This window comes from Ahaetulla prasina, chromosome 1 (genome assembly GCF_028640845.1).
Source record: "Ahaetulla prasina isolate Xishuangbanna chromosome 1, ASM2864084v1, whole genome shotgun sequence".
Classification (NCBI taxonomy): domain Eukaryota; kingdom Metazoa; phylum Chordata; class Lepidosauria; order Squamata; family Colubridae; genus Ahaetulla; species Ahaetulla prasina.
The window spans coordinates 271,373,763-271,445,851 of record NC_080539.1 but is presented as its reverse complement, the minus strand read 5'-3'; positions in this window follow the sequence as shown (position 1 = coordinate 271,445,851).

The window sequence follows — 72,089 nt, the reverse complement described above, 5'->3', positions numbered from 1 at the left end:
CTTGGTAACCAGGATACACTTTCAAAGTCTGATCATGTGACTCTGTTTTATTATGGTTTTGCCAAAACATGGCATTTACTTCTAGTTTATCTTTCAGGAAAAACTGCGCCCATAGTGAATCATTGTTTCACTCAGTGAACATTGTACTTGCTTAATGACTGCCACAAATAAGGTCAAAAAATCAGGTTGGTCATGTGACTGACCCATTTTATAGACCACCATGACTTATGACCGTAATAGTTAGCTCCTCAAAGTCAAGACATTGTGACGACATGAAGTTCCACTGATTTCACTAGCTCTACCACTCCAACCATTGCATCAAATGTAAGAGATCTGGTGGTGCAGTGGTTAGAATGCAGTATTGCAGACAACTCTGCCCACAGCCTCAAGTTCGATGCTGATGAGGCTCAGGGTTGACTCAGCCTTCCATCCTTCCAAGGTCAGTAAAATGAGGACTCAGATTGTTGGGGGAAATATGCAGATAATGTTGCTACATTATAAATCATCCAGAGAGTGCTATAAAGCACTATATAAGCATAAAATGCTATTGCTTCTATCACATGGCAGCCCTGGCGATATTCACACATATATGAATGGTGTGAGACTTCCCCCTATGCCTGAAGAGAAATGTTTTTGATCAGTGTGTGCTACCTGTTCTAACGTTATGCCAGAGAAACATGGACACTAACCTCACAATCAATACAAAAGCTACTAGTGGTGCAAAAAACCATGGAAAGATACATGCTCGGCATCATAAGACAAGATAGAAAGACCTGCACATGGATTAGAGAACAAAGAAAAATATATGATGCCATCAACAGAGTAAAAGAATTGAAATGGAAATGTGGGCTGGTCACATAGCAAGAAGAACTGATGGTAGGTGGACCAAAGCAGTCATAGAATGGATTCCATTTGATAAAAAGCATTCACAAAAGAGACCTAAAATAAGGTTGGAGTGACAAGATCAGCAATTACTGCAGGCCCAATTGGCAAAGGAAAGCTCAAGACTGTATTGGCTAGAAACATCAGAAGAGGCCTTCATCCTGCAGTCAATAGACAATGGCTAGAATGATGATATGAATGGTGGTATTTTCCCATATGAATTTAGAATAAACCACATAAAGTACTTAGGATTTGGAGAGAATGGAGAGCTGAGACGGTCTTCTAAAGGTTTATGGATTGCACCTTCCACCTTCCAGTGGCTACTCTTAAGCATTGGCTATATTTGTTAGAGTTGAGCATTGTATGAGAAACCATACAATGGGTCATAAAATCAGAATAATAACTCATATTAAAGAATTGCATAGTCAACTGAGGCTGATGAAATTCTGCCGATTTTTCCCCTCCGTTAATGAAAAGCAGTCAGCTCTGAATGTGTGGCTGTAAAAGACAAGTTCTTCTTTTTTTTTTTTGTGAACCCTGGAAGGCAGAGTTTGTTCCACATATTTCCAGCACTTATTTCGAGCCCCGTATATGACTGATCAGAAATAAAATGGGAAGTGCTATTAACAGTGCAGTGGCTCCCACAGGTAGTAAGCAATGATATCTAACAATGCTCCAAGGAGCTAGTTAAAAAGTGCCTCACACACTTCAAAGAGCCCCTTAATGTAACTGCATTAGAAAGCTGTCAGTAGCAGGTAGGGTAAGAGAAATTCTGTGATATAAGGGTAATTAGAACATTTCTTACTTGGTAATTTGGAAATCATAACAAAACATTGCTTAATTTTGTTATTTCAATCAAATGGTAATGGTTTGGAGGGGTTTTTTTGGGAGAAGGGGAAGGTAGAAACTAGAAATCAGAATCTGGCATAGTGTCTTTTTTTTCCTTCTTATTTGCAGTGGTAGAATCAATATTGCCAACATTTTTATAACCTCCTGCTAGGTTTGGCAGTTTAGAAGCAGGATTCACACTGGACATATTGATTGCTTCGCTATCAGCCCAAGTTACTTGGAATGGCAAAGTAACTGATTTCTCTGATTGAAGTTAATTTTTCTGGCTTTTTAAAATTCTCTAAATAAAAATAGCAATAGCACTTATACTTACACTTATATATCGCTTCAAAGTGCTTTACAGCCCTCTCTAAGCAATTTGCAGACAGCATATTGTCCCCAACAATCTGGCTCCTCATTTTACCAACCTCAGAAGGATGGAAGGCTGAGTCAAGCTTGAGCTGGTCAGGGTCGAACTCCTGGCAGTGGGCAGAGTTGGCCTGCAGTACTGTATTCTATCCACTTAGCCACCACAGCTTTTACATGTGATAGCCAATGCAATGGAGTTACAGAGCTAGTGAAATCAATGGGGCTTCATGTCATCATGATGACTTGACTCCAGAGGTGGGTGGCACATGAATTAACAACACTCTCTCTTGCGGCTTGCATGCATGCACATGGCTTAAAAAATGCGGCTAAATAGGACGGCATAGTGCTGGGGTTGCTGGACAGCACCTGCAGGTCACAAATACCAGTTTGCCCGAACCGGTCCAAACTGGCAGCAGCCCACCGCTGCTTGACTCCATGTGAGTTCTAAGCTAAGATATAACCTGCTACATCTGCTGGGGTCTGGTTTTGTTTGGCTGCTTTCACTGAAAGTTGAAGTTGCCGGCTATGCTGGGGCTTGCTGTCCTGACAGGTCTCAATTAAATGTGGATGACAATGCTGGTCGGTTGTGCTCAGTCTATTCCTTATTTGTCCTTTCACTAAGATCCCACCTGATGCTCTTGTTATGTAGAAGCATGCAGGCCCATCTCACCACATTAAAAACCAGGCAAGCTGTTTTATTGCTTCTAGTTTTGGAGATGGTAAATGCCCATCTAAAGGGAAAAAAAACAATTTTCTTAATTATGATAAATGATGTTGTTTCCCCCCGCCCCCTTATGGGACATATTAGGAATATCATTATTTTACATTTTGTATAGAAATCCGAATTTAATGAAAGATGACTAACACTTAAAAGTAATGTTAACTCAGTTATACATAATGTACTATTATACTAAAATTCATAGGCTCAAGATTTTAAATGCTGTAGATTTACTGGTTTAGTGTGAATCCAAACAGATCTTAACATAGACACAGTGAACAATAGCAACAGTGGAGTTTTTTGATCTACTTATTTTCCTCATTAGATTCAAACTTTATACTGACTAAGCCTACAGTCATTCTAGTCTAGATAAATTTACTTTTACCCAAGCTGGTACCGATCAGATGTGCCCTTCAGATTATAGTGTCATGGAACTGAATTAGCAAGGCTGACCCCTAAATGGTACACGGCTGTGTGAGAATATGAGAAAGTATAAACAAATCAATGACAATAAAGCAATTACCAGTAAACCAGCCATACAGTAAATAATTCCACCTGGATCATTTCCTTGTAGCAACCTAGACTGTTGGCTGTAGTGCATTTTTTAAAAAAAAACTCAAGAAATTGCTTTCTTGACATGATACGAGGATTTAATAGTTCCAGTGATCCTGAAAGTAATGCCAGCTGGAGTGGGAGCTCCTGATGAACAGGTTGGGATGAATCCAGTCACAGAGGATAGTTTGTTATGGCTGGATAAAAAGCTACATATAGGAAGCAATGGAAGGACTCAGTTACAGCTACATTGGAAGGCCTGGAGAATCAAGTTAAGAACACATAGCCATGGAGAAAATCTATATCTGTGGTTTCTAACAGTTGACATCAACTTGATGGCACATAATCAATCAATCAATCAATCAATCAATCAATGATGAGAGCTGTGGAGCACAATAAGGAGATTTTGCAAAAAGAACAGGGAAGCAGATCAAGAAAATAAACTGATCCTACAAACTGTGTTCAGTTTAGGTAATAACTGACTTCACTGGGATCACTTGAATATTGCTCAACTTCTCTAGCCTTGAACAGTGTCTTCAGTGAAACCGATGTGATATTTTCACTGATGTGGAATTGAAACGTAAAATAGATTCTTAAAAGATATTTTCATTTGTTTTGTTCATAGAAACAGTCATAGTTTAATTTTACAATGGCATTTTAACCTTTAGTCTTTGATGAGAGGAATGGGAAATCTGTAACATCCTTATTTTGATCCCCCCCCAAGCCCCTTTTCAGTACAATTCTACCTATGTTCATCCCACTTAGTTTAGCAAAGATTGTTCATGGAGAGATTTCTCTTTTCCACATACACTATTAGGCTCGAAATTCTTGGTTTGGATAACCTGGAACTGTGTTGTTTGCGGTTGGATTTAGGTATTTCATACAAAATAGTATGTACTGTCTTTCTCAAAAAAGAAAGCCAGGTTTTATTTTCTTTTGACCCCTGAAAAAACAGCTAGGCCTTCTTTTTGGAGGGTTCCAATTATTGACTCATCTTGCGGTGGTGGCACAGACAGTCCTGCCTAGCAGGAGCCCGCTGCTGGCCTACTTCTTCTACGGCCACTTGCTACCACTTGCACGCATTGTCCTGGCCTCCGTTTCATCTTCAGTTGCCTGCTGGAAAGCATCTGCAGCTGATAACAGAACTCCGGATCGATCTGGAGCTCTGTTATCAGATGCAGATAATAGATGCCAGTAGGCATCTGAAGGTAAAATGGAGACCAGGGCGATAGGTGCAAGTAGTGGCAAACGGTTGCAGAAGAAGGCAAGGCAGGTGTCGGGGTGTGCGAGGCCTAGTAAGTAGGGCAGCTCCACCCCCTACATTCCCACCCTAGCTTATTTTTTACCTGTGTGCCTGACCCCCACCTCTTGCACCCCTGGGTGGGTGGGGTCTTAATTAGGGCTAATTTTGTAGGTGGGGCTTAATTTGATTGCATGTGCTCAAAAATGTGATAGGGCTTCTTTTCAAGATGGGTTGTCATTTTGGGGAAACACAGTAGTAATGTTTTACCTATAAATGACTTTTTCTGTTTTAATCACAATAATATGCACACAAACCACTCTTTTAAACGCAATGTAAATCGTTCTAAACTTGACTGTAAAAAAATACAATTTGTGTAATAGAGTTGTCAAAGTCTGGAATGTGCTACCTGATTCAGTTGTCTCAAATACAAATTTTCACAGTTTTAGTCACAATTGACTTCTGTGGACCTCACTTCATATTTAAGAGGTCCATAAAGGGGCCGCGCATAAGTGCACTAACATGCCTATGGTCCCTGTCATTTTATTTTTATATTATTCGTGTTTTCATTTTTGATTGACAATTATAAATACATTTTTAAAAAATAACTAAGATCTATATTTACTATAATTTTCATCAGTAACAGTTCTGATTTTTTCAGATACATTGATATACTCATATTTTTATTTATTAATAGTGTATGTTCCACTGAAATAAACAGGAACTATACTCATATCACTTTCTGTAGAACTGTAGTCTTAAAACTTCATTTTTCATTTGCAAACTGTATAGGATTGGAATGCTGGCTCTATAAATGATAGAAGCCTCAGTGTTCTTTCAGCGACGTCCTATTTGAATTAAAGGAGTTTCATTTAATTTCACAAGTATTCATTTTATTCTGCATAATTTCAAACAGAAAGTGCATGTTCTATAAGCCACATGTGATCTGGACATGGAAAGAGTGACCATTATCCATATCAGGCATGAATCTGGCATCAAAGTTGTATCAATATATATGGAGAATGTTAACGGTGGGGATAAATGTTTGACATACAGGAAGCCTTAGTATACATAAGAACCAAAACTTGGTTCTGAAGCAACATGCGAAATTTCTGCTTTAATTACATAAAGCAAATCCTTTTGTAAATGGCAACTAATCCAAAATGTTTTTCTTAGCATTTATTCTTCCTAGTGATGGGCTCTGCTGGTTTTGCATAGTTTTCACAGTAAACTCATCAGTGCAAGTTACACTGAGGGATTTTATTTTTCAGCTGAGTTCTTGGACAATGGTTCGAGCTGAGAAGGTGACTGATCCAAGTTAGCAATAGTAATAGCCCTTAGACTTATATACCACTTTACATTGCTATATAGCGCTCTCTGAGTGGTTTACAGAGTCAGCATATTGCCCCCAACAATTTGGGTCCTCATTTTACCCACCTTGGAAGGATGGAAGGATGAGTCAACCTTGAGCCTGGTAAGGATTGAACTGCCAAATTGCAGCCAACCGGCAGTCAGCAGAAGCAGCCTGCAGTACTGCACTACCCACTGCACCACCATGGCTCATACCCAGGGTGAAATCCAGCAGGTTCTAACAGGTTCTGGAGAACCGGTAGAGGAAATTTTGAGTAGTTCGGAGAACTGGCAAATACCACCTCTGGCTGGCCCCAGAGTGGGGTGGGAATGGAGATTTTGCAATATCCTTCCCTGGCACGCCTACCAAGCCACGCCCACAGAACCGGTAGGGAAAAAAATTGAATTTCACCCTTGCTCATACCTATCATCTCCATGCCAAAGGGAGGATTAGAGCCAGTTCTAGTAATTTCCCCAGTTTTAATCAGCATTTTAACCACTATACTACTTTGGTTCTGGGTTGAGCCAAAGTTATTGGTTCTAAATTAAACTTTTTGTGGGGTGCTTTGGGGATGACCCTGAAGTAAAAATTCAAAAGCTGTTGCTGAAACATCAAGGACCAAGTATTTCTTAACCCTTGGGAAAGGAAATATTGGTAGGTTATGATTAATGCAAGTTAGAATAATGAGGAGATATTTGATTTAGTGCAAATTGTACACTGATACCAGATTGCATTTAATACAGTTAACGCAAGGCTAACACATGTGCAATTGAGTCTAATGCATATGCAGTTGTGGTTGTGGCTTTAGATGCTGCTAATCTTCATGTGTGCAAAGAAGAGAAAAAGAAGGTCTGTCAGAGGAAAACGTTACAACGTTAACAAAGAAGAGGATCGTTATTATATTGTAGCAAAAAATGATGTAATTGAAGAACATGAATAGCAATGCTAAAATAGGATGAGCTGTTGGAATGCCTGAATCTACAGTACATTGTGTTTGGTTTCCATTTTGTTTTCTAGAACTAATGTGTTGCTTTGTTACTCATACATTTAAATTATAACAATATTCTTTTTGTCCTTTACTGTGGTCTGTCATTAATATGCATATAAAAATTGTTATTTTTTTCATTCTCTATTTCAGTTAAGCTGGAACCTCTTATATCTTCCATGGAAATACCATTTTAAATCATATGAATTTAAAGAACGCATCCATTTTGTTGGATTCGTTAACCACACTAATTGAGACCTATCTGTACTATTAGGAAGAGACTTGGGCTCCTTCCTGACTCTATGAGGCATAAGAGGAAAGGAAGAAGACTTATAAAATTCTATTACTATAGCCTATCTCAATAAGTAGACTTTCTGTGGAGTTTTATTTCCAGATCTTGTAGAGCTGACATTTTTTCATATGCAAATACCATTTTGCAAAACTTTCTTCCAGTGTAATACTGTTTTTAGTGAAACTTCTGGTTTGTTTCTTTGACTTCTTAAGGAAATATACAGTTACCTGCAATAGCTTTTGCCTGTTCAAAATAAGAACATTAATAGGACAGGTTTGATCTATAATCATTTGCGCAGTGATTGTTATTTTTTGGGTCCATGTAGTGGGTTTTTATCAGTTGCCACTGTCTTCGATTGAACAGCATGCCCCTAGATATCCAAATAGCCTCATCCCTCCTTATTTTTAGGAAATCCATCAAAATTGACAACAGGTGGTTGGAACTGTAGGGTCTGTTTCCCCTGTAGAGGGGACATGTAACATGGTATCAATGTACAATTTGCACTAAATCAAATATCTTCGCATTAGTGCTGTATGTTTTTGTATGTTTTTATAGCAATAGCACTTGTATACCGCTTCATGATGCTTTACAGCCCTCTCTAGGTGGTTTACAGAGTCAACATATTGCCCTCAACAATCTGGCTCCTCAATTTACTGACCTTGGAAGGATGGAAGGCTGAGTCAACTTTGAGCTGGTCAGTATCGAACTTCAGGCAGTGGGCAGAGTTTCCCTGCAATATTGCATTCTAACCACTGGGCCACCATGGCTATGGATTGCTATTTTTACAAATTGTGACTGTATTACTGCAATGTACTCTATACCTTTCAACCCAGTGTAACAAAGATTGGGATGAATGCCACTCAGAATTACTTTTGTTTTAAGTGTCTTATAAACCCAATTAAAGGGGAAAAAGACATGGTCTGACACAATCCAGTCCAAATTTGGGATCTATTCCAGAGTTCTAAAAATTCAATTCAAGTCACTCTGAAGGTAATTGAGTCTAACCTAATGCTACATCCAGAGCAACGTTTGGGGAAAAAAAGCAGTGTTTTTATTCTTCATACTCTGTATTGAAAAATAGCTCTAGCTGTTTGATTTACAGCAAAATGAGATAGAATTTACAGAAAACTAGGCCCTTCTGAGGAGATAAGAGCAAAAAATTAAATTAAATTTAAAAAATTGAGCTACACTGATACTGAAATAATCACAATAACTTTCTTGTTTGGAGACTAACGATAATACAGTTTTAATAACAGCCTCTGCAGTGGAGAAAACTGTTGCCAGATTTTAGGTTAATATTCTGAGAGTGTTGTATGTAAAAGGAAGCACACATGATGCTCCTTTCTGAACCCTGAGAGATGATTATTGGGCACTGAGATAGCAATAAATAGCTTTCAATAGCTCAAACAAATTAGTAATTGTTGGTAATTAGGAATGGTGAGCTAGCTAATGTATATAATAAAAGATGGTTTCACAGGCTGAGAGGTTAGAGAACAATGTGGTAAAATGCCTTACGAAGATCTCTTTAGATTGTAAGATCTCCTCCCCAAAGATGGCAATGATTGGGGCAACAAATAGATTTTTTTTCACTAATTTCATGGCAGATTTCTCGCTCACTTGACTGGCAGCAGCATATTTTTCCTTTGGGATTTGGCTGTGATTGTTCTGCCCTTGAAATAAATAAAAATAACATTATTGAATTATAGTATATTGTCTGGCCTACTTTTCCTTTTTAAAGAAAGTTAATCTTTTTCAAATTTCTGTTTTCTTGAAAATCTGTCCAGCAACAAAGCTTTGTTTTTAATTGACAAAAAGTTCAGACTCATGACTTTTGAAAAGTAAATGACCACAAAATATATAGGTTGCCTGTCATTCAGCCACTTGGTTTACTAAAAAAATAAAGCAGTCTGTGAGTGTCATTTTACTATGAAGTAGTAATAATACTCCAGCATGACTATGATCTCCCCAGGAAATGACTGCAGTGCAGGATGAATGTGAAATGTGGGTGATGTGCTATGACTACAAATGGACCATTATCTATTGTGACAGATATGTGGCTCAAAAGATGTTGCCAAGCTCCAGGACTTTGATGTGGCTTTATTGCCATAACTGTGACATTGCTTGGATGTCACAGAAACTCTTGTCATTATTTAGCCATTTATTCACATCCACAGGCCAAGTTTCACAGGAAAGGTGGAAAATTAGGATTCTTTAATACTCTAGAAACTTGAAAATTGCTATTCAAATTAGGGAGACATTTGATTTTTTTAAAACGGATATTGTCCCCTTGATGTAGCTTAGTGAGGTTATTTTAAAGGAGAATTTGGATTCTCTTAACAATTAGAAATGTAGAAGCTGTTTTAAAAAAATAGAATAAGATTTATTTGAAAACTATTTCAAGAAGGTATTTAACTTTATTAAACTTCTATGCTGCCTTTTCCCCAGGTTCTAAGGTGGGTGTTATTAAAAGGTGGGGTTCTTATTCTCCTCAATAGCAACCCCATAAGACAAGTAGGATTGGAAGAGAAACAAGACTGACCCCAAAGTCATCAGAGAATTGGATTGTTAGATTGGATTGTCACCAGAGAGTTGGATCCTGCATCACCAGAGAGTTTTCATGGTTGGAGATGACTTCAACCACATCTTCCTGCTCTTTGTCCAACATCTTAACTGCTACATTACGTGTTGGATTTTGAATTGTGTTCTCCCCCAATATAAAACCAAACAGTAAAATAATTCAAGCACTAGGAAATACTGAGGCAACTTAATAGCATCTGGTATACTATGACATAGATATATTGCCTTTAGAGTAAGTAGCACAGGAGTTTATGTAGTTTTGCTAAACCCCGTAAATGTATCTGTGCTTCCTATACTACGGTAAAGTTCTTTGCACTTAGCAAGCGTATTGCAGTAAATGCATTTGAAACTTTTAGTTTCTATATTGTTAAAACTTTAATTTGCTGGAGTAGTTTTACTGTTTTATTAGTCTGTAATTATTTTTATGGATTTTCTTAGATTGTTTTGGATCTTATGGTAACCAAAAAGTCAAAATAAATGGAATGAATGAAAATGGCCACTGCTCAATTACTTTTCTGGCTGAGATAAGTGTTTGTTAGGCAGAGTAAAACACTCTGCAATTCAAGGACATTTTTTTTCCTGAAGTAAAGTCTGAAGCTCCATTTCTATCTTGCATAAACAGAATACATAGCAAAAGAAAGTCAATACAATAGTGATGATATTTCAGCACAGCAACATCTATTTACAGCTTGATCTTATGAGCTATTTATTCTGTCTGTGTATCTCTCTTATCTTTTGAGCAGATGGTCCCTAAGGTGGCTTTAAAACAGGATTGTACAAAATTACAATGATAAAATAAAAGTATGATCACTTTGTTGTTAAAAGGAATTATACTCTTAAAATGACTTCTAAAATAAAACTGGAGTAGAGTTTGCTTTAGATATAGCTTTACCTTGGATCTCTGCTCTCTCTACCATAGCCAAACATAATTAGCTCAAATGGGCAACAACCATATAGATAACATGTTTTGAACATTTTTTCCCAACTACAAAGATTCAGCATTGCCAAATTTACAACAACTGAAATCTGTTTAAATACAGGGAACAAAAGAGGTCCAGTGAAAACGTTTTGACTTTATTTTGAAAGCATACCTGTAGAAGTCCAGTATGAGCATTGCCCATATTTGATCTGTAAAATATTTTGGTTTGCAAACAGTTCACTCATGAAGCTCCGATACCCCACCTTGAGAGTCCAAAATATGAAATATCCCTTATATTCAAGAACCATTGTGTGCAGATGTAGAGAAAATGAAAAAGTGATCTATCTTTGATGTTACACTTTTTATTGGCCTTGGTACTTTTCTGGGCTAGTTTGGGGGTGTGTGTGTTTGGGATTGGGAGGCACAGCATTATGGTGATTCTATTTCTTTCTCTTGGACTGGTTCCAGTAGATATTGAGGTAGAAGAGAGAAATTAAATCTTCCATTTGGATTAACTGTATACATTTTACAAGGCGTTGTCTTTCATCAGTGTTTGGAAGAATGTAATGGTACAGGCAACTTTTAGTGTTTCAGGTTATGCTCAGATAACACTACTGCTCTGCAGGCTACATCTGCTGCCAGTAGCTTCCAGGTTCAATGCAAGATGCTGGTTGTTATCTATAAAGACTTACATAGCATAAGGGAGATTATTTGCAGGAATACCTGTGTTCCATTGTTTCAGCTTGCCTCACCAGAGAGAGGAAGCTTCAGATACCTTTGATCAGGCAATATTATCTTGCTGGACCCAGGAGTTAAGCCTTCTCAGTTACAGTGCCTGGCCTAAGGACCAGCATGTTTTTGAAGATCCAGATGGCTCCAAGCCTGTTAGCCTTTTATTATGGTAGGTATTAAAGACCTGGATGTTCTCTCAGGCATTTTGGCTAGGAAGTTAAGCAAGCTCTGCAGGATGACTAGTTTCATTGCAGTTTTTCTTTGTTGTAAATTTGGAAAAAATATTTTTGGTCTCAGACATTTTTTTTTATTTTTTAATTTGCATTTATATCCCGTCCTTCTGTGAAGACTTAGGGCGGTTTACACTATGTTAAGCAATAGTCTTCATCCATTTGTATATTATATACAAAGTCAATTTATTGCCCCCAACAATCTGGGTCCTCATTTTACCTACCTTATAAAGGATGGAAGGCTGAGTCAACCTTGGGCCTGGTGGGACTTGAACCTGCAGTAATCGCAAGCAGTTATGTTAATAACAGACTGTCTTAGCAGTCTGAGCCACCAGAGGCCCTAGTTATGTGGATGGTTGGTATAATGTTATTCTTCCAATTTTAACTTTTGATGCACCACCCAAAATCACTGCTGTGAGATGGATAGCTCAATCAAATCAAATCAAATCAAATCAAATCAAATCAAATCAAATCAAATCAAATCAAATCAAATCAAATCAAATCAATCAAATATCAAATCAAATCATTCAAAAATATGTGCCAGCCGACCTATTCCATCAGCCACCAGTGACTGGCCAATGGAAATAGCATTAACTCTTTGGGGTTTATCTGGAAACACTTTAGAACAATCCTGCCAGTTGTGTCAGAACTAGGACTATCAAATCTGAGCTGCAAGAATCAAATCAACCACTACATGGCAAGACAACTGGATCTCTAGTATTTCTTTGTTGCCATCAAGCAGTCATTCTAGTTAGTAGTCACTAAGTCTTTATCTGCTTTTATTAATTGTTTGCCCTCATCATTGTGCTGCTTTAACAAAAGTCTAGATTTTCTATGGATGTGCATTGGCCCTGTAACAGACCACACAATGAGTTAAAAAAAAGTATTGAAGGCTAAACCAGGAGAATATGTATCTTTAGGCCCCAAGGAATTTGGTACCATACCTTGACAATATTTAGGCCACAGTATCTCATGATCCCAAATTAAGATATCTTCCTTAATAAAGAAAACACCACTTCCTCCTTCACCCACCAGGCTACACAGCAGATAAATTTAATCTAAGAAACCACATCAATCATACAATCTGCCCCAGGTCTTGTTTGGCAGTTATACAATCCTTGCTTCATGATGTGGCCTCAGTCAGATTTCGACAAATCCTCCAGTGGTGAGTTTATTGTTATCTGTTTGTAAAGTTCTGCTGTAAACTATGATATTGATATTTGATTGCTTTAAAAGACAACCAGAGATCGTAATCCCTATATTCCTGATATACATGTATTTTATATAATTCCCTTATATTCCCTATATTGGCTTGGAAAAGCCAATCTAAACATAACAAAGAAAGTGACAAGCAATCCCTTCTTTGTAGGATCGAAGGCTAAGCAGCAGCATAATTCCTTTCTGTTTAGTCATTCTGGGTTTGAGAAAATGTCTATTTAATAAAATCTAAACAGCCCTCTTGGAGAACAGAATCCATTTCCATGCAAATTCTGTATCTGATTTGTATATTTTACACTTTCTTCCTCACATGAAGCTCTATGGTGGCAAGGAAAAACAACTGCTTTTAATCTGATAACGTTAATATTAAATGCCATGGAGAGATTGATTTTTCCAGAGTGTTAAAATTAATTAAATCAACATAATTACAAAACCTCAATAGTGCTCCACTAATTTCAGATCAGGACAATTCTACTAAGGCAATACGAGAGACATCTAATCCGGTAGATGTTCTGGAGGGCAGGACTTAGCTCCTGAGTTCTTAGTTCTTCTTTTGCCACAACTGTTTTTCTGTTCAGAGTGGTATCTTCTTTATTTCTGGAGAACAGCTAGGGTAAGGAAGATGCTCGTGGGAACAGAGATGCAGGTCATTCTCAGCTCCAGCCACTGGAACTCATTCGTGCCAGAAATGTGTCAGAGCCAAAGAGTGACTTAGCTTTGCAAATGATTGAAACAACACTTCCCATTGTTCCATCATTCTATAAATGGCAGTCCCTGGAATTTCACTTGGCAGTTGCTATATTTCTTTGGCTCTTATAACCTCCATTCAGAAAAGTTCTATAGCTAGGTTCAGTAGCTCAGAAAGAAAACTTGAAGGAAAAGGGGTAATTGTATTCCCTCTTTCTTTGACGAAATTGAATTATGTGAAGTGCCCAGTGGTCCTGTAATAATAAGCAAGATAAATAATACCACATGTTGAAACTGTTTGTAGGTAATTTTTGCAGACAAAGCTACTAATGAAATATGGTTTTAGAAAAGAAAGAATTTGAAACATTTAGTTAGGAATGATTGTTATTAGTATTAAAACAATAGAAGAATCTCTTTGGATTGCCTGCCTTACCTTTTTTCTATTTCCACTTTTCAGTATCTGAAGACACTTCAAATGAATCAGTTTAAAATTAACAACATGTTCTGTTTTATGGATGGTATTTTGAAACTGTTTGAAATTTAATAGGGCTATGAAACCATCCAAATCTGAAGGGGATAAAATTGGCCCATTCTTAACTCCAATGCATCATTTCCTGGGAACACATCCTTGGCATCTCACAAGCCCAGGAAAAGATGCTGTTTCTTTAAGGCATTGCTGATAGGGACAATGTGCACATCTAAACATGCTTCCCATCAGTAGTGGTATTCACTTACCTTCACTACCGGTTTGCCACCTCTGCACATGTGCAGAGTGTCTGTGATGATGTCTGGGCGGGTGGACAGAGCCTCCCGCTGCTGCTATTGGTTTGCCCGAACCGGGTAGAACCGGTAGAATCCCACCACTGCTTCCCATGTAGAGCTGTTGGGTTTTATGGATAATTGCATATTGCTTTTTTTTCCCAAATTACGTCCCACATTTCTGCCCACTGGTCTTTCAACTCTAAAAGCTTAGGATAGGACTCTTAGGACTCTGTGTGTATTTTGGATATGGTGTGGAGACAATAATTTGATCCTTAACACCAATAAGACCAAGGAGCTTATAGTGGACTACAGAAGGAATAGATTAGACATCCAGCCCTTGGTTATCATGGAGCTCAAGTGGAACAAGTGGCCAGTTTTAAGTTTTTGGGTGTTATCATAAAAGAGGACCTGACCTGGGGCGCTTACATTGTAGCGCCCCAGGGATTATACTACCTGAGACTTCTCAGGAAGCAACAACTGAATGAAAAATTTGCTGGTGACCTTCTACCGCTGCACTATAGAGAATATCTTAATTTACTGCACTTGTGTATGGTTTGCTAATTGCACAGTGGCAGATAGGAAATTGCTCCAGAGGGTTAACATCATTGCCAGTAGCGGGATTCAATTTTTTTTACTACCCGTTCTGTGGGCGTGGCTTGGTGGGTGTGGCAGGGGAAGGATACTTTAAAATCTCCATTCCCTCCCGATTAGCTGGGACTGGATCGGCCGAATAGGTTGTAAAAAAATGCTTTTAAAAGGTAAAAAAAGGCTCTGATGATCACAGCTGAGCCATGCAATCGTCAGAGCCTTTTAAAAAAATTTTAAAAGCATTTTTTACAACCTATTCGGCCGAATAGGTTGTAAAAAAATGTTTTTAAAAGTAAAAAAAAAAGATTGTGTGCAACAGCTGATCACCCCCCACACACACACTGTTCTACTTACTCCATGCCTCCTTTTGGTATGCACAGTGTGCGCCCGCATCTTGCATTTGGTGTGTGGTGTGCATGCGCAGCATGCATGCACAGCCAGCAAACCAGTACTAAACCGGTTCAGATTTCACCACTGGATTAATTATGAATGCTGAAAAAGTTTTTTTTCCAGTCTTGGTCTTTCCAATTTGTCTTAACAAACAAACAAATAATCCCAGCAGTAGCTCAGAAAGACCCCCGTTTTTCAGAACCTACATTATCATGAAATCATCGATAAAATGTGCTGTATGCTATATTATTCAATTTATTTTTAAAGTTGCAGAAGTGGGGACCTAAATTATACTGAGGAACATCTGCGTTTCATATTAATCTGTGCCGCTTTCATAAGTCTTCTATTAATGTATCTGTTAAGTCCTCGCGGTTACGACCAATGCCGAGCCTTCCTGTTGCTACCTTTTGCTGATTGGTTAAGACGCGGCCAGCGAAAGGAGTGGGAACCAAGCGATTGCTTCATTGGTTGTTCCAGCCTGACAGCTCGCTATTTAAACAGCTGTCAGGTGGTTATTGTGGAGAGAGTTCTAGCGTGCGCTGAGTTGTTTTCAAGTGTTGTTAAAATAAAGAGTTATTTAACCACGTCTCAGGTTCTCACTGCCCAGTTCTTAAAACAGAACAGTATCTAAAATGCTTTAGGAATCGGTTCAATGTTAGTTTAAACACTATAACACAAACCTAATTCTTCTCTATGTTTGTTGAAGTCAGATGTGTTTATTATTGAGATTTCATTAAATATTGAGTTTTAAGTCCTGCTTTGTTTTGAATACACACTACTCTCTTGTGTTTCTAAGAATGCTTTTTCTCTTGCATATATTCCTATCCTATTTAAATTTAGCATCCTTTGACTTAGTTCAGCTCTCTTATCATCTTTTTAAGGTCAATTTTCTTCCAGTGAATCAGATATTCGTATTGTTTCTTTCTCCATCACGTAGGATCAGACAACAGTTCTGGAATCAGAATACGTTTTTTTATTATCTTGCTGATTTTGATGGATTGTCATCCATTAGTTTGACTTTGCACGGTTGAAAATATAGCATTAAAATGTTTTTTTCTCTCCTATCTTTCTTTCTTCTTCTCTACCGCCCCCCCCACCAACTCTTTCTGTTGTTAACTAAAAAACATGCCGACAAATACGTTAGAAGGAAAGGTTATTTGAATAGTGTTTGATGTAGAAAGTTGTTTTTCATATTGTTTTGCATGGCATATAAATCCCATATCCAGCAATTTATAATAGCAAATTATTTAATCAAGCAATGTATAGGTTTATATGGCAATCAAGTGGATGAGAATTCTGAATGCAGAAATTATTCATACCCCGAATGAAAAATATTATTTACAGATAAATTAGATAGATCTGGCAGGTGTTTTTGTGCATGGATTTGTACTATTTTTAAGCAGAAATGCTTAATATGTGATGACAATAATTTGGAGCTTATTGGACAAAGTAAGAGTAAAATGAATGATTTGAAGCCTTTGCTGTTAACATTTTCACACATTATGCAATTTTCCAGAAGGGTGATTGCCAATAGCATGTTAAAAACATTAGTAGAACTAAACAATACATTCGTACATTAAATACATTCTGCAACAAGAAACAGGCAACAGTCAAACAGTTAAAAAGCAAAAGAAAAAAGCAAAGGACGTATGAGAACGTACTTTGAAGAACTACAAACTTTGTGAGATCCTGCAGGTTCAGTACTTTGTCTGTTTTTGTTAAACATCTACATGAAGTTGCTGGGTGAGATCATCCATCACCATGGGGTGAGATGTCACCAGTATGTTGACAATAGTCGTAGATTTCAGGCAATGGTGAGTTAAGCTGTGCTGTGATCTTATTCTCACAGTGTTTAGACTAGAATAACAGAATTGGAAGGGACCTTGGAAGTATGTATGTATGTATGTATGTATGTATGTATGTATGTATTTATTTATTTTGTCACAACAATATATATAAGCATAAGCATGAAAATAACTATATAATATGTAAGCATATATATATAAGTATAAGCATGAAATAACCATACAAATTGGATACAATCAAAGGGAACATTAGGACAGGAATTGTAGGCACGCTGGTGGTCTTATGCACGCCCCTTACAGACCTCTTAGGAATGGGGTGAGGTCAATAGTAGACAGTTTTTGGTTAAAGCTTTGGGGATTTTGAGAAGAGACCACAGGATCAGGTAGTGTGTTCCAAGCACTAATAACTCTGTTACAGAAGTCATATTTTCTTCTAGTCCAACTTCATATTTTCTTCTAGTCCAACTCTCTGCTTAGGCAGGAAACCCTATACCATTTCAGACAAATGGTTGTCCCATCTCTTTTTAAAAACCTCCAGTGTTGGAGCATTCACAACTTCAGGAGGCAAGTTGTTCTAGTAGTTTGGAGGCTGAAAACGAACCTTGGCAAGATCCTTTTGTGAGATCACAAAAGAACGTTTTGGGGCTCTTTGTTTCATGGAGAATTACCATCTTTTGTCTTAGATGGGGTCTAAGACAGACAGACCTGATACAGAATCTGGGGTTCTCCAGGAGCAGGTGGCCGTTATGGTCAGGAGGGCCTTTGTATGGTTTCAGATTTTCCATCGGTTACACACTTTCCTGGATCAGTAGGCTTTGCTCACAGTCATCGCAACGTCCTTAAGTCACCCACCATTTTGACCACTGTAATGCGCTGTCCTTGAACAGTATTGATAATTCTCCATGTACGACCATAATTGAGCTCAAGATTTCTGTTGTTAAGTGAGAGATTTGTTAAGTGAGTTTTGTCCCATTTTATGACCTTTCATAAAATGGGACAAAACAGTGCGGTTGTTAAGTTAATAAAATGGTTGTTAAATGCAACTGGCTTCCCTACTGACTTTGCTTGTCAGAGGGTTGCAAAAGGGGATCACATGACCCCCAGGACACAACCGTCATAAATATGAGACAGCTGCCAAGCATCTGAATTTTAATCACGTGACCATGGGGATGCTGCAATTGTCACAAGAGTAAAAAGTGGTCCTAAGTGACTTTTTAAAGTGCTGTTGTAACTTTGAACTGTCACTAAATGAAGTCGAAGACTACCTGGAAGTATATGGAAGCTTCAGCTGGTTTAAAATGTAGCATCTTGTATGGCTATGTGCAAGTCTAGGAGTTGCTGATTTGCTTCTGAGTCTAATCCATGGTGCTGCTTCTCACCTTTAAAGCTCTTTCATGGCTTGGGGCCAGGTTATTTGACGGATTGTCTTTCCCAATTACGTCTCTTGGATCCACCGGTTTGGGGAGGCAGGAGATGATAGGGTCCCCTCCATCAAGGAGGTCCACTATTTGGACCAAGAAGAAAGGCATTTTCTGTGATGGCTCCCTTGCTGTGAAATCCTATGGAAATAAGACTGTCCCCTATCTTGACACTATTCTGAAAGCCCCTTGAAGACATAGTTTTTATCAGCAGGTCTGGGGAGCTGAAGCAGATATTAAAACCATCATTTGAATGCTGTTGCCAGGGGGGTAGGAGTGTATTGGTTTTGTATTTGTGGCTTTATTACTGTAAGCCATCCAGAGCGGGTGAAGGAACAGAACAGAACAGAATAGAACAGAATAGAAATGAATGGAGAATAAGGAAGGATTAATGAGAAAGAAACAATATTTCTACAACCCTCTCTCCCATATCCTGGTCTCCTTTCCCAAAATGAGTGTAATTTTCGCAGTAGCAGGAGCATATACACAAATATTGAGAAGTTGGAGCAAAATCAAGAATATATTGAAGATGCCCTCTACTCATATCAATCCTGCTTGCAACAATTTGAAAAAGGGCACTTGCATAGCTGGGGACTGTTGTTCTGCTTTTTGATCATGTTTATGCTTTATACTGCTTCTACTCTTTGAGTATACTATCTTAACAGTTGTAAATTTTAATACTCAAAGGATCAAAGCCAAACACATACATGATGAACCTCATACATCAGCTGGTTCTAGTTGGAGTCTCCCATAATATGTTCATTTATTAGACTTTTATCCCACCTTTAAAAGTAACTTAACAACTGGTTGCTTCCCCTGTTTTCCTCACAACAACAACCCTATGAGGTGGGTTGGGCTGGGAGAGAGTGCCTGAATCTCCTGGAATATCTGAATAAGAGCCATACTACTGAAGAAGAATGAATGATGGCTATATCCAAACATGATAATCTAGACAGGCCTCACCAATGCCACATCTAACTCCCTGAATATTTGGTATGTCTTCATGCCTGAAGAAAAATGCATTCATAGGTCAGGTCCTGAGGCTTTCCTAAGACTAATGTAGATTTTGAACTACGACTGATATTCCAATGAAAAGTGGATGATATCATCTATTCTTTCCATTTTTTTAGCAGCCTTTATGAATTTGAGAAAGATATACCTAAAAGAAAAACCACAATCATTTCTGAAATAGAATAAAACATTCTAACAGTGCTTTCTCAACATCAGCTGAATGTTCTTTCTATTCTTTAAAATGGTCTCCTGCTGGTCATGAAGAATAAGATCTCATTTCCTGCAGAGAAAGTAGCTTTAAAATTTCACCCGTGCTCTGTTATCTGATTTGGACAGATCTAATCCTTGAGAACTCATCAATTTTCAAACAAATAAGCAACAAAAAATCCATTGGCTGTAAAGCAGAATTTTTTCTTTCTTTCTGCATCTAGTTAGCACCTAAGATGTTTCTTAAATAGCACTTGAAAATACAAATCTTTACATCTGTAGCTGAAACTGCAAGATACTAAAGCTTTCTTAAAGCTATGAACAGAATATTTTACATTTTTTCCCCCAGAAAAGAAATGTATTAAAATGAAAAATAAACTCTTTGGGAGCAATTGTTTTCATAAAAGAAACCTCTTCTGGCAAAGACTCTTATGATTTATGTTTCACTTGGCAAACTTGGCCTAACCATTTCCTTGCCCCTGATTGGAGAGGACTGTAAATGAGGGAGAGAGCACTGGAGGCACCTGTTCTTGGAGCAACTGAAATATGTTTATTCATGATCAGTTTATGCAGGAATCATGCTCCAAAGAATTTATTTAAATTTTTGATAAATTTGCCTTGTTAAAAAAAAACTCTTTTCTTAATTGGTCCATATATATATATATATTAAAAAAAATCAAATGATTGCAAGTGCAAAAAATAGCTAATAAGAATTTAAAGAGCTTTTCTTCTTAAGGCTTAGTGGAAAGACCTTATTTTATAAGAATTGCTGTTCTTTGCTCTCTAAACATAGTGCCAGCATTTAGTAATCATATTCTAAGACTTGCTGTATCAATCCTCGATCTGTCTTTCTTTGTGAGCAGGAGAGAGTCTTATTATTATCAGACTGAATAATATTTCTGTTCTCACTTTCTTATGTGAAGTAGGATTTTCTTCATCAACTTAGTGCGTGTCACTCCGGAAATCGGGTTTCAAAATCCTCCCTGCCCTTTTTAATTTCTGCAAGGAAGAGCAAGAAATTGACTCTAACATTTTTTTAAGACAGTCTCATAGTTTTTAAGCTGCTTGGATTTTTCTGAATGGCTTGACCAAAATGCCTATCACCGCAAACTTGTTGGTGTTTGATAGCAGTACTGCTGATCTCTAGAGCTTTCTAATTTAGTTGGGCTGCACAGTGCTTCAGGTTTGATTCAGAAGAGATGCGTTAGAGTTTGTGAGAGTATGATTACTGAATCTCTCTGTGACTCATTAAAGCAGCTTTATCTGTTTCCAGCTGTGAGATCTTGGAAACATTACTGCTTTAATGAGTCACAGGCAGATGCTAAATCTGTACTAATCTGTACTCTGTACTCATACCTAAAGTACCAAATAGTCATTCCTCTTTTGTTTTCTTTTTGCACCTTTGCAAACCCTATGTCTCTACTTCTGTCTCTGTCTCTCTTGTTTTCATCTCTCTCTGTGTTTCTCTCCTCTCTCTCTCTCCCTCTGTCTCTCCATCCATCCATCATCTGTCTGTCTGTCTGTCTGTCTGTCTGTCTGTCTGTCTGTCTATCTATCTATCTATCTATCTATCTATCTATCTATCTATCTATCTATCTATCTATCTATCTATCTATCTATCTATCTATCTATCTATCTATCTATCTATCTATCTAAAAAATTTTCCATCCTTATTTTCATTTGATTTATTTTTTGTAATGTAGCAGAATTTGGTCATTACTTTATTATAACCGAACCTCCATACACACATTTTGGTTTCTTCCCTAACATTGCAGCTAGTTTTATTCTTGAATTACTCTGCATAAAAATTGTATCATAGATGTCTAGACAAGTCCCATTTTTTATTTTAGGGTCCCAGCATAAATGAGAAGTTTCTTAATTCTTGATTAGTGGACACATCCCATAAAAGCCAATCACAGAAAATTATACAGTTTTCTTGTACAATTATTACTACTATTACACTATGATTACTGTTGTTATTAACATTGTGCCCCAATTTCCCACTATTAGTGTGCAAATGATTTTCCATTCTGTTCTCAAAACTATTTGGGAAGGTAGGCAGCCTGAGATTATCTACTGAGAAAATTCTTTATCATGTATTATATCTTGACAGTTCCAATGCTTGTTGAATGTTTTATTGTCTAGAAATAGCCAACTTCTCTTTGATTTACAACTGCTCTCAACAAAATGATCTAAATTGGATAACACTTCTTTCCCCCATTTCTTTAAGCCTTGCTCTGAAATTTAGCCTCTGGCGTATCCTTTGCCCTTCTTATTCTACACCTCTTGCAAGAACAGGGGGAATGAAAGAGTTGTCTCACCGAAGTCCTACTTCTGAAGCATTCCTCCTTAGAAAATCATAGTCAGCAACCACAACATTTTGGCGACAAGAACCCTAGCAAATGTAATTGTCTTAGTAGGCACCCTGGAAACTAGTTGTTTGGGACTCTGCTCAGCATTATATTAGGTGTGAGTGTCATTAGCAAAGCTTCCAGGTTGTCTCACTAAGTACATAGTCATCTTGAGAAAACACAATTTAACATAGTTCCAGTCTCATCGAAAGGAAGAAGAAATGGAGCATCTGAGGGTGAAGGGTTGAATTGACAGAGATCTTTCAGAAAGTACAGGGTGGTAGTACATTTCCACAATACTGTAGTTCTTCAAAGCTTGAGGGGAGAAAGCAAATAAGTTTTATATTTTCTATCATGAAAGAATCTGAATAGCTCAGATGGGGTGGCAACATAATTAATTAACAGTTGAAATTTCTGTTCCCCCAAATGGACAACGTATGCATATTTACTTGCTTCTTTTTCTCCCAGCACTCAATCTTGCAGTGTAATTTATATAGATATGGCTGCAAGATCGGTTTCATTTTTCTCCCTCCTTTTTTTTTCTTGGCTGAAGAAGAGTTCTTAAAACTCAAAAATAATTTTAATTACCTCAGTCTAATAAAGATATTGTTTTCTGTGTATTTCCTACTGTCTCAGCCTTTAGGATATTATCAAAACAGAATTTCTTAAATGGATCTTTGATCGGCAGATGCCATGCCCAGAAGTACGAATGAAGTTGACAGACAAGGAAGTAAAATTTTGAACATGACTTCTGTCTGAGCTTAGAATGTTCTTTCTATTTATTTATTTTTTATTATTTCTTTTGGAGGTGGCCATCTTAAATTCAGGGTTGTGACTGAAGGCAGATCTATTTGTAAGAGTAGACAAACATAATAACTGTTAGAACCATTGGGCTTTTGATCAACAACCACATTGGTGTTTTGAGACCAAGACCATAGGGCGTACATTGCTCCTTCCCTTGGCACATCTGTACATATTTTGCACCCTCTTTGTTCAGAAATGTAATTTCAATGAAACCTATCTACAGGTTGAAATGAAATAAGGCTCCTTATTTGGTTGCTCTTTCTGGGTGTTAAATGTCACCTAAGAAACCTAGCAACTCAGCAACAGTTAATCTGAACAAAGAAAGTGGAAAAGTAGTTTGAAGCTTTGGAAGCAGTTGGAGATTTTGCTACTATTTTTTGGAGAGAGGTTGATGCTACTTCAGGCCTAGAGCTGTCTGCAGGCAGTTTATTTCTTGTAGCAATAGATTATCTCCACCCAATAGAGAAAACTGCAGGGAACACTTCACTTGATTTCTGCAACAAGTTACTGGCCAGGCAGCTCTATGTCAGAAGTAAAAAAAAAAAAGATTAGAGAGTTGCTATCTCACTAACCAAGCTCTCTAAGAAGAAAATTAACTTGGATGTGTATCACTTGAACAGCAACGGGTATGAATATTTAAAAGTGTTTTTGCTTTTAAAAGATCAGGCCAATTGGTTATATAAAACCCAAACTAACCTCATATTTTGTCACCATCTGTTTTCAGGATTGCAGGCAAATATTTTTTACTTGATTACTGTGGTTGTGAGTGATATGGCCAAGACCAGAACAGCTTTATACTGAAAGTGGACTTTTCCTTATCACATACACAACTCCAGAGGTGTTGGGCTGTTAGCTGGAGAAACATGTATTAATATGACCAACTCTGCAGTTGAAATCAGAAACTGATTTTGACTTCAGACTTGAGATTGGATGAGCTACTACTTTAGATTTCCATTTCTGACCGTCATAAATTTCCTTGTCAACACCAGCCTGCCCTCTCGTTTTACCACATTAAGAGTCTATTTTTGATAGTACGAAAAATGGGCCAATGGACAGACAGAATCAGTCGTTGATTAACTGGTTGGATAAAATCATGAAATATTTTTCTTTTCATCATGCAATCTTCCTAGAATCCGGCTATACCAGAAATCCTTTAGTTTTCACTGATAGTTAATTTCATTCTACTGGATTCTATCATTAGAAGTTGACTGACGAGGTCTACAAATGTCCTTTCTGCTCCACATACAGACTGTGGCTGGGTCTAACTAGGTGCTAGGAATCTCACCAACTGTGCACTCCCACCAAACTCTTCCAGAAAGTGCCTGGGCCAACATTTGCATGGTTCTTGATTTCTACCATTGAATCTCTTCAATTGAGTTGGCACTGCTGTGGCCTCTTCAGTGAGTTTATACTACAGAGCCTCTTGGTTGCTCTTCAGTAGCTCACACAATCTCCATCCACTTGTGATGTCCCTTTAGTGGACATGTATTGGCACTGCATTATTGACTGCTTTTAAGTCCTTTTGGATGGGCGTGCCTGCTAGCTCCAATGATCGGCTACTCTGGAGGCTTGCTATTACTATCCTGTCCTAGGCCTTACTGGTCCACTGCCACTGGGCTTCATTCTAGCCTTGGTGCTTCTTTTCTTGCCAATATCATTACTGCATTTTTTTCCTGCTGGAGTAGGGTCTCGGAAGAAGATTTAAATATTTCTATTGTTTCAGCTGCAGAGCTTCCTTTCTCTCAAGTTCTCTCATTGGCTTTTCCATTGCTCAGCTTTCAGCTTTTACTTCTGCCCTTCAGGTCAATTGGAAAATTCCAACTCTCCAAGTATCAGAAGTGAAGAAACAATACAACCTGCTCATTCCAGTTCCAAAATGAAGGGAAAACTCTCTCTCTCTCTTCTGGGATAAAATTACTCCTTAGATCAGTGTTGGTGAACCTTTCGCGTTCTTGCGGGCTGGCCCGCATGCCGGAAGTGGCCCGCAAAACCGTCCTGTGCCGAATGCGTGGCCTCACTGGCTCCTGTCGCGTTGGTGCGCTCAAATGTGCACCGGCCAGCTGGCCATCGTTTGTGTGGTGCCAGTGACCCTGGAAGTGTGACAATCCATTGCGCATGTGCGCGACGCCAACCTGGAAGGCTGGGTGCTGGTTCACGCATGCGCAATGGACCGCCGCATGTCCGGGGTCTGTCGGCTGCGTGTGCGACGGTCAGCTGGCCGGTGTACGTTTGAGCGCAGGAACGTGACAGGAGCTGGCAAGGCCATGCATTCGGCACGGGGCGGTTTTGCATGCCACTTCCAGCATGCGTGCCATAGGTTCGCCAACACTGCCTTAGATCTTCCCAATGCTACCAGTATCAGTAGGCTGACCACTTGGACAGAATGGGGAAAGGAGAGCCTGTGGGCCATTGCTTTCTCTACATAAGGCAGATTCATTCTTTCCATCCCACATATGGTAGGATATATTGCTCTCCTGGTATATATTGCTTTCCTAGCAGTATTCGGTACCTGCCTGAAAGGAAAGATAATCATTAGGAACTGCAACAACTAAGCATCTATCTGATTTTTCTGAAGCACTTATCCTTCCACTGTTTAAAGAGTTCTGGTCTTGTCCTCTTAGCAATACTATAAAAAGTTTTGTCTCTTTTGCATGCAGCTAGCTGTTGCCCATTAATTACATTTCTAGTATCATCTGTATAAATAATATGACCAAATGGTTGATTTTTCATAATAGAACTTATCAGGTAGGACCTTGTCATAAAATTATCAGAACAATTACAAACTGTATCTATTTTCCATCTCTGGATTCCACAAATCACTTGAGATCTATTCATTATTCTGGAGCAGATGTCAATAAGGATGCCTCTATATTTCAGGATCTTTTGACCTTTCTTTAGGGCATTCATAATATGTCTTAGCAATGAACGATGTCCACATATCAGCTCTAATTCAAACTTGAGCTCTGTCTGATTTTGAAATATGCACATTAAAAAATCTGAGCCAAGAGTGCTGAATTTTAATTCTAGAAAGTCACAGTAAAATAAAGTTAACTTTTAAGATTTAGGAATAGATCACAAATCCCCAGGCATCTTAATTAAATGCATGTCCATCTCCATATTCAATATGCCTTTCTGTCAAAGGAGAATTAGCACTGTCTTTCTTACAATATATCAGATAGAACATTTGCTCTATCGGAAAGTGAATTCTGGACGCAGTGTTGGAGTTCCTGAAAGTGGGGGATTTAAATTGAATTCAAACAGCACAATTTTATTTATAACTCTGTAATGATTAACAAATTGGCTTCCTGCAAACAATTTATCATTATGGGCATATTTCTCTGAATGCTCTTCTTGCTGTCAATGTCAAATTATTACTACAATTTTGCTCTGAGCACCTTTTCACAGTTTGGCAGCTGACTTGGGAAAATGGGATCAGGCCTTGCTCATTTAGAGCAATCTCATGACATATCTGTAAATCCCTTACATAGCAAGTCTTCAAGTGAGATCTACCTAGCATTTGGTATTCTGCATGCCACCAGCTTTAGGAGTCATCAGTTAGTGCTAACTAAATAGATGAAGGAGGTTGACACCCTTCTATCATTTCCTCCAGCGCTCTCTATCTAGGTAAACATGAATCCAGTGATACAAATATTCTTCAGTGTCCGAATGTCAAGATGTCCATTATCCCAACTCTTCCTTAGTTCTGAAATCGGTGTCTGATTGTCCATTAAGGATGAACTGTTACTTGGTCAGGAGTGATAAAAATTCTTTGCTGGTCAGTTCTTATTCTTTTTCCCACTTTGAAGGGAGTGGTGAGGAGAGTGGAGGCTTCAAGTCATTGTTGACTCTTCATGATTCTTAGACTATCTCAAAATTGCTTCCCCAAAGGTAACTGGAAACACCTTCAGGGAAAAAACAAAGAAAGTCCAGTTGCCTATTGAAAAAAAAGCACCTTTGAGGCAACCATGACCTGGATGACTGAGAATCTCCATAGACACTTTCCTAGTTACTTAGTTTTCCATTTAAGCGAGAAAGGAACAAGCCAGTATTTCTGTTGAATAGTGTTTGTGATGAGCACCATTCTTACTAGAAATTGGTAAATGCTACATAATTATAGTAATTTTAGGGGCTTTTGCTAAATCTCTCATAATTTTATTGACAGTCACTTTTAAAAGAGTTTAATGCTAGCTCAGAACTCAGCATACTAATAATTACAGTGCATGAGTAGGTCCATGGCCCAGTATGATCCTGCAGAAATAGAAACTTAATATTGCTCGCTAAAAGATGCACATCTGTCCAAATGTATTGCATGTGTCTTTAATAAGGAGAATGGCTTAACACTGATTGCAATCAATGCCTCCTGGAAAGGAAACAAATGTCTTTAAAACATGAAACTCTGAATTATGGACTGAATGTGCATGCCAGGTTTTGTACATTTTATAATTTAAATATGGCACTCTTTAGCAGTCAAATTTATACACAACATTCGGCTTTCCAAAATGCAAATCTATTATCTCTTTGCCTTCTGCACAATTTGGTTTTCATGAGAACGTGACCAGAGTCATAATTATTTGTCCTGAAAATAGTTTGATGTAAAGTATTTTTTAGGGGAAAAAACCCTGTTATTTGTTAAATAGCCAGTTATCATGCCTTCCTGGTTTTAATTTAGGACAAATAAATCATTACAGAGTGGGGGGGGTGTTGTTTGTTTTGCCTTTTGAGAGGTTTAGAATTTTAAGGGTGATCCAGTTTGGGGAAGTTGCAGTAATGTGCACATGATCTCTGTGACCATATTACAAGTAATTGTGTTCTCTTTGCTGACGATGTCAAACTATTTAACACCATCAACAATACAGCTATCCTCCAAAAAGACCTGGACTTCTTATCTGAATTGTCTAAAACTTGGCAACTCTCAATCAGCAAATGCTCAGTCTTACATATTGGAAAAAAGAACCTAAACACTAAGTACAAGCTTGATGAACATTACCTTACTGGTGACCCCCACCCTGTTAAAGATCTTGGAGTTTTCATATCAAATGATCTAAGTGCCAAAGCCCACTGCAACTACATTGCAAAAAAGGCTTTAAAAGTTGTAAACCTAATCTTGCGTAGCTTCTTCTCCAAAAACACTACAATACTAACCAGAGCATATAAAACATTTGTTAGACCAATTCTTTTTTTTTGTGTTCAAAAAGTTTTTATTGGTCAAAAAAGGTTTATACAAATACATATCAGGTATGGTAAATTTTCATTTTTCTTATGCAAGATAAGAATTTTGCTCAAATTTTTAACACATACAACAGCCATATGGCAAGCAGGTGACACGAAGTAGCTAAGTTTACAAATCTTACATACGCAATAAAGAAGGGTCAAGAATAAACAGAATATCATACAAAAGAGAATAAGGAAAACCAACACAATACCAAATATCTTTATCACTTCCTAGTTTTGGATCTCAGAACTCTGGGTTCAGCCTGACCCAACTCCAGGGCCGCAACAGCGGCAGCCGCCTCCGCCCCATGGTCTATAACCTCCCCTTCTTCAATTCCTGGGTCATCTGATTCCAGGAGGGCTTTGTGTTCCTCCACGTAGGCCGTAGCCTCCGCAATTGTACTAATTTTTTTCGTAATGCCCTCCCGGAAAATCATCAATCCCTCTGGCATCAGCCATCTGAAGCCTACTCCTTCTGGTACAATTTGCTTGACAAAAAGTAATATTTCTTTCTCATTTCACGTACCTGTCTGGGAATCTGCCTCAGAATGGCTATCTCCCTGCCCCTATAAGTCAGTGCCCCACTCCTATGTTTTCTAAGAATTTCATCTCTCGTCTCTCTTCTCACAAATTTGACATGAACCTCTCTGGGAACTGCATGCGTGCGTGCATATTGTGAATTAACTCTATAAACTCGATCCACATCCCAATTCATGAAATCAACACCTCTCCCAAGAAATTCTCCCAACAATTTAGTCACAACATCTCTCAAATCTTCTTGGTCCACTTCTTCCAAATTTTGAAACCTAAGGAAATAAGACATTTTATCCATCTGTAGTCCAAGCACAGCATTGCCTGTCGTCTCCTCTCTTTTCTGCACTGCCCGCATCTCACCCTCCAGACCTTCCACTTTCTGCTTGTTTTCTGCTGAGACTTGTTGAGTATCCTTTAAATCCTTTTGGATAGTCACAATTTCTGCTCTTATTTCCGTTTGGCCTCTTTGCAAATCATCCAGTTTCTTGTCCATATTGGATAACTTTTCCAGAATTCTCTCCATCTCTCCAGCAGTTGGTCTCTGACCTTTTGCCATTTAAAAAATTTCAAAATCCTCAGGCAAGCACAGTATCCTTGTAATTTCCTCCGGATCCACCAGGGGGCACTCACAGGAGCAACGAGTCCAGAGTACAGTTAGTCAACCAGGAAGCCGAAGGGAAGTGATGTCATCAAAATTCTCATAGTGAAGGCGGAAGCTGGGCGCCACCACTGTTCCCCAGAGGGGGGGCCCCAAACCCTCCCTCCTAAATTTCTCCATCACCTCTTCTCTCCAGAGCTCCACAAAACCGGTAATCTTCTTATTTTAAGTTCTCCTCTCTCCAGAATGACTCGTGCTCCTTCCAGCCGCAGGGGAGAAAAACCCCCCCGCACTCCGGAGCACTCCACTCGCGTTTACCGATATCCCCTTCCCTTCTCCATTCCTCAATTCTTCTCCGTTCCCTGTTCACCACCAGGCTGCTGCAGTTATAAATCCAAAGCCCCGGTGTCACCGGGCACAGCGGCCCAGGCGACGACCAAAGTAATGGCCGTGGCCCGTGGCCTCCAAACCCCGCCGAGCCTAGGACGCGCCAGCATCGGTCCCCCCAGTCCTGTATGTCGGCTGGGAGACCCCTGGCGAGCCGTCCGTGCGGCAGGTGTCCTTTTTCGGAACACCTGGCCCCTGGGGGCCTCGGCGGCGGCCGGATTCGGGCGCTGGGGGCAAGAGAAGCCTCCAGACGACCGTTGCCCCTGGACACCGGAAGTCGTCTCTCTGTTAGACCAATTCTTGAATACAGCTTGACTGTTTAGAACCCACACCACATTTCTGACATCAATACAATTGAACGTGTCCAGAAATATTTTACAAGAAGGGTTCTCCATTCCTCTGAATACAACAAAATACCTTATGTCACCAGACTTGAAATCCTGGGTTTAGAAAATTTAGAACTACGCCACCTTCGACATGTCCTGAGTTTAACTCATAGAATCATCTATTACAATGTCCTTCCTGTCAAAGATTACTTCAGCTTCAATTGCAACAATACACGAGCACACAATAGATTTAAGCTTAATGTTAACTGCTCCAATCTTGATTGCAGAAAATATAGTTGTTAATGCTTGGAATACAGCACCTCACTCTGTGGTCTCTTCCCAAAATCCCAAAAGCTTCAACCAAAAACTATCTACCATTGACCTCACCCCATTCCTAAGAGGTCTTTAAGGGGCGTGCATAACAGCACAAACGTGCCTACCGTTCCTGTCCTATTGTTTTCCTTCATTATATCCAATTAATATAGTTATTACATACTCATATATATGCTTATGTGTTGTTTAGTTGTTTCATGCGTATGCTTATATATACTGTGTGACAAAAATAAATAAATAAATAAATAAATTGCAGGTTGGCCAAGTACAAACAATGACATCATGATATATTTTAATGGCTCGGAGCTGTAGATCAGAAAGTGCCACTTATGGCCATGACAAAGAAGGACTGCTAGCTTGCAGCTCTGAAAACAAAGTAAGTTACTATGCAATAAATATATTCAGAACCAAAGTGAAACTCTTTTTCTCTGATAGCTTCTTATTTCTGAATTACGGTTTTCTCCACAATGATGTCAAGGATGAAGAGCAATGCAGCTGGGAGTCATTTTTATTGAATCTAGCCGTGTATATACACAATAAACTCAATTAATTGATCAACCTTTAATTAGACCGGTGGTTCACAGATCTCAAGTCCCACCAAGATTAATGCAACTACTACGAGGACATCCAGCTGCTTTGTTTGAAGAACCCAGACATCAGAACTGAAAATGTTATTGGACTCAAGCCAGCAAGACAGAAGGAAAAGAAAAGCTACATTGCCCTCTATTTCTTCCTGGGATTACAATCTATTTCACTTCTTTTGCAAATTATGGAAAGTATTCTTTTTTTTAGATCCCTGGTGTACAATCTCCCTGTTCAATATCTCAAAGATCCACTGCACCACTCCATTTGCATAGGCCATGAATGCAGTGGTGGGATTCAAATAATTTAACAACCAGTTCACCAAACTGCTCAGAAAGTTAACAACTGGTTCTCCCGAAGTGGTGCGAACTGGCTGAATCCCACCACTGCATGAGTGTGTTCCTTCCCACTTTCTTGCCCCCTGAGTTCAGAGAAGAGAAGAGAAGAGAAGAGAAGAGAAGAGAAGAGAAGAGAAGAGAAGAGAAGAGAAGAGAGGAGAAGGCATGTTGATATTTCTGCTATTGGTGAGACAAAGGAAATCTGATCTATCTTCTGAGATTGGTGTTCTCCCTCCAACCTCAAGGCAAAGGGGAGTTGAAAAATGTTATGGTCCCTCAGCTATCATCCGAAGAATGATAAGACTATATCTTAAACATCTTAACAACCTCCTAGTTATTTGTTCTCTCAGGATGCTGTACAGTATTTGGCAAACTGCTACACATGACAGACCTATCATCCCATATAATCACCACATACCTCATTCTTTGCTGATGCCTTAGCATGCAAACTGTTGCATTTGAAATGCATTCTGCTCAACACTGTATGCAAATACTGGCTCTTCTATCTTTTCTCTAAAAAATCTGCTTCTGTCCATTGAAAATGCATTCTGCTCAACACTGTATGCAAATACTGGCTCTTCTATCTTTTCTCTAAAAAATCTGCTTCTGTCCATTGAAAATGCATATATGTATATATGTAAATAAATTAATATTAGACTTGAATGTATAAATGATACATTGAAATAAGGGAGAAAAAAAATGGACAAGTAAGAAATGATTAACTGTTGCGAAGTTGTTGGAAAGAAACTATTGCTTAAAGATTCTTTTTTGTTTTTTGAAAAATGTTTAATAAAAATTATTTTTTAAAAATGCTGTTATTAAATAAATAGTAAACCCTTTCAATTCATTGTAGGGACAGAATAAGAATGCCTCACCCCAAAATTCCCAAAATCAGGCCCAGACTTTGGTGTCATCAAGTAGCCAACCATAAATTAAAGCAGCTCACAAGCGTAATGCTCCTTGGGTCATGTTATTTATGGCAGTCTGCCTGAGATTCAGGAAATAGGAAATAGTCATCTCATATAATAGCCTTTGACAGCTTGATCCTCCTCAAATATGCCGAGTCCCTTTCAAAATCAAACCATAGATACACAGAATATAAAGATTGGAAAAGATCTTAGAAATCATTTCATCCAGTGCAGAAATCTACTAGGATAGACATGTATGGGTGAATATGGCCACTTTGTAACTGATAGATTAAGACTATTCATCAGGGTGCTACCTGCTACTTCTCTGTACATGAATGAAAAATGGGTTTGCTTTGCATAGGGATGAGAAGGGTAGGACTGGCTTTCTAAACAGTAGGAGCCTAACCATTCTTTGGCCACTTTGCACAGGAGGCCAAATGAGGCATTTCCAGTCACTTGTCTGAAATGATATAGGATCTCCTGTTTGGACTAGAAGATCTCCAGGGTCCCTTCCAGCTCTATTCTGATTCTGAATGTAGATTTATTTTATTTATTTTATTTTATTTATTTATTTTGTCAATCATATATAAGATAACAGGTAAAAGTAAAAACATAATTTGGATACAGGAAAAGAGTAAGTAAAAAGGAATATTAGGACTGGGATGGTAGGCACACAGGTGCACTTACGTACCTGTGTGAATAAGTGCACCTTATGAATGTGATTATTTTGAAACTTGCATGAAGATAGCAAAACTAATATGAGGGTGTGGGTAAATAACGCCTTTATCAATTCAGTGACAGGTTTTCTCCACGCTCCAATGCATTTTTTCCCTCTTTTCTTTAATTCAGTGGAATATTAAGAAAATATAGTTTTATCATCAGAAATTGGTAAAATGTGTGTTGGATCAATGGCTGCAATGACGCTTTGTTTAACCACTCCCAAGTCAACAAAAACACCCTGGGCTATTTGAATGGACTCCATTACAGTATTCTGCCTTGAAATGGCATCAATTCTGTTTTGAGACTATCAAAATATCAGAACTTCAAATATTACCTAAAACAGCACACAAAATGTTGCAATTGTCAGAGTAAAGTAGGTTGATTCTTTTACAGAGCTGCCTATTTGTTTTAAGACTTTCTCTACAATACTGAGGTTTATATATTCCTAACGGAAGCCAGTGAAGGCAGAAGTCTGCCATTTTTACAGACTCCATCCTTCAACTGTTTCCCATATGTTTCTTCATGGCTATACAGTACTCTCATTTTTTCAAGGTTATAAAAAAGTTGTATCTTACTGAGAGGCCATGACATGATACGATCGCATCAATGCCAAGATAATTAGATCAATCTTTGTCCACCAATAGGATGAATTCAGGCGGCTTTAAATTGGGTTTTAAAGGATGTGGATAAAGAGATATAATACCCCTCCCCCCCCAAATCTTGCTGATAATATGGTATTCATCAATCGTAGTAACAGGATAGCCTCAAATGTTTTTGTCATCTGGGATAGGTACTTGGCTTGTTCCTATTATATCTTTTAATGTTTGCTTCTGCCCCTCAGGGAGATGGTGGAATTATGAAACGCTTTGATTCACTGTGATAGAACCAATGTAGCATGCATATAGAACCATTGCTAGAAGAGTTTCATCCAGTTTTCATGCTGCATTTATTCTGCCAATATGAGAGAGAGAGAGAAAGAGAGAGAGAGAGTCTTCCTTTCTGCCAGTGATTTCAGGTGGACAAATACATTGTATTTTAGAATTATTGTAAGCAGTCACCTAAAGTCATTTTTATCTTATGTCGCTGCACATTTTGCAATGGAACTAAATTCTCTTCAAGATAAATCTTCAAAGCCTAGAGCTTTCTTCTAAGTGGAAAGGATGTGACTTAAGCCCCCACTGAAAGAAATTATTGTCTATACTTCTGGCTATTTGAATGGCATTAACATTTGGTGTTTGGCAAAATTTAGCATCAGATATAATTAAATATTTGTTTAGATTCAAAATGAGCTGCGACTATTTCCTTTTCATTGTATTGTTTTCATGATTTTACACTCATTGTTCTTGATCAGTGATGAGACTGCAAATATACATACATACATACATACATACATACATACATACATACATACATACATACATACATACATATATATATATATATATATATATATATATATATATATATATATATAATCACTATGATAAAAGTAAAGCTCAGCAGATGATTTAAGTTGCATGAATGAATGGCCCATCACAGATAACAGAAACATCAAAAGGACTTTTGTGGATCTTTATATCCCCCGCCCCCGCAACCACACTATCCTCCTCGGAGTAGTGATTTTACTGCTAGTGAAGAAGTGGGTTTATACTTGCAAATAAGGTTTCGGAAAAATGTCAACCATTCTTTCCTTGTTACACAGCTGGCTAATTTTTCCAGAAGTTTAGGCTAGGAGATCTTCATGGTTGTATGTGAAAGTTGCTTGACATCTGTACGGAGCTCTCTTAAAGAAATTCTGAGGCGTTGGCTGCTTAGCAAAGGCCCATGTATACATGGGTACAGTGGAACAGTTTATCATTTTTTTCAGTTAAATAATAAATAACCTTTGAAGTTGTATATATTTTCAACATTCCATGAAGAATCTTCTCAACAAGAACAAAGCTTTATTATTATTATTATCTGAATCACACTCTTGAAGCAAGAAACAGACACCATTGCTGGAGGCTCTACTGCAGTTCAGTATTCTAGAGCATTCAGTCTAGTCTACAAAATGTGTCAGGCAAACTGTGAAATCCTAAAATGAATACACACAAACATATACACACTGTAGCATTCATTTATGAGGCAATGAGACAGAAAAGTTAGATACGTAAAATGGGCAGCTGTATAAATTCTCTAAATGAAACCAATAAAATTTACCATATTTAAAATAAACACTGTTTATTCAGATCTATTGGATTCAACGCTGATCTTGAAAAAAAGGTTATTAAAAGTCAAGGAACCTTATCAAAACTCCCCATATAACATAGGTATTTTCAACTGTTCATTAATACCACTTTCCTTACCTACTCAGTTTCCTTAAAGGGAAATGCCATTTGATCTTTTAAAATTTATTGGAGGAGGAATAAATGACTCTCTGAAAGCTTGTTCTCATTTTGACAGGCAAAGACGATAGAGGGAGAAAAAAAAGTCTAAGATGATATAAACCCCAACAAACTATTAACCACCAGCCACTCTTTCTTGTTATTAATTCATTAGTAATTTTAAATAGGTTTTTATTCATTCAAATCTGATAAATATTATTGGAATTCTTATTGTTCCATTATATGATCATAAGGTACTTAGTCATTTAAGACATTCTCCAAAAACCTTCCTATCCTCCTCAACTGATGTAAGAAGTAATTTTCATATTTCATCTCACTGAGGGTGTCAAAGTGATGCACATCTAGTTATTCATCCTCACAATAACCCAATGAAGTTGGTGAGACTGAGACTAATTGACTTACTCAAGGCTACCTATTATTTCAAGGCTAAGATTGGATTACTGGCTATGTCTTGATCTTCTACATCAGTTACTATTTCCATTTCACTACTCTGATTTTTAGGCAATCAAGCTGAATCTAGCTCTAACTAACCACATAACATTTACACATACAATATTTTAAACATTTTTTTCACGAGCATTGTAATGTAATGAATGTGGCTTAGTAGGAAATCATCTGTTTCATTAAGTAAAAATAGTATTTCTAATAGTATGGGTCAATATTTTATGTTAGGATTCTTTTCTTTTAAGATCAAACGTTAAAAGAAACACCTACATGCCTTCTAAAACTATATTTACTCAGAAGCAGATTTTTATGAAATTCAGAGTGAGTTCTAAACATTTACTTTCCCAATATTGCAACATCAAACTCTACCCATTAGCAAAATACTTCTTCAACCATTAATATTTGTACATGCACACCCACTAATGCTTCTTGAACTTAATCATTTTAAAGAGCCTAACGATTTCAGGTGAACAGAAAATACACTGCAATGATAGCTATGGCATATCACATCTATTATCTCCGGAATGCTACACACCACATGGGGAAGCGCATGCTTCGAACTCTCAATGACTCATTCCATAAATTGGTCAAATAAAGGTGAGTGGCATTTATCATAATACAGCCTAATTTTCTATCTAGATTATCCCTAATTAATGACCTCTTCAACATTACAGAGGAGACATAGAGAGGTCTATCTGAAGACCGGAATTTCAGTTTATAATGAGGGATCCAAGTCTGGAAACTGCTTATGTCATGCTCTATTTTTTTAAAGAAGGTCCATGAATTTGAGGATTTGAATTACACTTAAAATATACAGTAGGTGAGGAATGATAGAATAAGAAAGATAAGAGCAAATCTTGATGAATCTGGGATTGAAAACTGGTAAGATAAAGGTTCCCCTCGCACATATGTGCTAATCGTTCCCGACTCTAGGGGGTGGTGCTCATCTCCATTTCAAAGCCGAAGAGCCAGCGCTGTCCGAAGATGTCTCTGTGGTCATGTGGCCAGCTTGATTCAATGCCAAAGGCGCATGGAACGCTGTTACCTTCCCACCAAAGGTGGTCCCTATTTTTTCTACTTGCATTTTTTACGTGCTTTTGAACTGCTAGGTTGACAGAAGCTGGGATAAGTAATGGGAGCTCACCCCGTTACACGGCAGCACTAAGGATTAGAACCGCTGATCTTTCGATCAACAAGCTCAGTGTCTTAGCCCCTGAACCACCGCATCCCTATTGAAAACTGGTACCTAATAAAATTTCCTATGGGAAAGGAAAAGGAAAGGAAAACAATATTTAATTGTTTAAATATTACAACAGGACATCCAGTAATGACATATTTGTGAGACTTATATTAAGAATGTTGCTGGGGCCTGAATTCAACTTAAGTGAGAGCCAACTCCTGGTCTAAAGCATAATATGCCTTCTGCAAGAGATATTTCAATAATAATAATAATATAAATCAGCTATGGTGGTCCTAGTGATTACCAGCACATTTGGTGCCATATCAAAAAATCTTTGGCAGCACTTAGGAAAGCTGTGCATTGACAAAATTTCCATCTGCCGATTGCAAAGTACCACACTGCTTTGAGCTACACATATACTACACAAATAAATTACAACATCCTAGGTTCTTGGGTAGAACTTAATGCATAAGAAGTCCAATACCAGCTAAAGAATTGACAGCTGTGATTTCACATTGTTGAGATAATGATGATGATGATGATGATGATAGAAAAAAATAGAAGGAATAGAACTGGGAAATGGAAACATAGTAAAACATAGATGGTTACAAATACCTAGGCATATTGGAAGCAGATAACATCTTGAATGGAAAAGTCAAAGAGTCAACGCAAAAAGAATACATCAGGAGAGTCCACAAAATATTAAAATCAAAGCTGAAAACTGGAAACATAATTAAAGCCATTAATACATGGGCAGTTCCAGTGATATGCTACTCAGCTGGAATTATCAACTGGACTTTGGCTGAACTGGAAAACTTGGACCGGAAAACATGCAAACTTTTGAATGTGTACCATGCTTTACATCCACAAAGTGACATTGATAGGTTGTACCTGCCAAGAAAAATAGGGGGCAGAGGACTATTGCAAATCCATCAAACTGTAGAAGAAGAAAAAAGAAGTTTGAATGATTATGTGAACCAAAGCACAGAAAGATTTCTGCAGGCTGTGAAAACGGAGAACATTATAAAACAACAGAAACAAAGGCAGAATATAAGGAAAAACAACTGGATGACAGATTAAATAGATGGAAAACCAAAGCTTTGCATGGACAGCACTTAAAAAACATTGAAGGAAAATGTGATGACAACTTGACATGGGCATGGCTTAAGATGGGGACCATCAAGAAAGAAACAGAAGGTTTAATATTCGCTGCTCAAGAACAAGCACTACAATCTAATGACATGAAAGCGAAGATACAAAAATCCACCAACAATCCAAACTGCCGACTTTGCAACAACAAAGTCAAAACTGTTTCACATTTAATATGTGAATGCAGCAACATTGCACAAACTGATTACAAAGCTAGACACGAACGAGTTGCTAAATTAATCCACTGGTCATTATGTAAAAAAATACAACTTGCCTGTATCCAAAAAGTCATGGGAACATAAAGTAGAAAAAGTTATAGAAAATGAGAAGGTGAAAATCTTGTGGGACTTTCAAATACAGACGGAACACAACATGCCAGATATCACAGTTGTGGAAAACCGAAATGTACAATTTATTGACATTGTGGTACCAGGAGATGCCATTGCTTTACACAATGTAAGCCGCCCTGGGTCTTCGGAGAAGGGCGGGATATAAATTCAAATAAAAAAAAGAGTTGAAGAAAAAGAACTGGAAAAAATCATGAAATATCGCGACCTGGCCATCAAAACTACACGGCTATAGATGAAACATGTAACAGTGATACCCATTGTCATTGGGGCACTTGGTACCATGTCCAAGAATTTTATAAGATACATCAACAAATTTTAGCTTCCTGCAATAACACCAGCGGAACTGCAAAAAACTGGGCTACTCAGAACATTATATATCTTAAGAAGGTACTTAGTTGATACTGTTGTGTCTTCGCCCCCCCCCCCACCCGAACCTGCCCCCCGCGAACCTGGCCTCCTGGCAGAAAGTGACTCAGAGAGCGAGGGGGGAAAGCCGACAGGGCTTTCCTCTGCGAAGCCTCCTTCTCTGGCTCCGCTCCAAGTCCTAGAGGCAGGCCAGGTGGAGGAGATGACGAGGCTTCTGCATTTCCTCCCTCTCAGGCCACGCCTCAATCAGTCATGGCTGGACCCCCGGTATTGCAGACAGGAGAGATGGCAACATCAAAAGAAAGGGTGGGGCAGGCCTAGAGAGTGCTGAGTCACAGAGCCACACCCCACAGGATATAAAATCAGGAGGGGCTGCCCTATAGTTCTTGTGACGAACAAACAATTGACTGTTGAAAACGTTGGCTGTACTTTGGCTCCTGGACTCTGCTTCGTTTCCTTCTGAACTTTGGGATTGTTCCAGCTCGAACTGCAATCGCTCTGATAGATAAGAGGACTTGGCAAGAATAAATTGCTGGCACATCTAGTCAGTTTGCATTTCTAATTGATTGTGGTTGGGGGGACAGAACAGATACCTAGGACGCTGGCAGCAACCCGTATCAACCATTAGCACCAGTCAATGGTATTTGTGATGCCTTTTTGAATGTTCAGTTGACTGAGTTCATGTGTAATGAATAAAAGTTTAAAAATTAAATTATTATTATTAAAAGTAATAATAATAATAATAATAATAATAATAATAATAATAATAATAATAATAATAATAATAATAATAATAATAATAATAATAATAATAATATGCTGCCTGACTACCCTCAGTTCTGGGTAGTTTGCAGTTGTTAACACATTTGAAACACAAAACAGTGCAAATAATACTTTCTTTTAAAAGGATACAATCAAGTATTAGTTAATGCATTTCAAAGATCCAATTGTAACACTATATCCAAGTTTCTCCAAGACAAGTTTGCCAGTTTACGGAAGTTATTTTGCTGAAATCTTAATGCCATCAGAACTTTCTAGGGCTCTAGTTTGTCTTTTAAAATTAATTATTCAAGGAACAATAAATCCTTGTCAATAAAGAATTTTTGAAGTCATCCTAAAATCTAAGAATGATGGTTTGAGAGGCAGAAGCAAAAAGCATCCCAAAGGGTATATGAATCTGATCTGTTTTTTCTCTGTTGTTCTTAATGGCACCCAAACCCATCCCCTTAGGAGACAACTGTACTTTCCCTTATGGTAATATTACCTTGCTGCTAAACTCTATATATTTTATATTTACAGAAGGTTTACTGCATTTTTTTCACAGTTCCTAATTATTCAACTGGGTTTGCATTGGAGAACTTTTTGGTGGATTGTACCTTATATTAATTAATTGGAAGGAGATGTTGGGTTTTCCATGAGAGAAAAACCAAATAATCAGTTCTTGGAATGCTAACATGCCATGTTATAGATGGATCTTCTACCAGTGAAGTGAACAGAAGTCTTGCTTCCATTGCTGCCACCGCCTCGTTTTGCATGCTGTTCACTGCTATAAATAAGGCAGGGAACTTTATGTGGCAAGACTTTTTTGTGAAGGAAGAATCTTTTGTAAAATTAGGTGAGCCCATGCCGAAGGAGGCAATTTTTTGATTAAATAAGCAGAACATCTGATAAAAGCTTCTGTTTGTTTTTGAAGTGTTAAGCATAGACGTATATCGTTTTTATCTGTCAACGGCCATCATCTTGTCAGAGTTTGGCTGTTGTTGATTTATTACAACCTATGTGAATGTATAATTGGGTAGGCTGGTCTTTAAATCTGCTCAATGCAGGCAGAAATTTGGAAACCACGGTGCCTCAAAGCAATAGAGGAGGAGAAAGGGAAAGATAAACCTAGCAGATGAGATGCGCTCTTCAACTCTTCATTACTCTTATGGGCCCTTTCCCCATAAGATTTGTCAATGTTAGTAATGAAAACATCTAAAATGGAAGGGTTCCCCGCCTGCATATTATTTAAAACATCTTCTCCTCACTCAACAGTTATCATATCCTTCAGAGCAAGTGTTATGCTTAGAATGGGTACAGAGATTTCATCTTGACGAATGCTTGTTTTAGGTTATAGTATAGCTATTCTGGCCTAGGACGTCCTTGGAGAAGAGAAACAGCTAGAATGTTCCTGGGAAAATTAATTCAAATTGCAAACTAAGACATTTATTTAAAGCTGGATTATAATGAGGTTTGTTGACTTTTATTAAAAGCCAGTGAGTTAAAACTATGCACATATTATTCCTGCCTTTATTTGTTTAATTTCCCTCCCTTCCTGGCTTACAAGTAATAATGAAGATAATGAAGATAATATAGATATAGATACAAAAATAGAGATATTAAAAAGGATAATTGTCTGTGGCTTTGCATATTTAAATTTCAAAATCAGATAAAGAGCAATTGGAGAAAAAATGACAGTGGTTGAAAACTGACTCCTATAAATAATGTTTTAAAGGAACATATTAAAACCTTAAAGACATGGTCAGAGAGAAGAGGGAGTCAAGCTATTCTCCAAAGCACCTGAGGGTAGAGTAAGAAGCAATGGGTGGAAACTAATCAAGGAGAGAAGCAACTTAGAACTAAGGAGAATTTCCTGACAGAACAATTAAACAATTAAGTTATGAATGTTAAGTTATTAACTTAAACAATTACGTTATGCCTACTGTTACCATATGCCTCCCACCGACCCGTACGCTCTCACAGAGAGGGACTTCTCAGGGTGCCGTCGGCCAAGCAATGTCGGCTGGCGGCCCCCAGGGGAAGGTCCTTCTCTGTGGGGGCTCCCACACTCTGGAACGAACTTTCCCCGGGTTTACGCCAAATACCTGACCTTCGGACCTTTCGCCGCGAACTGAAGACGCATCTTTTTATTCGCGCGGGACTGGCTTAAATTTTACGGATTGTATAGTTTTATTATTAATTTTAAACGGGGTTTTAATTTTTATATATTTTAAAATTTTAGGCAAGTATAATAAGTTTTTTAATTCTGCATTTTATAGGTTATTGTCTAGTCTGTTTTTATTTGCCTGTACACCGCCCTGAGTCCTTCAGGAGAAGGGCGGTATAAAAATCTAATAAATGAATGAATGAATGAATGAATGAATGCTCGAACACTGGAAATTTTTAAGATGATGTTGGATAACCATTTGTTTGAAGTGGTATAAGGTTTCCTGCCTAAGCAGGGGGTTGGACTAAAAGACCTCCAAGGTCTCTTCCAACTCTGTTGTTGTTGTTGTTGTTATTTTGGGCAGCTGAATGTCTTATTATCATCATCCTTATTTTCAGCAGTGAGTGACAATGACATTATGATGTTATGAAGGGTGGAAGCAACTTGGGTTTAAGTATATTAGGGAAATTATCATTGCATTTTAAGTATGTTCAGTCTTATGAAATTTTAACTTGGCTACTCTGATTTTCTTTCCCATCACAAATCAGTGGATTTTGGGGGAGATTTCCTGCTAAATTTCTATAACGTGTCTGTGGGTTCTGAGGATGCAAAAGGAGCTCAATTTCCAACTTTCTTCCCTTGCCATAAACTAATCTAGTACTATGATATTGCAAGCACCTTTCTCTAAAATAAAATGTGCTATTTTGTTTTAACATAAAATGGAAAATATGTGCAACATAAAGGGGGAAAAATACATAATATAAATTAGCTTTTGTTCAGTTTGAATGTGAGATTACAAGAAAACATAGTTCGATTTGAATCCATGATTCAAAATTCAGGGACAAACTGCTTTGATTTGAACTATTTTGAGATCTGAATTTTAATTAAAAAAAATCATTTACAGGATATAATGGAAAAGCATCCAAATACTTCAAGAATTTTCATTTTTTTTTTAGCAGAATGAGATAAAATAGCAGTGGTAATAGAAAGTTTACAGGACATTAACCTTCCTAAGTTTCAGCTGGATACTTTTAAGGATTTTGCCACAGTCTATATTTGAAATATTCCCTCCGTACCTCTTTTGAGGCAGAGATAATAGAACTGAGGAAGTATAGCACAGCTGCCTCCAAATTATCCAGCACAAAAAACTTAGGCTCTACTGAATCAAGGCAAAGAGAAAAGTGTTCAAAACTGTTTTAAAAATAAGCTTTTTTTTTTTGACATAGCAGACTTTATAAGATACTGAGGAACATCCAGTTTATTTATTATTTATTTTATTAATAAAATGTATAAGGTCTCCCATCTATCTGACAAAAACTCTGAGTGGCGAAAAACTTCATTGTCTTCGGTCTGACCTAAGCATGGTACATAAAATCATCTGCTACAATGTCCTACCAGCCAATGAATTCTTCAGCTGCAACCAAAATAACAAGAGTACACAATAGATACAAACTCATAGTAAACCGATCCAAACGAGACTGCAGAAAATACGACTTCAGTAATAGAGTTGTCAGCTCCTGGAATGCACTACCTGACTCTATGGTTCTTCCCCAAATCCCCAAAACTTTAACCTTAGACCGTCTACTGTAGACCTCACCCCATTCCTAAGAGGTCTGTAAGGGTGTGCATAAGTACACCAGTGTGCCTACCGTCCCTGTCCTAATGTTTTCTTTTATTCATACCCTTTACATGTGTTTATAATTATGTTTACATTTGTATCTGTCATAAAATACATGCTTGACAAAAATAAATAAATAAATAAACAAACAAACAAACAGTGGTTAAAGGCACAAAGCTTTAAATTACAAGACTGTAAGTTTTAGGCATGGCCCTGGCACAAATCCAGTCGGGCATCTCCCTCTCATGCCTAGAAAGAAAATTGCAGGACTTGTCCAAGCAATCACCAGGAATCAAGACTCACTTGAAGCCTCCTGCACAAAGTTGGTTTGGTCCAGTTTTTCAGCAAGGTGGTACTTCTCTTGAGAAGGATCAATTTATTGCTACTTTAATAGGATGTTAACCTAGGCAGGACACAATGAGAAGCTTGACCTCTGGTGATTGACTATTGACTCGCTGAGGATTTGTGGGTGCTAAGAGGGTTGGCACTGCTGATTGGCAAGGTTGCTCACTCACTGGTAATTCTGTCTTCACTGACTTAGGTGAGGCATTAAGGCAGATTAGAGCACATTGACAAAGTTGGGTCATTTGTATTAGAGTTGCGTCTTGCTGACTTGTTGATTTGTTAGTAGAGCTAGCAGAAGTAGGCTGGAACTGTGTGATGCAGTCCCATAGAGATAAGCGGGTCACAGAAAAAGAGAAAATGGCATTTGTAGTCCTATCCCTATCCCACTCCCATTCTTAAAAGCAGCAAATATTTGAGTCAGACGATAAATATTAGTTTAGCCCCTTTTTTCATTGTAGAGTGACAGGAATATGGGCCGGTGAATAGCGCAGGCTGGTAAAGCCTGTTATTAAGAACACAAAGCCTGCAATTACTGCAGGTTCGAGCCCGGCCCAAGGTTGACTCAGCCTTCCATCCTTTATAAGGTAGGTAAAATGAGGACCCAGATTGTTGGGGGGGCAATAAGTTGACTTTGTAAAAATATACAAATAGAATGAGACTATTGCCTTATACACTGTAAGCCGCCCTGAGTCTTCGGAGAAGGGCGGGGTATAAATGTAAACAAACAAACAAACAAAAAAAGGAAACATTGACCCCCAAATTCAAAGATTGACTTAAGTATGTGCTCCCGAGTGGTCACTCTTAAGCCCATATTCCAGGTGTTAGCAACTGAGCTCCCAGTTGTGTTGGGAAGTCCAGCCTAGATATGTTTGTTTAGAACAACTAATACAGTAAGTAGCTGAAGCTTGTGACTGGGCCGATTAAAGGAAGTGAAATTTGTGAAAATGAATGCTAGCTTTGCAACCCCAAAGTTGTTCTCATGTGTTGATAAAATTAATTGGTATATTTATGTGAATACCGGGCAGCTCATTTCACCACTCAGTTCTCTGCACTCTCCATATTTGAAAAGAAATAGCTGCATGTTATATTGCTTTTAGCACCCCAGAAGCAGCAGAAGAGCTCCTGGATCTACTGTGCACTTTGAAGGGCTATGAAACACTTTGAAACCACTTGATTCAATTTGCTGCTTTGAAACCCTGCTTCGGTCCCTAAATCTGCTTTGAGGGGGGTTTATTTAAGGTGCGCACCCATTTAAACTTTTGCACAGACTTACTATATGATGACTAGTGATGGATGTTATATTCCCTCCCCAACTCATCTGAGGTTATAAAGAATGGTGTGGATTTAAATACCACTAAGAATAAGTCTTAATTAAAAATTAAAAAGCCTAACTTAAACTCAGTTACAGAGTTCTTGTAGATCCAATTTATAAATAGAAAAGGAATTCTTTTTTTTTGTTTTACTGGGGAAAAATCTGAAATTTATTTTCTGGGCAGTAGAACCTTATCACATTCTCATTTAAGTTGAATAATACTAAAACAATTTTCATCTCCTTCTGGAATGCATATGTAAATCAGTTATTTTACATTTTTTGTGACTTTCTTTTATCTGATATACTAAAATGTCTGTGTATTTCTCAACATACGTATTTTTCTAATTCAGTTTCCCAGCATAGTTTTTTTTTTAATTCAGCTGTCTCATAGTATTTGCTTCTAGATAAACATAGTTATCCATAAAAGCATTCAGTAAGGTGCTCTATATTTATACTTCTTAATGTATTTCCCCCCCACTAAATACTTCTATTTGCAAATGTATGAATAAAGAAAATAGACACAAATGGATTATTTTAGTTCTATGCTATGACAAACTCTGCCTGAATGATCATGCATTTTCATTTTCACCACTCAGTTCTCTGCACTCTCCATATTTGAAAAGAAATAGCTGCATGTTATATTGCTTTTAGCACCCCAGAAGCAGCAGAAGAGCTCCTGGATCTACTGTGCACTTTGAAGGGCTATGAAACACTTTGAAACCACTTGATTCAATTTGCTGCTTTGAAACCCTGCTTGGTCCCTAAATCTGCTTTGAGGGGTTTATTTAAGGTGCACCCATTTAAACTTTTGCACAGACTTACTATATGATGACTAGTGATGGATGTTATATTCCCTCCCCAACTCATCTGAGGTTATAAAGAATGGTGTGGATTTAAATACCACTAAGAATAAGTCTTAATTAAAAATTAAAAAGCCTAACTTAAACTCAGTTACAGAGTTCTTGTAGATCCAATTTATAAATAGAAAAGGAATTCTTTTTTTTTGTTTTACTGGGGAAAAATCTGAAATTTATTTTCTGGGCAGTAGAACCTTATCACATTCTCATTTAAGTTGAATAATACTAAAACAATTTTCATCTCCTTCTGGAATGCATATGTAAATCAGTTATTTTACATTTTTTGTGACTTTCTTTTATCTGATATACTAAAATGTCTGTGTATTTCTCAACATACGTATTTTTCTAATTCAGTTTCCCAGCATAGTTTTTTTTTTAATTCAGCTGTCTCATAGTATTTGCTTCTAGATAAACATAGTTATCCATAAAAGCATTCAGTAAGGTGCTCTATATTTATACTTCTTAATGTATTTCCCCCCCACTAAATACTTCTATTTGCAAATGTATGAATAAAGAAAATAGACACAAATGGATTATTTTAGTTCTATGCTATGACAAACTCTGCCTGAATGATCATGCATTTTCATTTTCACCAAAATCCATGGTAGATTTCTTTTATATCTTTAACCAGGGGCACTAAGGAATTCCCCGTAACAAAGGAAAATTCTCAAACTTAAGCAGTGTAATATAAAATGGAGCAACGAGTACTGCATAACATTATTCTCTTAGACAACCTCTTCTGATACACATGCATTAAAAGGCAAAAATACAGTTAATTAGGAGATATAATCCTTTGAAAATGTGAAATGAGAGGATACATATTTTTAAAAATCTAAAATATGCCTAAGGTATCGAGTAAGATAGAAACAATCTCAGAATGAGAACGAAGCAAGGTATTTTGGAGGGATCTCTTAGATGACAATTGATGCCGCTAAAGACTTAAGTGCATCTCAACATTTATGTTGGCCTAAGCAAAAGACTGGCTGAACTGAATATTTTCAGTTCTCTAAGATGAACTGACTTAATCACTGTTTGTAAAAATGTAGCTTTAATTCTCCACATTTACATTTCTCAGGTGCCAAAGAGGGACTGGAATACATAAGCCATATTCCAGAAGCTGATCCACCATCAGATGAATCAGATACATTATTGTCCTCCATAGGGTTTGGAGCTGAGAGACACTATACTGTACATGCATGCTGCTTCAGCATCTGGAGTAGGGGAGGGCCTGGAAGAAGTGGAGAAACATTTTGTTCAGAAACCAGATGTGCCAGTATGGCTGATACTGGTCATTTGCCTTCTCTATTGGTTTATGTCTCTAGGTTATTGCTTAGGTCCACAAAGCCCACCAGGTATACATTTTAAAGGGGAGGGACCTGGTTTAGGTGTTCACTGAATGCCATTTTAATGGAGTTGCAGAAATTGTTTCCTTGGTACGTTCACTGGTTGTGCAGTAGCACAATCTCTTTAAAAGGAACTGTGTATCTTAGTTATGTAAAGGAACAATGATCCTTATTTATTTATTTGTTAGTTTGTTTGTTTGTCAAACATGTACAAGATAACAAGTATAAGTATGAACATAAACACGAACAAAGGAAGTAAATACAGAAAAATGGGGATAGTAAGACAGGGACGGTAGGCATGTTGATGTGCTTATGCACACCCCCTTTAAGGACTTCTTAAGAATGGAATGAGGTCCACGGTAGACAGTTTGAGATTGAAGCTGTGAGGGTTTGAGGCTGTAACAATGGAGTCGGGTAGGGCATTCCAGGCATTGACCATTCTGTTGCTGAAGTTGTATTTTCTGTAATCAAGTTTGGAGTGGTTTGCCTTAAGTTTATATCAATTGTTTGCCCGTGTATTATTGTGGTTGAAGCTGAAGAAGTCATTTACAGGCAGGATGTTATAGCAGACAATTTTATGAACTATGCTTAGATCGGGCCAGCAGACAGGCAGTACAGTTCCAGGTTGTCCAAGCCCAAAATTTCAAGCCTGGAGGCATAGGAAATTCTATTGTGAGTAGAGGAGTGGAGTACTTTTCTTGAGAAATACCTCTGAACCTGCTCAAGGCGTTAATGTCCAATATACAGTGTGGGTTCCAGGTGGATGAGCTGTATTCAAAAATTGTCCTGGAGATGAAAGGAGTTCTATATATCTCCAGTTTGCCAATAGAAAACAGGATATTCTACCACCCCCCAGCAACTTGATCTTAGTTTATCTAAATATGATTCCACAGGGCCCAATTTAACATCTCTTGTCTCAAGGTTCCTCCTGGGGTTAATCACCACACATTATTTTGGGACTCTACAAATGACGATAAACATACATAGCAAAGGAAGGATTTGCTTGCCCTTTTCTTTCTGAGGAACAGAGAGACAGCAATGTAAAACTAGCCTGTAAATTACCACCGGTCTTCCCCCCCTAATTCAGTGGTGATGTAGAGAGAGGGGAAAGCAATATGTCACTTAATGAGCTTTATTGGGCTTGTGGATCAGGTGAAATACAGCCCCTGTTTGCTTCCACCAACTAAATGTACATCTTTCTAATGTGATTAGGCCTTCATATAGGGCAGAAGGCAATTTATTATTCTGCCAGGGAGAACCAAGTTTTTCTTTAAAAATTGTTACTCCCGAAGTCGGCAATTACTTTAAAATAAATTTACCAAAGGCGAAATTGTGCCTCTTGGGTCAGCAAAGGACTTCTCTGTTTTTCTTGAAGAGACAAGGTGTTTATTAAGGACCTTCTTAGTTTACTATGTAGGGTTTTTCACTTTGAATAATTGTCCAATTAAATATAATTTGGAAATCTGTACTAACAGAGTGCTTGCATTGTACTAGGAAGAATATCTCTGAAAGATGTGCGTTAATAAATCCCTCTGAGCCGTATCACCTTTAAAAATGGTTGCTTTTGTTTAATTTTTGGAATTTTTTAGTAGAGATCTAAGCTGTATATTTGGTCACACTGCTATTTTTGCACAAATAATTTATATAGGTCCTTCTTTTGAAATCCAGAGAAGGCAGGTTCAATATTTAATATAAGGTGGTTTTTTTTCCTGGATGGTAGCTCGTGTTTAGACAAGGACATATTTTATGGCTGAAACTTTGATATCTCATGTTTCTGTCTAGTTATTTTTAGTTACGCTTATAATAGGAAAATAATAATATAAGTATTACAAAGATTTAGAACTGTAGGTTCCTGATGTGAGGGGGGAAAAAAATATTTCAAGCGGATTTTATCAGGTATTAGTCTTTTCCTTCCACCTTCATTATCATACTTGTCTTCTATTGAAAAATTCCCCTTAGCAATCTGCTTTTAGATAGACAGGTTTGTAACCTGCAGAGTTTAAATATACGTGATGTCAAAATGCTAACTGAAGATAAATTTAAATGGAACAATTAGTGAAAGGAATACGAACATGGTCTGGAATATATTAATACTTGTTTGGAGCTAAATTGATATATTCAATAGCAGAGAATACAGTGGATGGAGCAAAGCACATAAGCTATCAATACTCGGGAACTTAGAAACTAGGGGAAAAACACATCCATAGTGTTTTCTAGAATAAAGAAATCTGCCATGTATGGGGTTTTTTTGTTTTTTTTTGAGGAAGAAATAGAATGATTCATCAATATGGACTCAATTTCAGTATGGACAGTAGTAATAACATTTGTGGCTTTTCAGACCACAGAGGCATCCATTGTTCTCAACTCACCATTCTTGTACAAGATAGGACATGTTAAGGAAATAATTGGAGGGATTGTCTATGGCAGTGAATTCCATTCAGATTTTTTTTTAAAATAAAAATAAAAATGATGAATAGCACACTGTGAAAATTCATATGACATAGATTGGACTGCACATTCTTAGAAGTACCCTAAGGAATAAGAATTGAGTAAGTGGTGGTCTGGAATTCAAATCTTTGGGGCAATTTGAACATTAAATCAATTGGTTGCTAATTAATTGCAATGAGTAAAAGGTATGCCAAAGGAAACAGAAGGCTCAACAAGCCACTGAGGAGACTAAAGGGATGTTAATGATGCACACATTGTTAACATTTCTGTCATTCTTGGCAACTATTTGAAGTAGCATTGGGGAAAGTTGGCCTGTAATATTTTTTCCATTATCAATACATAAACAATATTAATAGCAATAGCTCTTGGATTTATATACCGCTTCACAGTGCTGTACAGCCCTCTCTAAACAGTTTACAGGATCAGCATATTGCCCCCAACAATCTGGTTTCTCATTTTACCAACCTCAGAAGGATAGAAGGCTGAGTCAACCTTGAGCCAGTGAGATTCAAACTGCCGAACTGCTAGCAGCTGGCAGTCAGGAGGAGTGGATTGCAGCACTGCATTCTAACCACTGTGCCACCATTAATAGTAATACCTGACATTATTGATAGATGTATAAATGGGAGACAAGCAGAAGTGACCCTAGATGGGCAAGGGCATGAAGTCAAAGTAATTGACTTTCCTTTGTGTCCTTTCTGAAACCTATAACTTCTCAAAAATGACATACCAGTTAAATGTAAGTGATTCCAGACTCCAGTCTATATACACTGGATTTCAACCAAACTTAGCCATGCTTAGAAAACATCTGTTCAAATTAACAAGACTAGTCAATCATACCTAAGTATCCTGCTGAAGGCATGAATTGCCAGACTAGCTAATAACCAGGTCGGGAACTCAAAGCATCATGAGTCAAAGCAAAATCACTGGGTGAGGTGATTCACAATTTGTGCACAGGGTTCAAGCAGACAAGTAATTATCAGGCAAAGATAGTTTCAGATAAGATAATTAGAGCAGGACTTTTTCTTGATTCCCTCTGCGATAAAGAAATCATGCTTTCTCTCCCATGTACATTTTTTCCTAAACAAAGACCAAATAAATCAACCTTCTCTGACCTGGAGCCTTTGAGATAATTTGGATCACGACTCTCATCAACCTCAGTCAACATAGTCCTCAGGAAAAAAAAAACAGATCAGAGGTGGTTACTCTAAATTGCGCAGACAAATAATAGCTATAGAACAATACAAATAATTCTTTCTGGGGGGAAAAACCACACACATTACAACAGAACATTTTGTAATGTCCCGGGAAGAAAGTATTTTTTTTAGTACAATTGCCTTTTCTAAGTACAAAAAAGGTAAAGGTAAAGGTTCCCCTTGCACATATGTACTAGTCATTCCCGACTCTAGGGGCGGTGCTCATTTCCGTTTCAAAGCCGAAGAGCCAGCACTGTCTGAAGACGTCTCTGTGGTCATGTGGCCAGCATGACTCAACGCCAAAGGTGCCCGGAACACTGTTACTTTCCCACCAGAGTGGTCCCTATTTTTCTACTTGCATTTTTTATGTGCTTTCAAACTGCTAGGTTGGCAGAAGCTGGGACAAGTAACGGGAGCTCACCCTGTTACATGGCGCTAGGGATTCGAACCGCTGAACTGCCGACCTTTCAATCGACAAGCTCAGCATCTGCTTGTCGATCGAAAGGTCAATAGCTTAGTGGTTCAAATCCCTAGTGCTGCTGTGTAACGGGGTGAGCCCCCTTTACTTGTCCCAGCTTCTGCCAACCTAGCAGTTTGAAAGCACGTAAAAAATGCAAGTAAAAAAATAGGGACCACCTCTAGTGGGAAGGTAACAGTGTTCCATGTGCCTTTGGCATTGAGTCATGCCGGCCACATGACCACGGAGACGTCTTCAGACAGCGCTGGCTCTTCAGCTTTGAAATGGAGATGAGCACCGCCCCCTAGAGTTGGAGACTAGTATGTATGTGTGAGGAGAACCTTTACCTTTACCTTTTTAAGTACAAAAAATGACTTGTATGTTTTAGTAACTACCTCACATCAGCCACAATCATATCACGAAGGCACAATGGTATAGTATCTCTTCCCAATGCTAATTTCTGTTGATGGCTGCTTACTAATTAGATTGTGGCCTCAAGCTCCAGCCTTGATGTATGTATTGGCATAAACTGCCATCTAAGATGTTATGTCCTCTTATGCTGACTGCCACTAAGCAGTACATTTGCTCTTCGTTTGGTGTCACTCAGTGGTGGGTTTCAATTTTTTTACTACCGTTCTGTGGGTGTGGCTTGGTGGTCATGGTTTGGGAAGGATACTGTAAAATCTCCATTCCCACCCCACTCCAGGGGAAGGTTACTGCAAAATCCCCATTTCCTCCTGATCAGCTGGGAATTGGGAGGCAGAGAATAGATGGAGGCAGCGCCAGTCAGAATTTTTACTACTGGTTTTCCGAACTACTCAAAATTTCTGCTACCGGTTCTCCAGAAAGGAAAGGGAAGAGCAGTGCTAAGTGGAGCTCCTGGGTTTTGCTGACTAGTTTCTTGCAGATTCAATGCTCCCTTTGCTGGTGTCAACCCTTACTTAGGACACATCAGTTGCTAAAGCCCTAGCAAACTGGAGAATGATGCTTGACAGTTTCTGTGTATGACAAAGGGAACTCAAAAAAATATTACCAAGACCCAACTTTTACTTGCATATCTAACAAAGTTATCTCAAATTTCAGAAAAGGGACTCCCAAATGATATGATACAGTGTTTGAAACCAACTTTGCCCACCATTTACCTCAAGATACTGTTTACCAAAAACGTCCTTCTGCATTTGCATTTATCCTACCCAACATAAAGTATTTGTAGCGAAGTCTACAACAGTCCATTCTCTCTACTAGATTCCATGCTATTGAAAGTTTTTACGTATCATATTTTCATTGAAGGGATGCTTGGTGCTCTCTAAGCTTGGTTGTTTTCCTGCAGACGATTCATTACCCAAACGCAAAATTCATTACCCAAAAGCAGCCATCCAAACAGCCATCCAACCAGCCATCCAAACAGCCACCCAACAATCCACCCAACCAGCCATCCAAACAACCATCCATCCAAACACCCAAACTACCATCCAACCATCTATACAACCATCTATTGTCCACAACCCCCAACCTACTAACACCCAAAACTAGGTATGCACGCCCCTTACCTCTTCAACACCAATCATATCAGATCTCAAATGCAAATTGATAAATGCAAGAAGCATAGTCAACAAATTACCTGAATTTATCCTCTTATTAAACAGTGGCACATTTGATATCATTTTTGTTTGCGAAACATGGCTGAATTCATCCCTTCCTGACTCCATTATCTCAAACAAAGAATATCAAGTCTATCGATCAGATCGGGAAAACCGAAGAGGTGGTGGAGTGGCTATCTTTACAAAAGACACTGAATCTAAAAAATATCCAAGTAGCACATAAACTCTCTCTTCCTGAAACCATAGTATGCGACCTATCCCTTGACACTACTCTTCGATTCTTACTATGCTACAGAGCCCCCGACTATGACATTACCCACGCAAATATGCTAACCTCAATGCTAACATGGACTACCTCTTGCCCATACCCTCTTATCTTCCTTGGTGACTTAAATCTACCTCTCATTAACTGGACAACCAATGAATGTTCAACTGACCCAATCCATACTACACTATACAACGCTGTTACAAACCTAGGTCTTGAACAACTTGTAACTAACAATACAAGACTCAACAACTGCCTTGACCTCATCTTCTGCAACAATCCAAACTCAATTTACGGTATACAAATTAAAGAACCTTTTTCAAACAGTGACCACTGCATGATTGATTTTCGTCTCAATATACGCCCATACTTAATTCGTCATAACACCAGAACTCCCAACTACAACTTCAAGAAAGCCAATTACGACCTTATAAACAACGATCTTTCACTTCTGAACTGGCAAAATCTGTTTGCAACCTGCATAACCGCTGATGACCTCTATAGAATCTTCCTACTTGAAATCAATAGAGTCATTAAATTATATGTACCACGAATGACTACCATGTCCAAGAAAACAAACTACCCATATCAATAAAAAGCTTCAATCAAAAAAATCCTCTGGAAAAGAAACAAAAAGGCTATGTTACAAACTTCAGAAACCGTTACAGAAACATATGCAACCAAATTAAAACTGAATGCACAAATTACCACACCAAGCAAGAAGAAAACCTTTACGCACAAATTCCAATCGTGCCTTTTATAATTTTGTCAACAGTAAACTTAAAGATTCAAGATCCATCCCACCACTAAAAGATTCTAACAACAAAGAATGCAATGACGAAACAGTCAAAGCAAACCTCTTCAACATTTTCTTTGGCTCAGTTTTTGTTAACTCCGATAACACATATCCAACATTCCACAAACGAACCAGCAATGACTATGATGATCTAACTCATATAGATTTCACAGAAGACAACGTTGGTAAAGCTCTTCACAACTTAAAACCATCGCTTTCTATTGGACCTGATGGTCTATGTGCATATTTCTTAAAAACTTTCCATTAATATAGCTGAACCCCTAAGTATTATCTTTGATAAAGCTTTCACTACCAGTTCTCTTCCCAAACTTTGGTCACTAGCCACAGTCATCCCCATCTTCAAAAAAGGAGACCCCAGCTTAGTCGAAAACTACAGACCGATCTCCCTTTGCTGCGTCACCTGCAAAGTCATGGAATCTATCATCAATCAATCCATTACCTCACACTTAGAAACTAACAACCTACTCTCCAACAAACAAATTGGTTTCAGGAAAAAGTTATCATGTAACTTACAACTTCTCCACTGCAAAACCATATGGACTTCAAATCTAGATCAAGGCAAATCAATAGATGCAATCTACATAGACTTCTGCAAAGCTTTTGACTCAGTAGTACACGATAAACTTCTCCTTAAACTAACATCCTATGGCATCTCAGGACCCCTCCACAAATGGATATCTGCTTTTCTGTCTAACAGACAACAAGTGGTCAAAATTGGCAATGCTTTATCAAATCCTGTTCCTGTCAAGAGTGGCGTTCCTCAAGGCAGCGTCCTTGGACCAACACTCTTTATTCTATACATTAATGATCTTTGTGACCATATCTCAAGTAATTGTGTTCTCTTTGCTGACGATGTCAAACTATTTAACACCACAGACAACACTTCTATCATTCAAAACGACCTTGACCATCTAACCGCTTGGTCTAAAATTGGCAGCTCCAAATTTCAACCAGCAAATGCTCAGTCTTACATATAGGAAAAAGAACTCTAAAACTAAGTACATACTAGATGGACATTACCTTACAGACGACCCCATCCCGTTAAAGACCTTGGAGTTTTCATGTCAAATGATCTAAGTGCCAAAGCCCACTGCAACTACATAGCAAAAAGCTCTAAGAGTTGTAAACCTAATTTTAGCTTCTTTTCCAAAACACCACACTACTAACCAGAGCATATAAAACATTTGCTAGACCAATTCTAGAATACAGCTCACCTGTTTGGAACCCTCACCACATCTCTGACATCAATACAATTGAACGTGTCCAGAAATATTTTACAAGAAGAGTTCTCCATTCCTCTGAAAACAACAAAATACTTTATCCCACCAGACTTGAAATCCTAGGCTTAGAAAACTTGGAACTCCGTCGCCTTCGACAAGACCTAAGTTTAACTCCCAGAATCATCTATTGTAATGTCCTTCCTGTTAAAGACTACTTCAGCTTTAATTGCAATAATACAAGGGCAACCAATAGATTTAAACTTAATGTAAACCGCTTTAATCTAGATTGCAGAAAATACGACTTCTGCAACAGAATCATCAGTGCTTGGAATACTTTACCTGACTCTGTGGTCTCTTCCCATAATCCTAACAGCTTTAACCAAAAACTTTCTACTATTGACCTCACCCCATTCCTAAGAGGACCATAAGGGGCGTGCATAAGCGCACAAACGTGCCTACCGTTCCTGTCCTATTGTTTTTCTTTTCTTCTTCCTATATATGTTTATATGTGTATATACTATATAATCTTTTTGTATGATGTTGTGACAAAATAAATAAATAAATAAATAAATAAATAAATAAATAAACTAGGTAATATGGTCAGTGTTGGTACTGATGATGTTACCTAGCTTGGGTGATGGAATATTTGCAAGAAAACAACCAAGCTCAGAGAGTACCAAGGACCCCTCATTTCCAATTCTGAGCTACAAACGTTCTCTTCTATCACTATTATCATTGAGCTTTTCATGCTGCTTGAAAGCTTAAATTACAAAAGTGGTTTTGGCTTCAAATAGTGTGCATGTTTCTTCATAGGCATAGTATGCCGGGGTGGTGGTGGTGGAGAGGGAAATATTACAAAGTTTAAAACTTAAAGAAGGTGGAAGTTTATTGCTTGATGATCAGAATTGATTAATCTGTCTTTTCAAGACTGGGCATCCAGGAGACAATTTGGAGGAATGAAATGATGGAAACCTCTCTATGGGCATCAGTGGGAGGTATTTTTTTTCCCTTCCAATGGATCACATTTTAAATAGGAGAGGTATTAAAACAATTATTTTGTTGATGAATAGCAGCACAAAATGTCACCATTTAAGTAAAAGGTCAGTAGTTACGTATCAGTCTGCATTGCCACTGATGGCAAGAGACTGAAAATGGAATAATAACAGGTAGAGATTCTCTTCTTTGCAGAAGGTGTGAGTGGGAGAAATAAAAGATCAAGAAGATTTTGGCGGCTACCTACAAAGCTGGGTATTTTTGAAAAACAGGGTTTATCTTTAGAAATGATTCCAGTTTCAAGACTATTAACATTTTCCCCACTCTTAGGACACACCTTTGTCAGCTTGGTTGTTCAGCAGCTCATTTCTTGGAAGATCACAAAAGTGGCTCACATGATGAGATAATGGTCTGGAGCCACGATTGCCAAAGACTGTTTATCACATGCCATTCAATGTGACCTTCAAAGTTATTGGTTTGTATTTTAACAAAGGAGCATTGATTGATCAGGGCTAATTAGAAGGGAAAACATTGCTTTAGTATTATCCTATTTGTTCTAACAGGACTTGCTTTTTCGTGAGAGGCAGCATGACCCTCTGTGTAGGTTGCAGGAGGAGAACTCAAGAGTTTTTGCTGATCTAGGTGGATTGTGACTAGAACTCATTCAATTAAAAGTGCTTGTTTTAACCTTCAAAACATGACTTCGAGACAGCACATGACTTAAAGACAATCTCCTCCTATGTTATCCAAGTCCACTATTAATTGGCCAAATGAGTCCAAAATGTAACTAAAAAGAAAATGTTTCCTGCCTTTCCCAGAAGCTTCACCCCATGCCTACAATATTATATTTTCAGTGCTTTGTGAGGAGTACTCCCCATTCCTAGATTCTAGTGGTCTTTATATTAGTTTTATACTATGTTGTCTCTGTGGCTGATTTACATTTAACGGAACTCTTTTGCTGTGCTTTGAATATATGCAGAAGTTTGGCTCTGGGACGATTCAAATATGAATCTAAACAAAAAACTGAGGAGATGCACCATTGGTTTTTCAAGCTCTGAAGATGTCTTGAGAACCTAGACTTTCCTTCCAATGTTGGAATGGCAGGTTTCATTATCATAGGATGCAGGGGTATAGTGAAATGCTCTTAGAACTTCCTTCCAAGGTCTTTCAGATCTGAGCTCATCCCCAATGTTTCCCCCCCCAGTCTTTCAGTCCAGGTGCAATCACTAAGTCTTCTTTAAGTGTGAGAGTCTGTGGGGAAAAAGGTTAGGAATGAACTCGTATCTGAAAGACATTGGAAGGAAGGCTTTCAAATTAAGGTTTTCAAACCTTAATTTACTCAGAATTCTGGTTGAGAATGTTTTTACAGATTTCAAAACCTTGTGTGTAATCCCGTGGTGAAATCCAATTTTTTTTACTACTGGTTCTGTGGGCGTGGCTTGGTGGGCACAGCAGGGGAAGGATGCAAAATCTCCATTCCCACTCCACTCCAGGGGGAAGGATATTGCAAAATCTCCATTCCCACCCCACTCTGGGGCCAGCCAGAGGTGGCATTTGCCTGTTCTCCGAACTGCTCAAAATTTCTGCTACTGGTTCTCCAGAACCTGTCAGAACCTGCTGGATTTCACCCCTGGTTTAATCCCAGATCAGCACTAAAAGAACTTTACTGAAATCCAGACCATCCTTGGTTGGCAAGGTATGTGGGGCTTTACATAGGCATTCACCTCAACATATAAAAGCTTGAAAGTGGGTAAAGGACATAAAAAAGGTAAAAGGGTATAAATATGTTCTTCTCCAACTTTCTATAGCATCTATGCAATCCACCAGGAAGAGAACATGTACTTATATTCACTGGAATGACACTATGTATACAATCTACAATCCTCATTAGGGCCCAATCTGAATGGACATATATTAATGTTCAAGGAAATCCATATTAAACTTGAACTGAATGTATAATTTAAAACGTAGGAAGCAAGAATGCAGTCTTGGCCCACTTTTAAGCCCTCACATGTTCAAGTGAACACTAGAAAATGGCTTCAGTTAACTTCCTGTGTTTGTGGGGGCAGGTCATCAAATATGCTTGAATTGAATTCTTAACAGTTGGACATCTTACCAATGGAAATTATACTCCAAAACATTCAGAAAGCTTCAGGCTGTTCCTCTGGGCCCTCAGGGTCAATAAGATTTTCAATTAGGTTTTTGTTGTTTTCAAAATTTATTGCAAAAGTTCATACAGGAAATCAGGCGTAATTGCAATTCTTCCGTGGATGACCTTGTTAGGTAAAGACATGTTTGTGCTACATCTTCTCTGATGTGCATATAAAATCCTTTTTCCTCTTCTTTCAAATTTAACAGCCAGAAACAACTATGGAACCAGCTTCTGCATATGGTTCCTTAGCTAAGAACCTGTATCCACCATACAGAGGGAAAGTAGGACTAAAAAGGTTGAGCTGTCATCTGACTTTCGATGGGTGGTGAATTTCTTACTAAGATCCTACCACAATAGAACTTGGAGCATATGTGAGGGCCCTATTTAGCTGGGGAATCCTCAGATAAAAACTCTGTTTTTGATAATACAGGATAGAATCCACACAAAATAGGGGAAATAAAATTATAGTGAGAAGAGGAATTTGAGTTTCTACTGATTTTCTCTAAATTTTTATGTGTCTCATTTAAAAAGCAAGGGAACCTCTGAGTTTCTCTTTAACCCTGAGGAATGTTACATCAGTATGGAATCTGTTGATTGCTGACAAACTAAAAGCTTTGTATCCACCCTAAGAACTATCAGAGGACCTCATTTCAATGCAGTCTTGGGACATGTAGCCTGGTAGAGAGCGACATGAAAGAAAGATATTTTTCTTTTCACAAGCTCTGCTAAATCCATTTCTTTGGGTGATTCAGTTGGCAAGGAAGAAGAACTTTGAAATTAGCTCTTGCATATCATGTTTTCAATTTATAGCTGCAGAAGCACCTCCCCTTTAATATAACCAATTTCAGACTAAATTACCAACGGAATATGTCCAAATTCAGCCTAATTCATATCCTGATGTCCCGCTGCATTTCAATTTTGGCTTTCCTATATTTTTTTTTTTTTGGCTGGGGTGGGGGACCAAACCAGAGAGCCTTCTGTCTTCTTGCAACATTTCTAAAGGCTCCGTTATAATAATTCACAGGATTTAAAGAACTAGCATAACTTAATGATGCAGCAAATTCTTCTTACCTGCAGTTCGGTCAAAAGCTTGCACATACTCACAACAAGTTTCTACTTTTATATTTCTTTGTATCTCTCACAATTGTCCTCATCCTTCTGTGTCTTTAGGTGCATTTACACATATATGTTAGGAGAGAGGGATAAGTTAATATTTACTTTTTATATTAAACTCTACACAAGGATTGGCTGAGATTTTAACATTTTCCAGCAAAGTGGGTTCTGCTTACCTCTTTATTAATTAAGGAGTTTATTGAGGTGGGTAACCCCCCTTGATCTTTGGAGGCAGTTTGCTTAGTTTAAACGAACAAAAAACAAAACAAAACCCCACATTCTCAGCAGTGGATCCCCTAGTCCAAATGCTGTTCATAAAACATTTAAGAAAGATCACTCGATAGGAAAACGTTTTTTGAAGGAGGTGAAAAGAGGGAAAAAAAAGACTCAGAATTGCAAGCAGACCAGGGTTTTTTTCTCCTCCTCCCCCGTAATGACTCTTGGTATCCCACTGAGCGAAGTCTCTCCCCAGCTTCTCTTCTGCATTCTTCATCATTCCCTGTGGGACAACGAGTTGGATTTGCCTGCCATATTCACAGCAATCGAGGTGATCCAGGTTGAAAGAAAATCAATAAGATGTGTCCGTTTATGCCTTACAAAGGAAGAAAGGTCTAAAGAACAGGCATGGGACGTGATTCAAGCACTGGAGACTTAATAAGAGTTCCACTTGTGTTTGAAGGGGATGGTAATTTATATTTTACTTTGAACTCCCTTTTTATGCTTCATAACTATCAGGATTTGGGCTGACATGAGCAGCAAGGAAAAGAAAGTTTGATGCTGTCTTAAAAGACCTAACTCATTTGGGAAGTGCAGATTCAGAAGCCCTCCACCTTCCAAGAAAAATAAATGGAGAAACGATTTTAAAAATAACAGAAAGCTGTCACATGTTCACATTGGTGCTGCTTCCTCTTGAGCAAAGTAGTCCAGAATTCTTTGTAATTGGGATGTCGATTGGAGAGTGAAAGGTTTCTTTAAGAATATTTGTGAGATGTTTCTTGTCCAGGAAGGAAGGGAGGAAGGAAGGAAGGGAGGGAGGGAGGGAGGGAGGAAGGAAGGAGCAGAGGGAGAGAGGGAGGAAGGAACAGAGGGAGGCAGGGAGGGAGGAAGGAAGGAACAGAAGAAGGGAGGAAGGAAGGAACAGAGGGAGGGAGGGAGGCAGGGAAGAAGGAAGGAAGGAAGGAAGGAAGGAAGGAACTTTCTGCTGCTATTTTTAAGTGTTTGATCCATTAGGACGGGCCTTTCCTAAATTTCTTTCTCTTGACAGTTAAGCCTCTGGGGGCTCCTGTCTCTCATGCCTGATTGTTTCCTAGGCAGCTTCTCTTCCCCTCTTTCCCCAAGGTCACTCACACCTTCTATTCCAACCACTAATGGAACTGACATTGTAAATTGGCACAGTCATGTGACACCGAGCTTAATGACTGTGCCACTTAGCAATAGAGTTGCTGGTCTTAATTGCATTCGATAAGTGAGGGTTACCTGTATTCAGAACAGCAAGATGTAAATTTCAGTAATACCCTTTTTTTTGTACCCAATGAGAGTTTTTTTTTTAAAAAATGGTTTTGCTGCCCCCCAATAATCAAATAACTATATTTACATAAAAAGAAGATACAGATAGAGAAAAGAATTCAAAAAGATAAAAATATAGATGTCAGATGCCAGTATATTTTTGAAAGCGATTATACCTTCCATAAAAGAATAAAGAAATGGTATTTTTAACAATGGTAGCAGTCAATGACATTTTTTGTGGCTAACACCATTGTTATTCCAAGTCTTTGATGGATGCTGTCTGACATCCAGCAGTTGCTCTACCATTATTGCCTGCAGCAAAAGAACTAAAATAAAGTGAAACACATCAACAAGTTCTTTTTTTAAAGGAGACTGAAACTGCCACTGACTTCTCGGCAAAACAAAAACAAAAATTAAATTAAAATTAAAAATCAATGAAATTGCCAGGTTTTCAGATATATCAAAAGTGTTTCTCCCGATTTTGAACTGATTCTAAACTGGATGTATATACATGGAAACTTTGGACTCAACATTAGTTACTTACAGAAATGGGGGGAGGGGGAATCCATGTAAAAGAAATCTATAAAAGATTTATTTTAAATTGAAAATGTATGCAATAGCCAGCCTGAGTCCACTACAGCATAGAGGGACAAATTAAGAAAAGTTAGCATAATCTGAGATTGTGGAAAACCAGATGTTTTAATGATGTGATTATATTTGACTTAGTTTCTGAACAATAAGTGTTTCTTATAAAATTGCTAAGGCATACAAAAAAGCATTGTTAAAATATATGTTTAAAATCTATGTGCCCTGTATCTTAAAATTTGACAGCAACTAATGATAAATGAGAATACACAAAACGTATATGGAACATGTGAATATGTAAAATGAATTAAGTATGCTTAAAATGCTTAAGTTGCCCTGATTTCAGTTTCAAGCATCAGTCTATCCCTCCCACTAAAAATTCTGAAATGGATCAAACCCATTGTCTGAAGATAAAATATCTACAATCAGGAGATCAATGAGAGAGGGATGAGATCAGAATACCAAAATAGCCTAAAAGAGTGCAGCACTCTGGCCTAAAAACTAAATTAAGAGATGTGTTTGCAGTGTATGCTTGCAAATATATAAAGGAGAGAAATGCTATACAGTGGGCACTGTATGAAAATACCTAAATCATCTTCCATAGATTTTGGAGGGGGAAATACAAAAACTGCCTGCAAAAAAAGAAAGAAAGAAAGAAAAAGAAAAGTAAAGAAAAAGAAAAGAAAAAAGAAAAAGAAGAAGAAAAAAGAAGAAGGAAGTAGTATATCTGAAGCAGACATGTAAGCAAGCTTTTGCAATTCATTAGATGTTTTGCTTTTTGCATTAATAGACATGAGGACTGTTTTGGTACCCTATTTGAATAACAGAGAAATCTTAACATCAGCTATGCTTATAATGTGACAAAGAGAAAGGCTGTAAGAGCCCCCCCCCCCCACAATCACTGAGTCACTGAGAACATACAAATACTGGAGCACTGTACCAACTGGATAGGACTTCTCTATTTATTAGGCTTATATAGGCAACTGGAAGGGACGCGGTGGCTCAGTGGCTAAGACGCTGAGCTTGTCGATCGAAAGCTCAGAGGTTCGAATCCCTAGTGCCACGTAATGGGGTGAGCTCCCATCACTTGTCCCAGCTTCTGCCAACCGAGCAGTTCGAAAGCACGTAAAAAATGCAAATAGAAAAATAGGGACCACCTTTGGTGGGAAGGTAACAGTGTTCCGTGCGCCTTTGGCATTTAGTCATGCTGGCCATATGACCATGGAGAAGCTGGCACTTTGGTTTGAAACGGAGATGGGCACCGGCCCCTAGAGTTGGGAACGACTAGCACATATGTGCGAGGGGAACCTTTACCTTACCTAGGCAACTGGGAAATGAAATGCTAAGGATGCACTTCAATAGTATACCATGCACACCTAAAGCATCCCTTTCCATGATGTAAATGGCTATTTATAGGAAATGAAATGGCCTCCCAATGAGATAGTATTTTCCTTGTTTTGTTTACAAGCCCCATCTCTTTTAGATAGAATTAATATAACTGAAATTTTAAAAAATTATAATTAATTGAAACAGGGAAAACTGCTTGATATATTCTCTCCAATAGGATCTATAAACAGGCATTCCACAGACAGACCTACATGATGGTTCCATTTTCTGATCTGGAATGGAATCCTTTCTTAGTCTTTGCACTGCATTGTTCATTCATCCCAGTCATGCTTTCCATCCTATTAGCAACCCACCCAGCCTATTTCAGCTCACCTGTAATCTATTCCTACAGGATTCCTCTCTGTGCCAACTGGATGCCTGACATTGATTTCTATATGTGGAAGTCATGGGCCTTCTTTGCTTATTATATTGCTTATTATATGAATTTGCTTATTCCAAATACTAATGATACATTTACATTTTGTAATAATTTTCTTTAAGACTACAACATAAGACCAAATTCTTTCAACATGTATTTTTCATTGACCCATTTGTATATTGTAGCCAAAATTATTATCCCCTCTTATTGGTATAATATTATTATTATTATTACTCTGTTGTATCTTGAGAGCTTCTGCAGCGGTGAAAAATTCCTTGTGTGTCTAATCATATTAGGCCCAATAAAATATTCTGTTCAGTTCTGTTCTGTTCTGCTCTGTTCTACTCTACTCTACTCTACCCTACTCTAAAATTATTAGCCCATTTTATCATGCATTCTTTCACTTGTTCTTCCTTTATCTCACATTTCAATGAAATGGTTGGCATTTGTATATAATTCTATTTCAAACTCAGTTTGCAGTATTTAAAACCATAAAATATTTAATTGCTTTAAACCTTTCTGATAACTGTATATAGGAAAACCATCAACAACTATATCCTCCTGTTATCAAATCTTCTCTCGATTTTATTTTACAGTCCTTTTGAGAAAAATCTAATATATCATGATAGGGTAACTGCAATACACACATACATATACACACGCACAGGTGAAGAACCTAAATTTAGTTTTCTTCCACAGAGCTGCAAACATAATTATTTTATATACTGTATATATTTAAAAATTCTCATTGGAATGCTAATTTTTATTTTTATTATCTGCCATGAATTGCTTTGAAGTTTTTCCCAGACAAAAATAAATAGCCCCATAACAGAGAGGATTATAGTAGTCTTGCTTAGAATCATCTGACTAAGAATGACATTTAATTTAGTAATATAGAAGGTTTTATTGAGGCAGCAAAGTCTTTGAAAAGGCTTGATTCGCTCTCCTGTTTTGCAAATTTGCCTATAAATGGTTTAACTGTTTTTCTTTAATTCAGCTGAAAGGGGAAGAGCGCTTCAATATTCTTTTCAGCCGTACTAAGGAGAGACACATTCTCTCTCAGACATACAGAACATAATTCAGTAAAACGATAGCTAAGCTATATTGTCCTTATTGTATACGTGTAGGAAATATTTTCTTTTTGTCATCAGTCCATACCCAAACAGATCTGTGACTCAGCTTTGAAGGTTTTCTTGAATAAATCAATTTTGGCAGCCTTGTAATTCATAAAACAATACCTCTGGCTTTACTCAAAGGTAGTGGGATTGTTCAGCCTCTGTGATTCCATTCAGTTTTGGAGTGTTAATGGGGCTACTTATAAAGGAAGAAAGATAATGAGTTATCACAAAACAGCAAGGACTCTTGAAGGGACATTCTCCCATTTATCACCCCTTCAAAGCACAATTTCAAAAGAACATGCAAGAAATCTAATATGGACAATAGAGAATTTGGCAGTGACTACAGCCCAACAGTCACAAACTAGACAGGTGGGGATACTTTTTATTTATACAATCAACCAAGTTCCTTAATTTATAAGTATTAGAAAGCAAGGAAAGGGGGGGAAAACTGAAGAAAAATAACTTCCCACATTTTGGCTGCCCTGCTTTACAGTATGTCTGTTTTGCTAAATTATAGACTGTGGGCATAATTTTAAGGTAAAGCTGGAAAAAGTATGGAGAATTTTGAGTCATTTATTATTAGTCACATGGATAGCATTCATATATTCATATACATATTTTAGCTAATTAATCCTGAGGACTGCATCTTCACTAGCTCATTAATACTGTTGACACATCTGCATAGGCTTTGTAGATTTGATTCAGCATTCTAAAGAAAACTAGAAAAGATTCTTTTCCAGATGTATCTAATTTTTTGAGCAAGGGCTTCCTAATTGGCTGAAAATGACAAAACAAATTTAGGGTATCATTCCTTATTCTTTCCCCCACCTGAATTTAAGGCCTAGCAACAAAACTTCATAATAAGATTAGTTTGATCTTTGTTTTGGCAATTAATACTGAAAGCACTGAAGAAGAGAGAATATAAAAACCACCTGATAATAATGCTAGATTTAAACTCTGTAAATTAGTTTCCTAATTTTGGACAACATCTTTGTTTTTTATTTTGCAGGAGAAATGGGAAGGTGGTTTGTTTCTTTATTTATATCCTATCTTTATTATTTTTACAAATAACTCAATGTCCTGAACGTATCCAACTCATCTTCCTCCTCCTATTTTCCCTATAACAACAACCCTGTGAAGTGAGTTGGGCTGAGAAAAAGTGATGGGCCAAAGTCACCTAACTGATTTTCATGGCTAAGTGGGACTAGTCTAGAACTCATGGTCTCCCACTTTCTAGCCTGGTGATTTAACCACTAGACCAAACCTGTCAAAACTGGTTCAAATCTGTGTGCCAGGAGTTCTCTAGGTGAGAAAGAAAAATGTTTGCATATGAACATTCAGTTATTATAATTTGCCATAAGGCTAGGGCTGAAAGTGGATCTGATCTGATCATGTAGTTGTCACCTAGAAGCAAAAAGCTCATATCTTCTCCCCAGATTCTTCTCTGATTCTATTGCATAAAAAAATGTGTGACCATCATACTTAGTATTGCTGTGTTCCACACAAAGAATAGTGGTATAAAGGCTCTATAAGTGCATTTTACCAAGGCAGGGGTGAGATATAGAGATGAAAGGTAGATTGTCAATAGCTCACATATTCCTCATAAATTCGTACTTGAAAGAAAGATGAAGAATCTCTAGTTATTATGATGTGATCAAAGAAAATGATCTTTAAAATATCTTTCCTAAAGAATACAGAACTTCTCTTTTCTCATTTGTTGAGAGAATTTAGTGGTTCTTGTCCAGGCAAAATCTAACTCTTGATGGAATATGAGTATATGATGACAGGCTAAAAAAATCATAACAAAATACTAAAATCTTAAGAAAGAAGTAAAAAGTAAATCTAATAATATCCTCTATGTTTAATCTAGATTTCTATTCTGTCCCCTACATATATACTTAGATATGTATATACTTTCTTTCTAAATTTCACTAACTCACCTTCTAATGGATCCCCATTTTCCAAAAATATTGAAGTCCACTCAGTATTTATAATCATTGTTACGATGATTTCAATAGGACCAAGTTTCCTTTTCAGTCCTTCCAATTGCAGAATATTGGTCAAACTTATCATTCACCATAGTTTGCATAAAGAAATGTAAGATGCATATTACCCCAGGACAGTAATTTGACATGTTTGCACCCAAAAATTTGTAGAAGTTTCCCAAGTTCCCAAGAACACTTACTACATTGAGTTACGTTATCAGGGGCTTAATAGTAAATTTTTGACATTTGGGAGCTCATTATCATAGCTCTCACTAGACGATCTAGTTAATCTATACTCATATCTCTCCCTGCTCTGCTTTTTTAATAGGAGAAATACATGGATTAAAAACTCTATCATAAACCAAATATATGCACAACAAGGAAGCAAATAGCCAACAAAATCAAATAAATTCAAACAGAATTCCCTTCAGTCAGAAGGAACTAAATTCTACAGAAGGCAGTTGGTTATTTTTAATTGCATAGGATCACCTTGTAAAACTCTAAAAAAATTTATCTCTTTTGAGGTATTTTGAAATGCAGTCTTTGTTTTTTAATTAGAAATGCAAAAAAGATTATCTCGCTACACTGAATAAAGTAGAAATCTTACCCTGTTTTTCCAAAATAAGACACTCCTGATAATAAGCCCAATCAGACTTTTGAGTGCATGGCAATAAGGCCAAGCGCTTATTTCAGGATTCAAAAAAATATAAGACGGAGTCTTATTTTCGGGGGAACATGGTAAAGAAAGCAAGTATTGACTTAATCTCTCTTTTTCCCAGACAGCTTTGGGAAAACTGAGTTAAAAAGCCAGGTCATCATCCAATGGTTAGAAAGTCTTTGACAATCTATATAATAAATGACGACCTTCCTTAAAATATATATTATAACGCCTTCCTCAGTGCTGCCTCACTTGTGAGAAGTCATCTGGAATTCTCGCATTAAAAATGCAAGTAGCAGCTGCTTCAGAGAAATGGGACCTGATCATGATCAGGATGGCAGCAAACTTTTCTTCCCGTCAAGAGAAATAATCCCCTGAAGTTGCTATTTGTACTTGAAGAAAACTCCCAGTGAGTGCAATGGAGATTTTTCTTTTCATGCGAATAACTGCTTTAAGGGAACAATTTTCATTAGGCCGCAGCCTGGGAGGTAAAGGTTAAAATCCATTCCATGCCTGTTGCAATTTTAATAATGATCTTCTCTCCCCAAAGCTGCTATTTGCATTTTTTAATGTGTATGTTAAATTTAAAGATGCACTTCGCGCATATAGCTTGGCCCCTAGTGCTAACTATTTCTGGGAATTGGTTACATCTCTCTCTCCCTCTCCCTCTCTCTCCTCCCACTTCCTCCCACCCCCCTCCATCTCACCCCCTCTCTCCCGGGTCTTCTGTCCATCCTCTCTCCAACAGCCGCACAAAAATCTTTCTTACTATCCATTTTGAAATGGCCACTTTGCTCCCTGGTAGTTCCATAAGGTACAAGCATCAAACTGAATCACAGCCTAGAGGGGAAATGTATATGCTTCTCACTGGGATACACGTTTTGTAACATCCAAATTGTACAATCACTCCCACGAGGAGCATTCCCTGCGTTCAAAGCGGTGCAGCCTTTGCAGAACATTCTTAAATCTCTCTCTTCAGGCCGTGCACATTTGGTGCACGTACATTGCTCTCGCTGGCCTTCAAGGAAGTATAATACACACATCAAAGGAAGGATTTCCTCCCATCATGAGCCCCGATGGGCAGAGACAGCCGCAGAAGCTCACAAGCTACTGTATCGAGTGCTGAGCCACTGGTGTGTGGCAGAGTTCAAACAACAGCTCATCTTGTCAGCAGCATGAGTGTGGGTATGCACATTTAAAAAAAAATATAGGCGAGTTTTTAAATGTTGACCGTCCTTGGACCCAGATGATAGCTTCTTTGTCACAGGAAGATGTGAGACAAACTGTGAAACAATCAAGACAACAGGATGACCTGGGATAAAGGAGACAAGATACTGGATATTCAGACAACATAGCCAGGTATACTTTACTTTGCCAGGCTATAACCACTGAAATCCCATTGTCTAAACCACAGATTTAGAGGGCCTGGCTTCACTTAGGTATAGTCATCTCACCTCAGATGATGGTTGCCCTACAGATGTTTATGGCAGCTGAGTTTGGTCTGTAGAGAGAGAAGAGTGAACCAGAGAAGTAGTCTAGGACTAAAGCAGGGATGGGACACATTTTAATTTTAATTGTATTTTTCTTGACTGAAGCTACCCAGTACTGGAGAGCATCATTCAAGAGTTTATGGCTATTCTTGTAGAGGTTTTTTTTTTTGAATTATTCTTATGGATGATGTGATTTTAGGTGCATTGTGAATCCTAGTTATTCTAGTTGATTAATTTCCTACCAGAAATCAGCAAGAATTGGGTGAGAATTTGCCACCAAGTTGTGTATCCATGGGAGTTCGGAAAAAAAGATTCAGGGGATTGGATGCAGCTTTTGGGCTAGCCAGATGCAACCTTTCTGTTATATGGTCGAGCAAGTCCTCTGAGCTCAAAAGTGCTTATTTTTCAAAAATAAAAACAATCGGATCAGGATTTTATTTAAATAAACTAGCATACCTTTGAATCTGTGAATCAGAAGAACTTTGGATTGCATGTCTTCAAGATGCATGAGAGTTCTTTGCTCCAAATTTATTTAATTATTTGTTTACTGGATTTATATCCCACCATATTCAGTAGATTCGCAGCTTACCAGAAATAGAACAATATGTCAGTTTAAGCAAGTGTGTAGAATACCAACATATTCCAATATACCAAGTGGCAATAAATAAAAGAGAGTGAACTAATAAAATTGGTGTAAGAAATTATGTTAGCAAGACCATGAAAACACTCTGGAATAATTCATTTTTATAAGACCTTCCTGAAGGTCAGTAGGAAGGGAGCGAAGGCATATACAAATAAATAAATAAATATGCATTTCTAAATTAAACGAATATACAAATACTTATTTATAGTAAGACATTAAAAATGAATATTTTATGATAAGACGTATTCAAATTACTAGAATTTTTTATGGAAAAATTCATAAAAATGTGTGGTTAGATATGAAGCTACATGGACATATTAGTATTGCTTTCAATTTACCATGATTATAATTTTGTAATGATAGATTATTGGCAACAATATAGAAAGATACAACGGGTTGATGAATCAACATAAATGAAACTGACCTAAACTATGAATAAATTGGTTATCCTGACTTCAGAGTACCATCATACCGTCCAGGGCTGCTGCTGTCCTCTATTCTAATTAAAGTCCAAGAATTTATGGTGTTATTTTATATGTTAATAACCTCCAAACAAAGGTAGAATTAGGAAGACCTTATTCCTGATCATTAGTATCAAGTGGAATGGGGAGGGAGGGCTAGATAGGAAAGTGTTAATAGCTTTTGCCTGAATGCCGGGCTTTGCAATTTCTAAGCAGCTTTAGTGTCTCCCACCACAGCCCTGATTTAAAATTCATAAATGCTAATCCTCCATAATTTACGGTTTAAAAAGCAGCCCCACTCACAGGCCCTGTGGCTACAGCTCTGTCAGAGTAATTATGCCGCCAAGCTGAAATTGGACTACTAACTGAGATATTAAACAGGGTAGGAAATCCTCTTCCTTGGCAGCCTACCCAATTATTCCAAATAAGCAAACAGATTAGTGAGTAATTTTCCAGTTGAATCTCATGATTGGTGCCAGAATTGTATGTTAAATATTCAGAAGTAAATAGATTAAAGATGAAATGTTTTCCCCTCCTTCCCTCTCCCCCACAAGCTTAATTTAGTGTGTATATTAAAACTTTTTTTTTAAGAGAGTGAGAAGAATCTTCATTGAAGGGCAGGGTGATTATTTGAGAAAAAAAAAAGTCCCTCCTCCTTTTGTTTGCCCATGATGTGTGCATGTGTGTGTGGGGGATGGAAGGGGCTTTGCCATTAATTAGTCAGGGCACATTGTGCTGCAGAAACCCTGTGCAGCGCAGAAACGGGGCGGGCACTGATGTTCTATTAACCCTGATCCTGGAGGAGACCACCCATGTGGCAGCATCAGGAGAGCTGAATGGGGACGAGCAGAAAAAAACTTTTGAATGAACTTTAAGAGAGATTTGATGGCAAACCTGAGAGGCATTTGCTATTGCAGCTTCATAAGACATGGGAGAAGATGAGAGTCTTTTGTGTTTTGCCTGTTGACTTTTGCCCATTTCAGAATAAGTTATTTTAATATCTGATTTTTACTGCAGTAAATGTGTAGGTGGCAGGGGTTCAACGTCAGCAGGTTCTGACAGGTTCTGGAGAACCGGTAGCGGAAATTTTGAGTAGTTTGGAGAACCGGCAAATACCATCCCTGGCTGGCCCTAAAGTGGGGTGGGAATAGAGATTTTGCAATATCCTTCCCCCAGGAGTGGGGAGGGAATGGGGATTTTGCAGTATCCTTTCCCCAGGAGTGGGGATGGGATGGGGATTTTGCAGTATCCTTTCCCCAGGAGTGGGGCGGGAATACGGATTTTGCCGTATCCTTCCTTGGAGTGGGGAGGGAATGGAGATTTTGCAGTATCCTTCCCCTGGAGTGGAGTGGGAATGGAGCTTTTGCAGTATCCTTCCCCTGCCATGCCCACCAAGCCACACCCAGCAAGCCACACCACACCCAACAAAGCCGCGCTCATAGAACTGGTAGTAAAAAAAATAGAATTCCACCACTGGTAGGTGGGATTAACACATCAGAACATTAGGGCTTCATTTCTAAAAGGTGAAGATCCATCACACGATTTAGCGCATTTTCATGGGTCTCTAACTTCTGGTGTGCAAAGATCAGTTTAAGATATCTTGTTTGTGATCCTACTGGTGAGAAATAGATCATAGGCCTTCTCATTGGCCACAACTTGATTTTACAGAACTCTCTCTAGGAAGAGGGTATGATTGGCTGCTATTGTTTGTAAAGAATAGAAAGCAAATCTAACACAATGATGCTGGATGTAGGTAACATCCAGTTTAAGACAGCAGACTAAAGAGCTGTGGATTTAGTGTATTATCTGTATTTAGTCTGTTGCCATTTCCGTTATTCACAGACAGCATAAGAGTTTGAATTGTGTTCACGAGGAATTTTCTCCTCTCACTCTCTCTCTTTTTCTCTCCTTACAATTTGAATACTGTGATGGGTAGCTGTAAACCTAGTCCTAGCTGCTAATGTAACTACAGGTCATTATATTGCAGGTACAGAAATAGAGGTGGTATTCAGCAGGTTCTGACCAGTTCTGGAGAACCGGTAGCGGAAATTTTGAGTAGTTCGGAGAACTGGTAAATACCACCTCTCACTGGCCCTGCCCCATCTATTCTCTGCCTCCCAAGTCCCAGGTGATCAGGAGGAAATGGGGATTTTGCAGTAACCTTCCCCTGGAGTGGGGAGGGAATGGAGATTTTACAGTATCCTTCCCCTGGAGTGGGGTGGGAAGGAGATTTTACAGTATCCTGCACGCCCACCAAGCCACGCCCACCAAGCCATGCCATGCCCACTGAGCTACGCCCACAGAACCGGTAGTAACAAATTTTGAATCTCATCACTGTACAGAAACTTACCCTTTCACAGGTATGGCATACCCAATCACAGGTATTGTGGCAGGTGTGGAAGAGAACTCTTCTAATGTTATGCTACTTTGTGGTCACAGGTTAATTATGATTGTTTTACATATTTGAAATATTGTCCTTTCCTTTCAGA